This window comes from Fundulus heteroclitus, chromosome 5 (assembly GCF_011125445.2).
Source record: "Fundulus heteroclitus isolate FHET01 chromosome 5, MU-UCD_Fhet_4.1, whole genome shotgun sequence".
In the NCBI taxonomy this organism is placed as follows: Eukaryota; Metazoa; Chordata; class Actinopteri; order Cyprinodontiformes; family Fundulidae; genus Fundulus; species Fundulus heteroclitus.
In genome coordinates, this window is record NC_046365.1 from 33603803 (window position 1) to 33675614 (window position 71812).

The 71812-nt window shown below is 40.8% G+C and overlaps 2 protein-coding genes across 4 annotated transcripts in view; one reads left to right on the forward strand and one right to left on the reverse strand.

Moving 5' to 3' along the window:
• The first annotated feature begins 3244 nt into the window (after window positions 1–3244).
• gna12a (guanine nucleotide binding protein (G protein) alpha 12a) lies at window positions 3245–50678 on the forward strand. 2 transcript variants are annotated; one of them, XM_012873892.3, is made up of 6 exons: window positions 3248–4002; window positions 19693–19911; window positions 41237–41287; window positions 41369–41569; window positions 44425–44631; window positions 45643–50678. In XM_012873892.3, the coding sequence occupies exons 1-6, from the start codon at window positions 3682–3684 to the stop codon at window positions 45802–45804; spliced, it is 1161 nt and encodes a 386-aa protein (XP_012729346.1). In that variant the 5' UTR covers window positions 3248–3681; the 3' UTR covers window positions 45805–50678. The 2 variants fall into 2 exon arrangements, with proteins under 2 accessions (XP_021177890.1, XP_012729346.1); XM_021322215.2 differs by having other exon boundaries at window positions 3245–4002; window positions 41237–41569.
• Window positions 50679–57579: 6901 nt separating this feature from the next.
• Window positions 57580–71812, reverse strand: part of ern2 (endoplasmic reticulum to nucleus signaling 2) — a 28562-nt gene continuing 14329 nt past the window's right edge. The window contains exons 13-24 of one of the 2 annotated variants that reach the window (XM_012873902.3): window positions 71458–71646; window positions 70103–70256; window positions 69838–69942; window positions 69599–69686; window positions 66825–67014; window positions 66641–66737; window positions 66323–66522; window positions 66067–66214; window positions 62513–62640; window positions 62272–62395; window positions 59865–59932; window positions 57580–59790 (exon numbers count right to left, since the gene is read on the reverse strand). In XM_012873902.3, coding sequence (XP_012729356.2) covers window positions 59608–59790; window positions 59865–59932; window positions 62272–62395; window positions 62513–62640; window positions 66067–66214; window positions 66323–66522; window positions 66641–66737; window positions 66825–67014; window positions 69599–69686; window positions 69838–69942; window positions 70103–70256; window positions 71458–71646 — 1674 coding nt within the window. In that variant the 3' untranslated portion in view covers window positions 57580–59607. Of the gene's footprint in view, window positions 59791–59864; window positions 59933–62271; window positions 62396–62512; window positions 62641–66066; window positions 66215–66322; window positions 66523–66640; window positions 66738–66824; window positions 67015–69598; window positions 69690–69837; window positions 69943–70102; window positions 70257–71457; window positions 71647–71812 lie in introns of both variants that reach the window. The other variant, XM_012873901.3, reaches the window with a different exon arrangement.

Genomic DNA, 71812 nt, shown 5'->3' on the forward strand with positions numbered 1-71812 from the left:
ATGCACCAATTTCAAAACAGCCTGAAGACAGATATGAGCAATAAAAGGGGGACAAGTCTGGAAATATAATAACTTCAACACATGCAAATTTAAATCTAAATCTTCAACCCAGACCAGGATGTACCTAACTGAGGTAGGAACACAGCAGGGAATTTAAGCTTTTGTAGTCCTCCTTAATGATTCACTTTCTGTTCTGCAATCATTTTTGACATTTACAGCAATCAGCTTTTTTTTCTCCCTTGGATTTTGAAAACGAGTTTTTAGCCGAATAAATTTGGCATTATGTTCAACCTTCTTCAAGAACATGCAGGTCTCTTGTGAAGTTCTTTGCTTAAACAAGCACACAGTAATTTTACAGGATTAAAGGGTGATCTATAGGGGAACTATAATAATAGTGTTTTTTTTATCACAAGAAAACCCTCATTTCAATTTCTCACATTTACCCTCCTTAAGTAAAAAAAATGCTTGTTAGTTTTAATGACTTTTGTAGATTGTATAAGACGTGAGCGGTCTAATAAAAGGCTTGTTCTCATTATTAGTTTAGCTACTATGGGTTTTATTTTTTGTCTCATCTAACTTGAATAAGATTAAAAGGATTTTGAAATGATGACTGTGATAATATGTCATATCAATAACAAAATATGAGAAAATGTCACACCCCGCCCAAGTCAGAAACGCAGTTGCCAAAAGTGATAAAAAAGGCTACCTAACAGTAAACATAACATCTGATTTGATTTGTGATTAAAAAAAAAACATATACAAAGATATATTGCATGCTTTTAAAGAATATAATGAGAACAGAGCTAAAAATTAATAACATGACAAAATAAATTCAGACTGAAAGAAAAATATTCCAAATGGCATTTTTTTTTATTGCAAAGGGCCCCATAATTATGATAATTTGAATATATTAGAACAGTGCAATGTACCACAAAAGTCAGCCTCCATTCTATAGAAGGGGTCAGCTCAAGAGGAAGAGAGCATGAGGACCCAAGGCTCTGGAGGATTTAGATTGTGCAAAATATATTGGTCAGAGATCCCTTAAACTATATAACCCATAATCTTGTGATATGTTCTAGTAGATTTAGTAGTAGGTGAAAAATGTGAGTGGCATGAGACATAATTGACAGGCACAGACAGGATGAATGAGCGTGAGCGTGAACGTTTAATGGATAACTAACCTGGAAAAGAATGGGAAAAGATAAACCAGAGTTATACTATATTGCCAAAAGTATTCGCTCACCCTTCCAAAAAAATGGAAATCTGGTCTTCCTATCACTATCACCATGGCCACTGCTGTATAAACCTAAGCTCCTAGGCATGCAGATTGTTTCTACAAACATTTTCAGTTCAGTAAATGTCAGGGTGGCTCTGTGATTGGATGCCACCTTGTGGAACACGCCCAGCTGTGAAACTTCCTCACTTCTAATATTCCGTATTTAACTATCAGTGGTGTTATAACAAAGTGGACATGATTGGGAACAACAGCACAGCAGTAGGCCACGTCAGCCAATGGAGCAGGGGCAGCGGCAAGTCGACAACTTTCTGCAGAGTCAATCGCTACAGACCTCCGAAGTTCATGTGGCCTTTAGATTAGTTTAAGAACTGGGCATGGAGAGCTTCGTGGAATGGGTTTCTATGGCAGAGCAGCTTCATCCAACCCATACATCACCAAGTGCAATGCAAAGCCTCAGATGCAGAGGCGTAATAACACGCTGCCACCGGACTTTAGAGCAGCGGAGGCATGTTCTTTGGAGTGATGAATCGCACTTCTCACTCTGGTAATTTGATAAATGAGTCTGGATTTGGTGGCTGCTTGGAGAATGGTACTTGTCTGTCTGTAATGTGTAAAGTTTGGTGGTGGGAGGACTCAGGTCTGGAGTTGTTTTTCAGGCGCTGGTCCCTTAGTTCCAAGAGATGTTGGACAACTCCGTGATCCCAGCTTTGTGGGATCAGTTTGGAGATGTCCCCTTTCTCTTTCAACATGACAGTGCACCAGCGCACAAAGCGAGGTCCAGAGAGGCATGGATGAGAGAGTTTGGTGTGGAGAGCCTTGACTGGCCTGCACCTCAATGCAACAGGACATCTTTGGGATGTATTAGAGCAGAGACTGAGAGCAAAGCTGTGTCATCCATCAGTGTCTGACCTCAAAACTACGCTTCTGGAAGACTTGTCAGAATTTTCCATAAACACACTCCAGAACCTTGTGGAAAGGCTTACCAGAAGAGTTGAAGCTGTTAACTGCAAAGGATGGACCAATGTCATATTGAACCCCGTGGATTAAGAATGAGAGGTCCCTTAAATTCATATGTGAGTCATGGCAGGTATACTTTTGGCAATATAGTGTTTGTTGCACATTTGCAATCAGAACTTGGAAATCCCAGCTTCCAATCAGAAAGATCCGCAGTAACAGGCGCTGAAGTCGGACTTTCCCCTCGGAAAATCAGAGAAATGCTTCAAGGTCGATTGTTATATTTAAAATGGCATGACCTCGCGTCAGCAACAGTAAGCTGTGATAAAACATGTTTATGTTACAAGACACAGTTGTAAGAGTGCCTCTAAAATTAATGTTATATGTAGCACCTGCAAATCTGAACCGAATAAACTAGACGTAGTGTTTTGCATGTGGAAAGTACACCTTCAATAAACATTTATATGAGGTACTACAAACAAAACAACAGCTTTCTAGGTCGTCGTCATATTGGAATTCTCACCTTTATTTATTTATTTATTTTGGAATCCCAAATTCTCCGACTGTATTAACTGGGACGCTTTTTTACTCTGGGTTACCACATTCCCAGCTCCTGTTTTCGATAATCGTGTTGCAAATGGAATGCAACATGATTATGAAACAAGAGGATTAACTATAAGACTAAGCACTAAGTTAAACTGAGGTAACATATAACAAAGAACCCTAATAAAAAAAAAAGGCAAATCTAAGGAACATTTACGCACAAGAAAACCAAAATACAAACACCTTCCTGTGGCAGAGGCCTCAATGTTAGGAGCAAACACTATATATCCATACTTGGAAAGAAAATAAATATTCTCTTTATTGAATCTTTGAGATTGCATCTATTTTCTGGTGGGGATTTATATGTACAAACACATAAATTGAAAAGATATTCACAGATCAGAACAGAGCAGAGAACCTTGTGTCCGTGGGCGCCCCCTGTTGGTGCGCCGCGGCACCACCACGGCACCAGTGTGACCGTCCCACCGCCGCCCGCGGGGAGGGGGGGCTGCTCTCTCAAGTTCACCGAGCGCTGGCTGCCTTGTCCGGGTAGTTTGGTAGGCTGCCCCGCTGAGAGAGATCCCACAGCCAGAAGCGTTGTTGTTCCGGACGCTCACACCGACTTCAGGTCTGGTAAAGTTGGATTCTCCTGGCCTTTAACTTAGCGTTTAAATGTGAGTGTTTTTCCCCGTGAAGAGTTATTTTTTTTAATGTTTTTCACGAGTCTTACCAAGATGGACACAACTTTGCGGCCGGTCGGACGGTAAATAACGACTTCTTGCACTAAATGTAGACTTTTCTGTCGCGCAACTGGGCCGTTCCCATCCCGGAGGTGACAGTCCTATAATGAACATTTTCCCACTGGAGTTTCGGTAAACTTTTTCTAGTTCTTTTTTTATTTTATTTTTCTTTTTTTCTTACCCCCTCCTCCCCTCCACGGACTCGCCATGTCGGGAGTGGTCCGCACCCTGAGCCGCTGCCTGCTCCCGGCCGAGGCCACCCGGGAGCCGGGCGGCAGCAAGCAGGGCAGGCGGGAGGAGAGGGACGCGGCGAAGGAGCGGGAGGCGAGGCGCCGGAGCCGGGAGATAGACGCCATGCTCGCCCGGGAGAGGAGAGCCGTCCGGCGGCTGGTGAAGATCCTCCTCCTCGGGGCCGGAGAGAGCGGAAAGTCCACATTCCTGAAACAGATGCGCATCATTAACGGGCAGGAGTTTGATAAGAAAGCGCTCCTAGATTTCCGGGACACTATATATGAGAATATACTAAAGGTAAGGACTAAACGTGATAAGGATAAACGTGTTCTATGATCTCGTGTTTACACTTTTAAACAGTTTGTTTAAACTCGTAAAAGCTGTTTATTTTTTTTATTTTTGTGGTTATTCATCTTGGATAAAACCTGTTGGATAGCATGACAAATATGATTATTAACTTTAAACAAGGTTCCTCCGCAGTCTGGAAAAGTTTGGAAAACGAAAATACACTATGAAATAATATTTCCAAGCTTCATTCCTTTCCCCTTTGTTTAAAAGTATCCATCCATCCATTTGTATTTTCAACAGTCTGTCCTCTTGTTCACCCATCTGTCAGATTGTCCAATCATCCGTCCCTCTGTCTGCCCTTCATCCATCTATTCATCCATCAATTCATCTATCCTATCATCCATCCATCCATCCATCCATCTATTCATCTATCCTATCATCCATCCATCCATCCATCCATCCATCCATCCATCCATCCATCCATCCATCCATCCCGCTCATCCATTCACCCATCCATCCTCCATCAATCCATTCTCCATCCATCCATCATCCATCCATTTATCCCAATCCATCCACCCTGTTCCCTAATCCATCCATCCCCCACATTTTCTATCCCGCTCATCCACCCCCCTCATCCATCTATCTCCCCACCAATCTGTCCATCCATCAATCCATGCATTATCCATCCATCTGTCAGGACTGTCCATCTTTTCATACATCCATCTGTCTGTCCAGCTAACATCCACCCATATTTTCTTGTGTCAGTTTATATCAGTTTATATGTTCATTTGTCCATCATTCCGTTCTTCATACCTCCATCTATTCATCTGTCAATCTCTCTGCCTTTTGGCCATCCGTCCGTCCATCCATTCATCTATCCATCCATCCATCCATCCATCCATCCATCCATCCATTCGTATTTTCTGTTGTATGTCCTTCCGTTGACCCATTAATCAGTTTTCTAGTCGTCCATCCAACCGTCCGTCCGTCTGGCCATCCATCCATCCATCCATCCATCCATCCATCCATCCATCCATTCATCCATCCATTCGTATTTTCAATTGTTTGTCTTTCGGCTGACCCATTTATCAGTTTTCTAGTCATCCATCCAACCGTCCGTCCGTCTGGCCATTCATACATCCATTTGTCCATCTAACCTTTCCATCCATCCATCCATCCATCCATCCATCCATCCATCCATCCATCCATCCATCCATCAATCCATACATTTAACCATCCCTCCTCAGATATCCACATTTGCATCTGATAAAATCTGCCTTTTCAGCATGAAAAATCTTGAGTCAGTGGCCTGCCTAGATTTACAGATTCTCTGCCTTTCTTCCCATCACTCAGGAAACCGAGACACCATTTGTACTCAGATAATCATGAATGATGGCATGTACTTTATCACGAGCAGACTCAGAGTCATTTTTAACGTCGTGTTGCGCTTTGCAGTTTTTATGCACAGCCGAGCTCCAGAGACGCTCTCCAACGCGCACCCAGGGCTCTGTTGACATAGTGCATATTTTTATCCCGAAGTCTGTGCGCGCTGTCCCTTTGTTTGCTGTCACGGCCGGGCCTCCTTCACCAGCTAACAATACTACACTATTCCTGAGGGATGAGCACATCCGCCCCGAGTGCCACACAGCCCAGACGAGCCAGATAAGAGCCTGCTCTCCAGCTCAGGGAAGACAGCATTCACAACCCTCCCCCCAAAGTACAGACGTATTATCGCCGCAGTCCCGTCTCAGGACACATTCTCAACCCACGCTTAACCACGGTGTAATGTGGACTACACGCACTGAATGAGCTTCGTCTGCTCAGCTCAACAACACGTTGACCTGGTTTGCAGATATTTTAAACTAAAAGTTAGCTGCAAATATGAAATATTGGAAGCTATACTCCGAGTGGAGTGCTGACATGGTTGCACGGTTTTCTTGCTGAACTAAGCGAGGACCCTAAAGGAAAATATGCGTCCGTTGATCATTGTATGTTGCCCTGTGTATATGAGGTTCAGAGGTATTGGTTACCTTCGCAGACGGACCATCCTGTCATGGTAACTACAATCCGACCCCCACATTCTCACAGATGTTTTTTTTTTTTTAGCCCTGTCCTGATAAAAACCTCAACAGGTTTTTTTAAATTGGGATTCTATAGACCACACACATTTTTCTGCCTCACTTTTTACCTCCTTAAATAATCTCAGACTCAGAGGAGGCAGCTGGGCTTTTTGGATATCGTCTCTTCGTATTTATGGGTACGTTTAGAGGAGTGTTCAAGAGTGTTCCCGGGTTATTACTACACCATTATGTCTATTTTTAATACAACGGTCCCCGAGGTCCTAAAGATTGCAGCTTAGTGGGGGATTTTTTTTTTAGCATGCGTACAGATACTTTTCTAGCTCTCTGATATAGATGATTCAGACTAATTTATACATATTTTTCATTAGTTGCACTTGTAATTTCTTCCACACAATTATCCTCTAATTTTAAATCTCTATGAAATCACTGCTTTTTGTGTTTACTCAGGTTGTCGCTGTCTGATATTATATTTAGTTTGATTATCTGAAACGTGTGACAAAAAAAAAAAGCAAAATCATAATGACTAGTCAAAACTGCAAAATAACATCCCACGCTGACTCTAGATTCTTCACACAGTTGGAGGTTCACACAACCTTTTAGTTCACACAACATTTAAAAATGTGCAGATTCTTTGTGTTTCCAAAGATTCTGCAAGACAAAGGGGTTGCTTTGAGTTAATATTATTTATTATAGTAATATGTTAGTTATTTTCAATAGGCAAGGCAAATTTATTTGTATAGCACATTTTAGTACAGAGACAATGCAAAGTGATTAAAATACAGGAAAAAAACAGAATAAAAGCAAGTAGGAATAAAATGTAGAAACAAAATAGAACATGGAAAAATAGAAACTAAAAGCAAACATTAAAAACAGTTGGACTACAAAGCGGAACTAATGATGTTTCAGTAAAACAGTTTAACTAGAACAGTCGAAGGCAGTCCTAAACAAATGTGTTTTTAATCTTGATTTAAAGGAACTCAGGCTTTCAGCACTTTTACAGTTTTCTGGAAGTTTGTTCCAGATACGTGGAACAGGAAGTAATTGCTGCTTGTCTGTTTTTGGTTCTGGTTCTGCAGAGTAGGCTGGAGCTAGAAGACCTGAGTGGTCTGGATGGTTGATACACTGATAACAAGTCTGTGATGTACTTAGGTGCTAAGTCATTCAGTGATTTATAGCCTAACAGGAGTATTTTAAAATCTATTCTCTGAGATACAGGGAGCCAGTGGAAGGACTTTAGAACTGGGGTGATGTGCTCTACTTTCTTAGCCTTAGTGAGGACGCCGGCAGCAGCGTTCTGGATCAGCTGCAGCTGTCTGACCCACTTTTTAGGCAGACCTGTGAAAACACCGTTGTAGTAATCAATTCTACTAAAAATAAATGCATGGATTAGTTTTTCCAGATCCTGCTGAGACATTAGTCCTTTAATCCTAAAAATGTTCTTCAGGTGATAGAAAGCCGACCTTGTAATTGTCTTTAGATGCTTTTGGAGGTTCAGGTCTGAGTCCATCACTACTCCCAGGTTTCGGGCCTGATCATTGGTTTTTAGCTGAGGCAGCTGAAGCTGTGTGCTAACTTCTGATCTCTCCTGTATTGGTCCAAAGATTATTACTTCAGTTTTGTTTTTATAATAATACAATAGGTAATTTTGTTAGCATTTTAATTTTGTATTATTCTATATTAGTTAGTAAGGTTGTCACTATTCTAGAATTTCAAACTATTGATACGGTTTCATACCATGGCAACATTGTTTGAAGGCTCAGGGTCATTGTTGTTTAACATCAAAAAATAATTATTGCCAATATGGCAAACTTCATAATTTGCGCAAACAAATAAGTAGGGGAGAATTCAGCCCTCGCTTAGAGGAATATATTATTCCCTGTTAAGCCATTGGCTAATTCCTTGTTTATTTGCTAATTTGCTTCCAGCTTAGCAGATACGTTACGGTTCTGTTTTCTGACAGATATTAATGAAGCTTCGCAACCACTGTCACATTAGCTCATTGATTATAAGTAATAGTATTTACCCACATGGAGATGGTATCCATTTTGCCCATTGGACATGATGAGATACTTCTTGTCTTCTAAGCATCTAAAGTCACCATTTAGGTGACATAAATTTATTTGGACAATCCAATGTTGATGCAGATCAGCCTTTGTGACTCTGGTCTGCTTTATAACGTTTAAAACTCATGTTTCACACTTTTCAGCTCAGTATCCCTTCTTTTGTCTGCATTCCAGCTTCTCTGTACACGATGTCCCGGTCTGACTGCATTCTCAGCCTCAATTTAAAACAAAGTATTAAACAATATTTTCCCATTGGAAAATGCAATAAACATCATTATTAAAACTACCCAACCAATCACCTTCTGCCTTCCACAGTATTGCAGCAGTATGGCTGCAAGATCTGCCTTACCTTGGGGCTTTAAGGCTTTGGCTGGGACGGTGGCCATAATTGCCGTCCATGAGGTCAAACCACTCATGATCATGGTCATTTATCAGTTTTTAGTCACAGTTTTAGATTGTTAAACTTTTTCCAGCTCTGGCAGTATGTGCAGTTAAAGACACAGCTTGCCATTCTCTTCGATACCTCGCCAAACCCCTTATTATTCCTAGCTGCTCCATCGAGCTGCTGCTGAATATTGCAGTCTCCTATTAAGCATAGAATAGCCTCCATCTAATTGTTGCACCAAGGGTTAAATTTGGTGGTTGCATGTGACAAATCCATTGCTACTCTGTTCTCAGACTTTTATAAAAAAGCTCATAAACTCAACAGATGAATCAATATTTTGGTAACTTACAGTCTACTGAGCAAAGAACCCATGTTAAATTAGATTTATAGGTGGTAGCCTGTGACAACATTGCAAGTTGTTCATATTTTTGGTTAAATGTGTAAAAATCCCAAACATAAAGTGGTGGTTTTCCATTTAACAAAGTGAGTCCCAAAGAGCTGTTGGCTGAAACCGTTTCTTATAGTAAATGATGAACTAAAGAATGATGGATTCTTATTTTTTTGTCAATTTTTTCTCTTTTCAAATTAAACACAGCAAAGATTCAAGGCCTAGATAGAATACAAGCAAAGAAGCAGCCAAAGTCTACAGAAAAACCTTTAATTATCAGAAAGCCCAAAGAACTATGCTTCAATACCACCTTAAAATCAAAATATATAAAAAAAGAAAACAGTTTGGCTGGTTGGCATCAAAGAATAAATAAATCAGAAATAAGTAGCTATATAGCTGAAATGGTTATTAACCTATACAATATGTTTTTAAATAACTTGTTTAATCTATAAAACACCCAGAAAATTGAAAAATCCCATCAGCACAGTGAGGATATGCTAAATTAAGTTTTCAGGTTTTCTTTTATCCTTATGTCTAAAAGATACACCTGGTTCATAATTTCACAAGACGAAATGAAAAAAAAAAAAAACCCACATTGCAAATCCTTTGTTGTGTGCGGTTTGGTTTGCCAGTAGAGGATCAGTGTCACCTGGCAGGTGTAGAGCATCCTCACCTTTCATGGGAGCTTGCTGACGGAGGAAGGGGATAAAGCCGGAAAGGAAGGAGGGATAAAGCTGGCAGAGAACCCACAGGTGTTGGATACCGTTGGCTTTAGGAAAAGAGCATATGGGTGTGGTCCGGCTCTGTCAGTCTCTGTAATTACGCATCCTGTGAGGTGTTAAATCTCAGCTATAATCCGTATCAACATGGAGCCATTTGTTTCTCACACAGTGAGGTTAAACAAAAGAAATCCTGCTGGCTTCAGGGAAGCTGCAAATATCAATTATGCTAGATTCCTTTGAGTCCTCTAACTTAAATGCTGCCTCTCTTTGCCAGAACGGAAGATAAATACTGTAAACGAAACCCAGCTGGTCCTTTCCCACTTTTCTCATTTCTTTGCTCTGACAGGTTTTGTCCATCTGTCACCAATAAATAGGTCTAACCCTAGTATTCAAGGCACATCTCTATACAGTCATAAAAGAATACAGACAGACTTTTCATAACATAGAGACATCTGGCCATTTAATATTAATTTTTAAAATACAGAAAAATGTAACCAATATATCTAAACAATTAAAACCGAAGACCTTTTGAAATTCTTTGTAAAATTTAGTAAAAAAAATGCCATTTCTGGCAGCGATTTTTCCAAGTCCCTTTTTGAATAACTGCGCATGCACAAGACCGTCTTACCTGCTCTTCCTCTCCTCAGGGATCGCGTGAAAAAAATCTCCCAAATCCACTCTGGTCTTATTTCTTTCCACTAAGGCCTTCCTCTTCTTCTCATCAATTTGTACGCGGTTTGCTTCTTGCGACTCTCAGCCATGTTCAAAGTGAGAGCAGGCACTCTCACCGCTAAACTAACGGATAACCGCTAAGCTAACCGGATACATAAACACTAGAAATACGCGTGTGCAGCCAGCAAGCGGATACTAACCAGGAACGAGTACGCACACTGGCGTTACGTGAGCGCATCAGAATGATTGGTATGTGTGACAACCAATAGATAAGGTGATAGCCCGAGAACTTAAGGTACACTGCAAAAACAGACCTAAAAATAAGTAAAATGTTCTTAAAATTTGGGTTTTTGTCCTTGATTTGAGCAGGTAAATAAGATTATCTGCCAGTGGAATGAGTAATTTTACCCCTAAAATAAGATAATTAGACATTCTGCACCTGAAATAAGATGATGTAGATGAATTGTTCCTGTTTTAAGTGCAAAAATCTTATTCAGTTGGCAGATCATCTTATTTAGCTGCTCAAATAAAGGATAGATACACTAATTTTAAGAAAATATTACTTATTTTTAGTTCCGTTTTTGCAGTGTACGGGGGGGTTTCAGAGCTGGACCAAAACTCTAACAAACCCTGCTCTTGGGACCAAAGGGCAGGGATTTGTTCAAAGTTGTATAGGCCTGTAGCTCCCGCAGAGATAAAAAGAAATGTAACCTCCTTTTCTGAATTTATAATGTATTAATTACTTTCAGGATGGAAGGACAATTTTACCCAGTATAACAAAAAGTGTTTCTGAGCAGGATCACCAGAATGGCAAAAATCACACACAAATATAGACGTTAGGAGCACCTGATGAGAAGACCATTACCCAGCATTTTGTAGGAGGCTTTTTTTAAGCATCTGACATTAAGTTTGGTGTTCTCTTTAACTGTTGAAGTAGGATTGAACCCGAGGGTTGGATTCAAACAGCTATCGGGGACCTTAAGAAAGAAGATTGTAGAAGGTTGTGAGCCTTTTAAGGGATTTAAAAAGGCCTCAAAAGGATTTAAAATCAGCCATTCCCCTTTAAAGGAAACAGTCGACGAGTGGAGGACAAGTAAAACTATTACCAACATGTACGGGTCTGGCAATCCGAGCAAGTTCAGCTGCTGAGCCAACATAAACACAGCAGTGCAGGAGGACGCACGCGTAGCTGCTGCTATCACAACTGTTTTGTCAGAATCCACAAATTCATCTTTGAAAGAAGAACAGCAAGAAGTGCCTTGACTAGCTAACTTTGTGGTTTCTCATGACGTCTGCTGCTTACGTTTTAAATTGATACCATGCTTGGCTAAAACCTACCTTTGGTAGGCGGGCACTAGCTGTCGCTTCGTCCAATCAGCTCAAAGAGCTCTGCTGAATGTCCCTCCTTTACCCAAACGGATTCAATAGGAGCAGCCACAGATTGATATTGTGCAGAACGGACAGATGCACATTATCAATCTGGGTTGCCAGGTTAACTGTTGGTGAGAAAGTGCAAAACTGTACAATCAGAAAGAGACTGCAGAGCTTTTGACTTTCATGGGAAGCATGCAAGAAGGAATCCTTTGATCTCTGTGAAAAACAACACAGACCAGATTAAAGTTTGCCAGAGAGAAAGACCCATACTTCTTTCCAAAAAAAAAAAAAAGTAAAAAACAAAGCAACTGGACTTGTTTTACGTAGTTGAAGATGTTTCGCTTCCTCTCCAGGAAGCATTCTCAATTCAAAAAGTCTGGAGTAATGTGGAGTACCAAGCTTTATACTACTGGCCAAACAAAGGCCTGTAATGGCTTAGATAACATGCAAATACAAAAGAAACAGGACCACCCCTTAGTAATGGGCGGTTGTTAAAGCCATTAAGCCAGCAGATTGAACCGAAACTGGTCCACTCCTCTGTAACGAGGAGTTGTTAGGGTTGTTGTTGGCCTGGCTTGCAGGAACCCTAACAACAACAACCCTAACGACTATTACTATTACTCCATACTTTTTGAATTGAGAATGCTTCCTGGAGAGGAAGCGAAACGTCTTCAACTACGGAAAACAAGTCCAGTTGCTTTGTTTTTTACTTTTTTTTGGAATGACCATGACCTGGATGACTGAGAATCTTCACCACCCATACTTCTTGAATAATGCTCTTTGGATAGAATGTAAATTTGAGCTATCTGGACACGGGAGGAGAGGACATGTTTGTCACAATGTTTTCTTCTGGTTGTACTCGACATGTTACCAGATTTTAATCTTTCAGCAGTAGCAGATCTTTGTTTTGGTTGTGGCAAAGAGGGGAGCGGCTGATTGTCTCTGATATTTCAGCGCTGCTGCCAGAAGAAGTGCGACAATTTGTATAAATCTCAATGTGTTGGTTTATATCAAATTGAGTATCTTTAAATAATTTGTTTGTTTTTTTTGTATTGATTATGTCAAGACATGGATTATTTTCACAGCCCTAGTCCTGGGCCTAGTTAAAGTCTAGAACATGATCTGAATGAATCAAACGGGCTATATGTAAGAAGCCCCTGCAAACATCTTACAGATAAAAGTGAGAAATGAGGCTCACCGATGTTATTCCAGCTGAGGGAGGTACCAGTTGCTATTAGAGGGTAGGTCGTCCTAACTTTTTGCTAAGTTAGAAAAACATCCTTTGTTTAATGAGTTAAACTAGGTTAATCGTATGGTGTTAAAGTGCAGTTAAGTCACTTTATTTATTTTCCAGAGATAAAACATGAGCTTTGACACAGATAGGAGAACATTTCTTAATAAATCACTTCATATTTAATGTTGTATCATAACTTTTTTTTCCCTTGACTGTATAAACATGTGTGTTGTCTGTTGTGGTCGCGCTGTTCCCTGCTGCTAACACAAACATTATGTAATCAGCAACATTAGTGCAGGAAGAGAGCTGTCTCATAATTGCCACACACTGATAAATTACCGAGATCTGAGCCGGTTCTGGCCATCTGCTGAAGAAAGCTGATCCAAATGCTGCTGACCGCACTGCCTGTGACTTTATATACGGCAGTCTTTTAAGCCAATATATTTAGGGATGGCAGCTAGGGCTGGGCGATAAATCGATTTAATTGGTTAATTCAAATTTACAATTTATTAATTTTTAATTTTTGGAAAATCTGGATTTTATTTTGCCATTGCACTCATTGGGCTTCCATGAAGGTTACAATGATGAATATGTTTAGGAAAATATATTGTCAAAATGTTGTACGGAGGAAACCTTTTTTTACCATAATACAAGGCACTTTAATTTACTCATTTACTTAATCTTTTTTTTTTTTTAGTAAGTTTGAAGTTACACAAGTGATGTGAAGGATGTTTTTAGTTTGTTGTGTAATCCCACCAGCAGCAAACATTTTGTTACATTTTCATTGTTTTCCAAGCATGTTTCTCAGCTTGTATATGGTTACACTTTGAGTTCAGGTCAACTCCCAAACGAAATGCTTGAAATCAAAGCAAGTTTTTAAAATCATTTTTTTAATTCCTTTTTGTGAAATGAAAAGAAGGGGAAAAAAGCAGATTAATTGGATTTGGTATAGTAAAAATTGGAGATTTTATTTTTAAGCCATTTCGCCCTAAAATAGCATGTATTCAGCAGCCAAGTTCAACTGGATACAGAACATAGAAATAACTTTTTGCTGCCTTTTTATGTTTGTTTCCTGTAAAAGACACAAATTGTTGCAGGCTTTGGTAAAATAATAACACATTTTATTGATAAGTGCCTTTCTGGACACTCAAGGTCACCATACATTGGTTAAAAACAACACAACACAAACAATAATATAAAGTGATTATAAAGCAAAAAAATAAAAATCAGGGAAAAATTACATATTGCAAATGAAATCATAGGGAAAATGCAGTTTTGAACAGGTAGGCTTTGAATTTAGATTTTAAGTGTAGGAGTGAAATAGTGGTTCTGAGGAGAGGTGCAGAGCGGCTGAATGCTCTGCTCCCCATGGTGGTGAGACTGGCAGGGTCCCACCATTTAGCTTGCCACTTTTATTACTTTTGGTGTTTTATTGTAGGGCGGGGCAATATATCGCGATTTTTAAAATATCGAGAGTTTAAAAGAAAAAGAGATATAAGATGAGACCTTATCGTTTATATCGAGATGGTCTATGTTGTGTTTATAATTATACTTTTATGTTTTCCAGTGGGTTATTTTTCAGCTGTTTCTCATGTTTATCTGCAGCCATTAGTTAAAAAGTGTTGTTAAAAACATTTGAGATACAGCTTTGATTCAGAGACGGCTTTCTGTAAATACTTCATAAAAACAAAAACATATTGAGATAAATATAGTAAATCGGCATTCAGCCTAAAATATCAAGATATTATTTTAGGTCCATATTGCCCCGCCCTACTAGCAGCACAAATCAGACAAACATTTTAAGTCTGAAATGTGGGCTTAAAAGTATTTTTAAAATCTGGTTGAAGTTTGGTATTTTCAAAAGGTACTTTTAACTTGACAAAGAAGTCCCATCAATTTCTAATTTATTGAATTGACTGTAGGCTCTGAATTTAAATACATTTTTGAGTGCAATTAGTAGTCCAATGAGCCAGCCAACAACAAACCAAGCCGACTTTTTAGCAATGCTGCAGTTTTTCTTCTATTCCACCAGTAACTCATGATTATCTCAGTGCCGATTTTCTTCCTGCTGAAGATGATGGCCCATGTGATTTTCCTTAACTTTTCCTGCTGAGTAAGATCATCTAATTAAAAAGTAAAAAGGGCAGCATGACTTTTGGAAATGAAGACGGGGGAATTATTTTGTTTTTCTGGTCTTTTTTTTTGGTGTAAAATTCAGCGACACTTACAGACCTCTTGCAGAAAGCCACAAAGGCGCACAAACAGGAAAACGGAAAGCTATTTAAACATGCAGGCATACAGGAAGAGAGCCAGACATCAATATGAGGGTTTGTGCAAAGAGTTTGTCCAGATTAGTGAATCAATAAGGGACCATGTGGGCTAACTGAATAACTGTGACAGCAGTCTGGAAATGACTCAACCTGTGATTACAGAAACAGGGATTTTAACTACAAACACCTTGGCTCCTCTGGGTCAACGTGTGGCAGAATATTGTAGCTGTGAGTGCTTGTGTTAAACATTAATGTGTTACTTCCTCACTTGTTGCGGTCGCCCACCTAGTGTGGTTCATTTGAAAGCTAAAGCATCCATTCACACACCTCTCAGTTGTGGGATTAGCCCTTAAAGCGCCCCGCAGCTCTGAGTCAGGAAAGCCCCCTCATCTGTCTGACTGCAAACACACACACATCGATGATGCATGGGTGAGAAAAGCTATTTCGTTTGCTTAACCCTCCGTCTTCACGGGGGGAATCTCTACTCGAGTTTCCTCGTCTCAGGTTGTTTCAGGCTTTTTTTTTTTTTTTCGAGGATTTTCTGATAATTGCAGAGAAAAGGTTGAACTGGGTCGGGCCAAGTTGACGTGGGCGTGTAAATGCTATTGAATGTGAGATTAGGCTATACAAACAAACTTGACTAGACAGGAGTATTTCAGAGAGATTAGGTGGTCATGAGTCACTGGCAGAGACACACCACACATGTGCGTCCATTCAACCACCGTCACCACATCGGCACTTTGGTTCAGAACCATTTAAGTCAAATTGAGTGCATAGCGTACAGGCTTGAATAATTGAACTCTGGATTTGGCGTGTCAACAGCCACTGAGTTCTTCACATAGTGGCAAATAATTCGAAGCCAGCGCAATCGATCAGGTGCTGGAGGGGTCAAAAGTTTTCCAGCCGCAGTTGAAGAGCAGTGTTGGTCTTTTCTCCTAAACAGGGACAGATTGTATTTGTCAAGTTGACATGGAGATGTTAAAGATGTAATTTTTTTTTGTGTGTTTTTCTCTCACACTTGAATGTGTTATATCAGCAAACAAATGTTAATGTCAGACAAAAATAACCATAAGTGTGACTATAAGGCGCACTTAAAATCCTTACATTTTCTCAAAAATGTATGAGATGCCCCTTATAATCCGAAGCGCCTTATATATGATTAAAGTTGTGCTTACTGACTAATTTTATGGTACAATGCGCTCAGAAATCTGTTAAATGTATAAGTATGACTTTGGTTAGCAATGAGGACGCTCTGCTCAATGAATATTCGGAGCATTACTGTACACTGTGGTCACTACCTGATCAGCTCTGTAACAGAACCCCTGAGTTGTCTACAGGACTGCCTGACTGTAATGTTGAAACTAGAAGTACGTTCATGTAAGGCAGCCGGCGCCCAGAGTACCCACTAGTAACAATAAACCTAGTAAGTTAATTCAATATAAAAGCTTGGTTTAAGGCTGTGTAGTCCAACTAATCTGCCTGCCAGCAGAGACAGATAGCTCTCCCTCTCAGGAGAGAGCAGTGTAAGGTGATCAGATTTGAATTCTCTAATGAAAAGTGGGGACGTTTCTAAATCTGTTAAGTGCAGAATCTCTGTCTGGGGGTTGGTTTGTTTTGTCTGAAGTGCAACGCCGATGGGGCAGGGAAGGTGCATTCGGCAAAGCTCTACTACTACGTCGGGACAGAGGCAAATAACTCTTGTGCTAAACTGTTTTACTCTGTCATGATGCACTGAAATCGGGGAGATTTCTGGGGACGGCTTTTGCTGGGGACAGGTCATCCAAACGGGGTCTGTCCCCAGAAATCGGGGGCATCTGGTCACTCTGCCTGAAGGGCGGAGTGATATTACACACTTGGGAAGAATATGTAGTGCGCCTTATAATCTGGGGTGCTTGGAGGGCAACAACTGCCATCTAGCAGCAGTTAATCTTGTTCATCCCTTTGGAAGAATTTTGGACGATTCTTCTTCCTAGAAATGGTTTAATTCAGCCAGATTCAAGGGTTGTTGAGCAAAAACGTCTTGTTTAAAGTCTCGCCACAACATCTCGTCTAGATTTAAAACTTGGCTACTCCAAAACCTTTTTGCTTTGTTTCTTGGAGACATTTCGTGGACTTGCTGGTGTACAGCTGTGTTACCAAAGTGGATTTTCTTCAGGATTTTCTGTTGGAAACCTTTTTTTTCCCCCTTTTGCTGAACTGCTGTTAGTGTTACACCAGATGTAATGGGAAACGTCTCTTACAAAAGCTTCTACTTTTGTATCACCGATCCACAGAATATTTTCCCAGAACTCTCAAGGATAATCAAGATGTTTTTGGTAAATATTAAAATCCACTTTTGTTGGTTTTTTGGTCAGCAATGGGTTTGACCTTGGAACAATCCAATGATGAATCTTTCATATTGTCGAATCGTCAACACTAACCACAATTAAGGCAATAGAGGAGGCCTGCAGTGCTTTAGATGTTGTCCTGATTTATTTCGTGACATCTTGGTTCAGTGAGCGAGGATCTTGATATAATTATAGTAGCCATAAGAAGTCCCTTTTAAAGTTTGCCCCAATCTATGTAGGGAAACCTACAAAAAGGTGAAAGAAAGTGCCCAGGTCAGATGACAATAAAATGAAAATGTTTGGGAAAACATTTTGTGGGGAAAAACTAAAAATTTCACAGCATCCATGGAGAAACATGGTAGAGGCAGTACAGTGCTGTGGGGATGCTTTTGTTCAGTAGGGACAGGGAAACTGGTTGGAGCTAATAGGAAACTAGATGTTGCTAAATACAGGGCAATTCTGAGATTAAACCTTTTGAGAGGCCGTTTTGTAGCTTCTACAGCAAGAGCTGCAATGTAATTGTTTCAGTTAAAGTATAGTCATGTGTCAGAATGGCCCAGTCAAAGTACAGACCTTAATCCAGTTTACATGCACTCTCCAATCTGACTGATTTAGAGATATTTTGTAGAGAATAGGGCAAAGAAACAGTCTTTAGATGGGCAAACCTCATAGACATACCACCAAATACTTGCAGCTGTAATTGCATTAAATGTGGTTCCTGAAAGCATTGATGTAGGAGCGTGAATACATATGTATGTCACACAGATCTTTTTTTTTTTTTAAAAATGCTTAAAACCATGCAATCATTCATATGAAATCCTGCTAAATTTACCGAAATATGTGTTTTTAACCACAGACAATGTCCAACAGCATGAAAAGTATAGCTATTTTTGTCAGGCATTGAATATTTCACAGAAACAAGCATTCACTTAGAACAAGGGTTCCCAAATTTATCAGCCTGCGACCCCCACAATAACATCGACAGACGACCTCCTTTTGGCAGGAGGGGGATTACAAGAATAAAGTCATAAAATTGTGAGACTATAGTAAAAAAAATTTTAAGAGCTTATACACAGAAAATGCTGTGTATATTCTCAAAATGTTGTTATGACTTTGTTCTAGTAAATAAAGAAGAAAGAATATTACGGCCATTGATGATTAAAGAAAGCTAATTACTGCCCACAGTAGTAGATTTCCACAAAAGACTTAAAAAAATGTTAATTTTTAACATATTAATTTAACATATTTTCGAGAAAAATCTTTTTTTGATGTCAAGTAGTCGTAAATATTTGAGAAAAATAATTTTACACAATTATTATTTGCCTCGGTCGAGGCAGATGACTGTACACACTGAGCCTGGTTCTCTGGAGGTTTTTCCTTCCTGTTAAAGGAGAGTTTTCCTCTCCACTGTCGCTTCATGCTTGCTCAGTATGAGGGATTGCAGCAAAGCCATCAACAATGCAGACAACTCTCCCTGTAGCTCTACGCTCTTTCAGGAGGAGTGAATGCTGCTTGTCAGAGACTTGCAATCTGCTGGGTGTCCTTAGATAGGAATTTTTTTTGACCAATCTGTATAATCTGATTGAATTTGACTTTGGAAAGGGCCTTGAGATGATATGTTTCATGAATTGGTGTTATATAAATAAAATAGAATTGAATTGAATTGAACAATTAAAGGCATAAATTTGCTGTATTAATCTAAGTATGTCACTGACATTGTAAAGTCATGTTTTGAATCATCCCGCGACCCTCTGGGGGTTCCTGACCCTCACTTTGGGAGCCCCCGACTTAGAACATGCAAATAATATTTTTGTTCAACCAGACGGACCCTCTTTGCTCTAAATATTCACACGCAGCTTAGAGAACAGCAGATGACATATTAAAGCACGTTGAGAGTGTTGCAGCAACAGAATGTTGTCATCATAATACTAAACATTACATGTTTTTCCTAATATGTTGCAGCTGTACTTAAGTAAAACAAAAACACTCATCGATTGTAAGACAGATTTTATCTGTTAATGCGGTTCTTCTCAGAAACTTCCTTGAAGCATTTTCTTTCCAACTTGTGGTCTTGTTAATGTTTGTTTACCCTCTGATCTCATATTTGTACAATAGTGGCGGCTGTGAGAAAAGCAGCTGATGCTTCGCCATCCTGACTCTGCGCAATGTCTTGTTGTCTGCAGGGCATGCGAGTGCTGGTGGATGCCCGAGACAAACTGGGCATCAGCTGGCAGAGCTGTGAGAACGAGAAGCAGGGCATGCTGGTGATGTCGTGGGAGGGGCGTGTGGGCGCCTCGGGGGTGGAGCCCAGCGAGTTTCAGCTCTACGTGATGGCGCTGAGCGCGCTCTGGGCGGACACCGGCATACAGGAGGCCTACGCACGACGCTCGGAGTTCCAGCTGGTGAGTAGTTTAAAGACAGGTTTCCAAGTTTGTTGTGTTTCATGCAGCTTCTCAATACTACAACTCCCTGAGGGGTTCCTTCGAACTGATATGGATCTGTAGTTTGTGTAAAACTATTCATCAGATGAGAGTGGATGTCACAGTTTTATCACGCAAGACTCCCAAGTTTTCAAAATGAACAACTGCATACAGTGGCCCCAGCAGATAGGCCTACCCTGGCAGTGATTTGTAAAAGTCCTATTCTGACAGGATTTTACCGAGGGACCACATGCGGTTTGTAATAATTGTGGAGATTGTCTGTGTTGTTAATCCCATGTGAATCGTCCATGTCAGAAATTTGTAATGTAAAGATTCCCCCGCAAATTAAATTAATTTGCTAAATTTATTTAGCTGAAGTCCAAGGTCCTGTGATTAAAACTAATACATTGCGAATAGGCATCTCTGTGATTTGGACACAAATGGGTGCCATCCGATTTGTGATTAGGCCAACTTTGTTTCCTTGGCGCTTTTTTATTTACTTTTATCGAAGAATCGGGGCAAAATTGTATTGTTTCGAAAACCTTTTGGGTCCTGGGCCAGCAAAACCTTATCGGCCCGTAACGTACGACATCAAAAAGAAAAGGCTGGAGAGAAGGAGCAATATCAGATGGAAATGGTGGATCACATCATGCATTGCACTGCGTGGTAAGAATCATTTTCTTCTGTTTGTAGCCACCTGTTTTACAGCTGCTCACTTGTACAATGTGAGCAGGTGTTACGCAATACGCAGGACGTTAATGTCATATTCGGAAAATTTCAACTAATTCTCAAGCTTCAGTTATCCCGTGCAAAAACGGCACATAAAAAGCTGCCATATGGGGGTAATTTATTTATTACATGGGGTCCCCAGATAATGCGTATCCCGTGCCAATAGGGCTTTAGACTAAATTAATCTTTAGGCAAGGCAAGGCAAGGCAAATTTATTTATATAGCACAATTCAGTACAAGACAATACAAAGTGCTTTACATGATTAAGATATACCAAAATAATAAAATGTAGATAGAAAATAGAATAAAAGCAAGTAGGGATAGAATGTAGTAACAAAAAAGAACATTAAAAACAGTAAAACTGTTTAACTAGAACAGGCAAAGGCAATTTTAAACAGATGTGTTTTTAATCTTGATTTAAAAGAACTCAGGCTTTCCACACTTTTACAGTTTTCTGGAAGTTTGTTCCAGATAAGTGGAGCATAGGAACTAAAGGCTGCTTCTCCATGTTTAGTTCTGGTTCTAGGTATGTGGAGTAGACTGGAGCCAGAAGACCTTAGTGGTCTGGAGGGTTGATACACTGATAACAAGTCTGTGATTTAATCAAGTAGCGTAGCGGCACACAGTAAAAGTCGACAAAAACCCAACTTCTTGGCTCTGCTGTCAAGTCCTGGAATAGAAGTGCAACTGAAGCACTTTTTTATACATAAAATGGGTAAGACATTACTGGTCTTACTGCACCAAACGTCCCCGAATTGTCGATTGTAAATAAAGATTAAAACAGCTGGAACTAGGGCTGGCGATATTCGGAAAAGTTACGATATACGATAACATTGGTAAATGTTGCGATAACAATATAGCTAGCAATAAAAATTCTAGCAGAAAAAATTTAAGCGTAAATGTCTTTCTGCTTTAGGATCATAGACCACAGATAAAGAGTAGTCTATACAGCTACTAAAAACCAAAAACATTCATCATTTCCATCTCAAAAAAAAGGTTTGAATGAAAAGTTTGCCTCTGTCCAACTTGTGATGTTTTAGCATTGAAACAACTTAGCTGTAGTTTCGTATCAATTTTACCAGCTTTTTAACTTCTCAAACTTTTTTTGTTGCATTAAACAACAATTGGCACCAAACATATTAGGGCCACTGAGAGCCCGGATGCAGGGTGGCTAAATAATTTTTTAACAGTCAATGCACTCCAGGTGGTTCTTTGCGACATGCACATTGTGATCTGTGTTATCGCGATAACTATAAATATGCGATATATTGTGCAGCCCTAACGGAAACCGTGACAAACAAGGTAGGGGAAGGACTCAAGCTTATTTCTGCAACCACTCACATTGAGGAGAACCATAATGGTTGTTTTGCAGGCCTTTGAGGAAATAGTCTTATGTCCTACCATTAGAAATTTGCTCATGCAGATTTTATTAAATGATACGTGAATTTTACCTGCAACCCTGTGCTTTAACATGAGACTAAGATTGAACTTTTTGGCAATAAACACTCCAGGTTGGTCTGGTGTGAAACAACCAATGTGGATGTATGTGTGGAAAAGCAACTTTTGTTCACTTTTAAGTAAAGTAGAGGATTTGTGATGCTGTGGACCCTTTTAATCTTGTTACTAGGGATGCATGACATTGCTACATTAACATCGGTACTGACTCAAGTTAGTTGTTCTTTGATATATCTGTATCGGTCTGATAAGTACAGCTAGGTTGATACTAACAACCAATGTTTATTTCCATCTTGTTGCCGTATGTGTTTATCTTTCGGGATAAAGGGGTTGGTCCTGTGGTGTTTGGTCATGTGACAGAGATGGTGATGCACTCCAGGATTGTGCGGTGTTTAACTAAAGCAGAAAAGCAATTTAGGTGGTGTGGGAGTTTTTTTTCACAGTGTCAAAATGGTAGAAAATTTATATAACAGAAAATATCGGTTGTTGGCCAAAATAGCAATATTAATATAAATATTGGCTCAAATGATCAAATCTGTGCATTTCTACTTGTTAGAGTGGATGGCATCGTGGACAATTTGAAATACCAGGACAATGTAAATAAGGGTTTGCTTAATTCTGCAAGGAAACTGAAAATTGGTCATCGTTTTGATGATTTGAATGCATTTATCTGGATGCATTCCCGCAGCGGAGCATTGCGTTGTGCAGCTCGAAGGGGACTAATAACAGCTAGCATTAGCTAATGTTGTTCGGGAGGTTTATATCTGTGCTTATGCACCTTCAGAAGCTTTACTGACTTTTCTATGTTACTCTCAAACATCCGTGGCGTACTGACCGCGTAACGGTCTAATTTCAGCGTAACTTTGACAACTTTCAGCGTACGCTGAAATGCGCCGGCAAGAACCCTGATGTAATGATCTAAAACATATTGGTAAGTCAAAACAGGAAGGATTCGGCAAACACAAAAATCAACCTTCTTCCATGGACTTCTGAGTCCCCATACCCACATCCTATAAAAAAACAGAGGAGGGGGTGTTGAGCTAAAAAGAAGCAGAGATAAGTCAGGATCTCCGTTTGCTTCAACCTTTGAAATAGGAGAAGACTAATGACTGTCTAATTTCAAACTGGGTTGTACAAAACATCAACAGCAGGAGTGCAAATGTGTTTGGCAGCTATGATTGTGGATGAAAAAGACACAAACAACCAATCTTACAGTGTTATTGTTTTTTTTTTTGCTAAATAATGTAGTCAGATTAAAGGGTGGATATGTCTAACGTTTCATTGTGAGGTTAATCTATTACAATAAAAGATGGATTTATCTGAGGGCTTTTCTCACATCATTAACAGTGCTGCAGCTTGTTTTTTCCTATCTGTAGATAAACCCATGTTTGTGTGTTTTTTGTTTTTTTTTTTTTACTTTGGAAATGATTTGTTTTTGGTACCTTGGTTCTATCAATCCCTTTTGGGATTAGTTTTGGCACAATAAGTGGTTTAGCACTGAGACAGTTTGGAGTCGGGATTCTTGGAAGGCTTTATTTCCCAGGTTGCTTGCTTATAAGTGATTTTGATCTTATTGAAGGGTTATCTTTCATGATTTTTTCTTTCATGTGCCTTTTATCAAATTTGCTGGCACTCAACTACATCAGTTTGATTTTTTCCACAAATATACACACACTCAACGCACTCGTGATTTCTGTGCTTGTCCTTCTGGAGCTGATTGTATGCATTCTTCACTGTGGAGAAACTGAAGATCATATCTACAGGAGTAATCATTCATGTGTTTGCTTTTACGTTTTTTAGCAAATAAGTAAATGATTTAGATAAGGTTATTTGTTGTGCAAGGTTTGAGGATGTACCGTGTGGGGTCCAAGTTCCTCTTGCTCAAATAAACTGATAAAAGGATGTAGGAGTAAGGAAATGGTTGTTCTGAGCTGTGTGCGTTGGTTTGGAGGTTATTATTTTAAAGACACTAACACACGGGAGAAAATGGCATCAAAAACTCCTGTTACTATCTCCTTTTGGTAATCCAGCACTTTAATTACCTTTGTACCAAATAACCGATTAGATATGTCCTGCTGTGTTTCCTCAGGACTCGCTACGCAAAAAAAGAATGGCTTAAACACTCAACAAAGACCAATTTATATTTCATGTGAAGGCTTTAATTTACAGGACAGAAAAGAGTGGTGGTCTATTCGTTACTGAGAAATGTAGTAAAATGTGTATGTATTTTTGCATACATTCAGTTAATTATTACTGTAATGATGAGGATTAAACACAAATGTTAGCTTCTTATGTGTAAATGACTGCCGTTCAATTTAAAAATATGTGCAGCAGGATTCCTACACAGTCTTAAAGGAGCATTGTGCAAGTTTATTTGTTCCCATACATGCCCAAACTTTTGCCTGAAGTGTAAAATAAGTTTTCCTCTATTTATTGCAGCTGCCTCTATAGGCTCTATTAGTCAGTTCATGAGAGAGTGATTCGGGTCAAATCTTCTGGGTGTGATGTGTTGCACGCTCTCATTCACCTGGTTATTTTGTAGAGTTTCCGTCGTAATCCATGCATTAGTGAGTGAACACAGACTAAACTAAATATTTACAGCTTTCTTAACTATGAAGACATTACACCTCTAAAGAAAAGACCTGTGCAGTCGCAGATGCTCTTCCTCTTCTCCCACGCACGTGCACAACCCTGGTGTCATTTCAACTTGTCGCCAGAGGAGGCCACCTTTCACAAAAACTCTGGAACTTGTGCTTTGCTCCTTTAAAGTCATTAACTTTTTTTAATTATTTCTAAAATCTGAAAGAAAAAAAATGTAAGTATAATATTTGATATTCAAGATTGATTTTTAGCTATCCCATTTGTAAAAGACAAAAATCAAAATAAGAAAGCGATTGTAAAAATTAGGAATGCACCCATATGAAAACTTTGGCCGATATCTAATATTAGTATGGCTGTTATGACTGATAATCGATATTTACCGATAACTTATATATTTGCTTACTCTTTTGACACCATGAAAAAAAAAAACACCACCGACATTGCTTCTCTGCTTCAAGAAAACCTTTTTGATGTATTGGTATTATAGACTCACCTTTGCTGCACAGATCCTGTTTTATGTCCAGGATCTGTGTTTTTTGTAGTGTGCCCTGAAACATTTGCCGTATATTTTTGCCGTATCAAAAAGTTAATTAAATTTAATTAAATAGCCAGCTCACTAAGCCTGTGCGGCAGCAGCAGGTTGGGGAGGGGGAGCCGCTCTGTCACAGAAGACTGCAGTCACTCCTAAACGTTCGCTGGTATCTCATTAAAAAAAATCCTTAAAGGTGCATGGCCCGGTTATTTGACTTTTTTTTATTTATATGTCAGTAGCCCATTTTGCATACAAAGTTTTTATGAAAGATTATCCTGCGAATTAGTTGTTATTTTGGTGTTTTAAGCTTTGTTTTTGCTCAGTTTGTTAGTTTGCCTTTGCCTTTCGTGTTTATTTATGATTTTAATGGAAGTACGTACTGTGCATGCGCAGCAGAAGATAAAACAAGGAAGTGGCTAATGGCTATTAGCATCTCCCAGCGAAACAATGAAAAATGCTCCAAGATGCAGTTAAAAAAAGCGCAAAAAATATATGATACCAAGAGGGAAAGGACTGGAATGTCGCTGTGAATACAGTTTGAACGTCGGTGTTCACTGAAGCAGACGCTAAACCTGCTGATCGCTCAGATGTGACTGCAGAGTTGATTGATGTGAGTAAATGTTCTGATATGAGGCTCTTAAAGGTTTTGTAGATCGGTTTATTTAATTAATAACGGTTGGTTTTTGATCACGCCGAGCTGCTGCTTTACTGCGAGGCATCGCAAAGGGTCAGGCTCGGTCCGGCATTATTTACAATTGATTTATAAATTAAGCAAACCAGCATTATGATAGTTCTGTGATACTGTTGCTAGATGCTGCCACGTCTGTTTATATTTGATAATCGCGCCACGTGCTGAGAGTATATTTATCCACAGCATGGACCATGAAAACATTATCATGATGGAGGCTTGGTGTATATAACCTTTTATCACGATCAAATGTTTTTTGGTCTTTTTTATTAGCATATTACCTGGCTATGTACCTTTAATGACTCAATATTTTTCTTTTTTGCTACTTTTTTTGTATTTTTGATGCTGTATTTTAACAATTTGTTAATTTTAAGTTTTTTTCCTTCTACCGTCTGTTTTATTTTTGTTCATAACTAGTATGAAAAATCTTTTAAACATTTTTTTTCCTGTTTCTTACTGACAGATGTGTTTAAAACAGCTGATTCATTGAGTCATGATCTGTCTCAGCTTCTTCCCTGGATGTTTCATTTTGAAAGTTTCTCAGTTGAGAAATAATATCTTGTGATCTATTGTTTCACTGAGTGGAGTGCACACTATTACTACTACTATCACATGTCAGATCCAAACGAAATCTAAAGAGGCGACAAGACCCAGTTCTGACTTAAAATGATAATATCAATCCACTTTTTATTTCACCTGTTTTTTTTCTAAGCTTTGTTTCTTCTCTTGTCTACTTTATGTGAGATGAACTCATTCTTTGATGGTCTCAGGGGAATAAAAGTATCCACTTCCTACAGATGTCTTTTGTCTTTGCTCATTTGTCATATTTATCATCGTACTTTATTTTAGTATCAGACCAAGATAACTTGATTTGATACAGAAGTCTGTTTCCAAATAAGGACTCCATTATTAGAAAAAAAAATTACCCAAACAAACTTGCTGTTATGTAGAAAAATGAAAATCCCTCCTAAACCTAATAACTGGTTTTACCACCATTGGCAGCAAAAACAGCCAATGAGTAATTTACAATCCTGGATGATGATCTCTCTTGAAGATCAGACCACAGCATCTCAATCTCCGTACTTTGACTAGGCCAGTCCATTCAAAGTATAGACTCAATGATGTGCTTTGGGTCAGTTATGCTGTATTACCTAAGTGCGCTTAAAGCTTAAGGTCCACTAATTACAGCAAGTTGTCCAGATCCTGAAATAGCAAAGCGGTTCTACCACCACCATGTTTGATCATTTTTTATGGTGTCCTGGTTCTGAAATGAGTTCAGTTTTACAAAATTGTAAATTGTGTCTTGTCAGTCCAGGGAATATTTTCTCCAACATGTTGGGGATCATCAGGATTTTAAGTTTTAAGTTTGTACTTGGAGCATCATGAACTCTGATCTAAGCTGTGGATGTTAGCCCAGGTTCTTTTCTGACCTCCTGGGTGAGTTGTTGATGTACTTTTGGAGTAATTTTGGTAGGCCGGCCACTGCTGGGGAGATTGATTACTTTAGGCCATGGACATTATTTTATGACCTTTAAACTTGATAGCCGTCCGCTACTTTACTTCACAGTTACTCTTGAATTTCTTTGGATCAGGGCAAGAGTTTGTAGCTTTTTCTTAGAACATTAACCTACTTCATGTTGTCAGACAGGTTCAAATAAAGGGATTTCTTAATTCTACTTTAATCAGGCATGAGTGTGGCCATGGAAATTGAACTCTGCACTTTGCAATAAATATGCAATAAAATAATGCAATAAACTTTGCAATAAATATGCTTAATCACAGTTAATTCATGTAATAAAGGGTTCACATAGAGACAGTCTGATTGAGAGAACCTTTTCTCCATCAATAAATGAATTCCTCGTTTAAAAAACGTCTGTTTTTATTTACTTTGATGATCTGTTTCTCACATTAAAGTTTGGTTTGTGATCTGAAATATTTAACTGTGACAGGAAACCAAAAACAGAGGGCATCTGTCAGGGTATTTTTTTCACAGCCTGTATCTGCATCATGTTTGACATACCTGATTTAATGATCCCTGGCAGTATCAGTCCTCTACAGAAAGTAACAGGATCAGAAATGTTAAAGCTAGAAAACTGGGGGGGGGGGGGAAGAAGTCACTGTGATCTGCTCAGAGCTGCAGAGAAGTCAGAGGAAGCAATCGCTCTTTCTTTACATAACTTCTCCTTTTTTTTATTTCAAGACTTTCTAAAGATATAATTGTTGTTCTCTAAAGTGGAAATGAAACTGGTGAGGAGCCTTGTGGAGCTTGATCCCCGCATGTCACATGGCAGCGGACCCGGTCTGCAACATCTCTGACGTCAGTGCAATGCATTTTCCTGATGTATTTAATAAACACTGATAAACAGTGTGTTGCAAACAGAACAGAAGCCTTTTTTGTTTGTTGAATCGTACAGCTGGTCACAGAGGAGAAAACATTAAAAAAAGGGATTTTCTTTTTACAATATTATAACACCTGAAAGTATTTTCTAAACCTCCTCATTGGAAATGATTTAAATATTAAACAACCTCGGGTTAGCCTCTTTTTTTTACCGCATGTTGTTGCCTTTAAGTAGCTTCCCTGCTGCCTTCAGGGACCCAAACAAATTGAGAGTCATTTAAACTACACACTTCAGTTTACTGAAGGGTTAGTGACAAACACGACCGCCAGAGAAATCATTAACTCAACAAGCACCAACAAATCTGCTGTAAAGAGGGCCAGACAGACTCTTAATGGCTCAACCGAACGTTATGAATGACCACTAACCATATTGTGAGCTGGGAAAACGCGCCGCCACCAGCTGGTCCCGCTGCCGGCGCGTTCGGAGTCGTTTGCAGCCGGCGGGGTTTTATTTGGACTTTATGGAAAAGCAGCACAGCGCCGTTGCAGTTTGCTCCGGGGGCTGTAAATTTGACCTTTTACTGAGTTTTGCATTTATCAGTGACATAGCAATGCGGAGTCAGGCAGATGCAACTTCCTCTCACATAGCATGTTGCGCGTGGGTGTGTGTGAGGAGACGCTGAACTTTAGGTCAGACCGCGGCGTTTTATCTGGACTTGCCTTTTGATGGCGTCTCCGTGCGTGCCTGACCCCTCTCTGTCTTAAAAGCTGGTCCACAAGGAAGGCCTAATCACTCAGTTGATGCCCAGCTATTTGTTTCTGTGCATGATCAGCATTTAAACATGGAGTTGGACCGGTTTGAGGGAAAGTTTAACACCTGTATGAACGCTTCTAAGACGTTTTGCACAGTTTTTAACATTCTTCGTTGTTTGCTTCTCATACAGCCGTGTTAGTGTGTTATAAGCTCTGCTTCTGTTTTAATGTGTTGTTTCCAGAGTTCTGCTTTTTCTCTCTCTTTGCTCCTCGCACATCTTGTTTTCATACACCCTAATGTCTGGCTGCGGCTAATTCCTGTTTTAGTCTCGCTTCGCAGGCTTGTAATGTGATGCAGCTTCAACAAATCCAGAGTTTTATCAGATCAGGCAGCAGAGGTGGAGGGAAACGGATTACTTCTAGTCATGGTCCTGCCACTGAATACCATTTTTTGTATATTTGTACTGTTTTAAAGTAGTTTTCAAAACCAGCAATATTACTTTTGCTTCAGTGCGCTTCGTTTTACGTATTGTGCTCAATTTCTGTGGCTTCTGAAAGTTTTCACACCCTTGAATTTAGATCTTTTTAGAAGTTAAAATCAGAGCAGAATGACATAGATCTGTACTCTGCCCTGTTAGTAAAGAAAAATGCCCCCATAGCATGATGCTGACAACACCATGTTACCTTTCAGTTTTCCAGCACACATGATACCTAGATACTGTTGATGTGGACCAAAAAGTTGAGTTTTTTTGTCATCTGACCATCGTCCCCTTCTTGTTTTGTGGCAATTTGAAAAAATGATTTCCTTTGGGTTTCTTTTGCCTCTATTATTTAACATAAAATGTAGAAATATCATTTTAAATTGCTGATTTAAATGCAGCCTGTTAAGGTCCGTAAACCAGGTAAATTCACACAACTCCTGATCATTTGCTCTATGCAAGGTAAAAGGTTTTCAGTGTTAGACAATTACGTCTCATAAAATTGCTATCTGTATTTGAATGAATGTGTAATTACATCAATGCTCACATTAAATCGGCAGCGATATAAAATCATAAAGTGGGTCACTTTCAGTTTGCGTTAGCAGTTTTGCTGAAATGATTGTGCGTTTAATTTATTAGATGTTTTCGGTCTGCACTCGTGTGCATTTAACAAAAGGAGGAGGCGCAGCCTGTAGAAAACTAATGGAGACGGGAAGAAGCCCCGACCAAACAAAATGGTTAATTAAACTAATATATTCCTGTTAATGCTGGTGAACATTTATTCCTGCTTGGTAGTGCTGGCCTCAAGCCTCAGTTCTGTGCTTCCCATACGGTGACTTGCTAAAGTATTTACCCCCCTTGGCTTTTTACTTATTTTCTTACATTCAAACCTTCAATTTTATTGTTTTTTGTTTGTTTGTTTGTTTGTGTGATGGATTTGCAAAAAATTGTCAAAGTTGGTGAAAAGAAATGAGGAAAAAATATATTAAAAAACTATAAAGAAAATAAAGGGAAAACAAGGGAAATCGGCACGTGCAAATGTATCCAAAACCTTTGCTGTGAAGCCCCTAAAAAGTTCTGGTGTAACCAGTTACCTTAAAACGTCACATGATTAGTGAAATGAAATCCACCTGAGTGCAATCCAAGTGTTGCATGACCTTTCAGTATTAACCCAGCTTCTCTGAAAGGCCTCAGTGGCTGCAGCACCACAAAGCAAGAGGAATCAGACCAAGGAGCTCTCCAAACAAGTCAGGGATAAAGTTGTTGACAAGTACAAGTCAGGGTGGGGTTATAGAAAAATTATACAAATATTTGATGTTCCCCAAGAGAACCATTATATCCTTAATCTTCAAATGGAAATCACCTGGTACTACAACAAACATGCCAAGAGAGAATCGCCCACCAGAACTCACAGACAGGGCCAGGAGGGCATTAATCAGAGGCGTCACAAGATGAAATGTATCCCTGAAGGAGCTGCAGAGCTCCACAGCAGAGACTGGAGGATCTGTCCATAGGACCACCATAAGCTGTACCCTCCATACAGCTGGGCTTCATAGAAGAATGGCCAGAAAAAAAGACATTACTAAGTGTTAAAAATAAGAAGGCACGCTTTGAGTTTGCCAAAAGGCACGTGGGAAGCTCCCTAAATGTATGGAGGAAGGTGCTCTGGTCAGTTGAGACTAAGATTACAGTTTTTGGTCACCAAGGAAACGTTTGTCTGACACAAACCCAACACCACCCATCACCTAGAGAACGCCGTCCCCACAGTGAAACATGGTGGTGGCAGCATCATGCTGTGGGGATGTTGTTCAGCAGCAGGGACTGGGGAACTGGTCCGGGTCAAAGGAAAGATGGATGGTGCTAAATACAGAAATATTCTGGAGAAAAACCTGAGTCAGCCTGCCTGTGATCTGAGACTGGGATGGAGGTTCACCTTCCAGCAGGACAATGACCTGAAGCACACAGATAAAGCAACATGTGAGTGGTTTAAGGGGAAACATTTAATGTGTTGGAATGGCCTAGTCAAAGTCCAGACCTCAATCTATTTCAGAGTCTGTGGTTAAATTTGAAGATCTCTGTTCACAAGCGAAGACCATCGAACTTGAGGGAGCTGGAGCAGTTTAACCTTGACGAATGGAGAACGATCTCAGTGGCGAGCTCATAGAGACTCATCTAAAGACACCTGCAGCTGGAATCGCTACAAAAGACGGCTCTAGAAAGTGCTGACTTCAGGGGGAGTGAACAGTTATGCACGCTGAATAACATTTTGTCATTTTGTCCTGTTATCTTCTTCACAAAAACAGATACATCTTTCAAGTTGTCTGCATATTCTGTAAATGAAATGATCCAAATTCTCACACGATCCTCTTTAATCCCAGGTTGTTAGGCAACAAAACATGAAATAATTGCCAAGAAGGGTGAATGCTTTTGCACAAGCGCTGCATTCCCTACTTTTGGTTACATATGAAAATGTTTTAAAAAGATGAGACTAAGAAATCTTGAAAGATAACTAAATAACCCTGTTTATTGGCTACAACTCTAGAACATAACTGTGGTTGTAGCAAAGCACACGTCAGAAACAAAAGTATAAATTTATCTCTTAAAAAGAGAAAGAAATGAACGTCTGGAGGTTGGCATATTCGCCTTCGCTGGTTACTAAACAGCAGTGCACAAATTCCAAATTCCCGGATACTTAATTAGTGAATCTGTATCATACCTAATTAGAACAGTGCGGGTCCACGGCTCAGGCTTGTTTTCATACTGAGCGTGCATGTGAACGTTTCTCAGTAATTTCAAGCTGGATTTTGTGGGTGTTTATTTGCAGCTGGTGATTGAGTTATGACCTCCAGTGTGAGTTTTGACACCAATTGCTGCAGTCGGGTGCATCTGGTTTCAAAGAGCGATAATTGGTTCCAGTAGCTGTTTTCCACAGTCACTGATGCTGCTGCTGCTGCTGCTGCTGCAACTGCAGGCCAAATCAAAAGGCCAAAGAACAGCTTGATTCTTATAGTCGGTGTAACCCGATTATCTTCCTCTTTCTTTGCTGTAGAAATAAAGGAGTCAGATTGTGTTGTTACCGTTTTGGTGTGGTCTTGACCAGTAGTCGACCAGCCTTTCTTAAGTATTTTCCGAGTATTAATTTGAATTGGCGATAAGAACCGGAGGTGGATGATGATGATGACGGATTTTAACTGGAACTGAAATTAGAAAACCAATAAACCACACCGACAGGTGAATAGAAACTATTAAGTATCTCTGTGTGTTTGTTAACGTATGAAAGAAGTCTAGTCAAGGATTTACTTAGCTTATTCCTTTTGTTAATGTAATATTCATCTTTTCCTTTGTCTGTAATGTTTTTCTGTTCATGTACAGCACTTTGAATCGTCTTGTTACTGAAAAGTGGTCTATAAATAAAATTGCCTTGCATCTGTGCCTGCTGGGGACTAACTGAAACGGAAACACAAACATGGGAATACACAGAAACCTGATATACTACCTCCTCCTTTCTCACTCATTTTCAGGCCAGCTCTTGTACCTGACCATAGCACCCTAAGAAACATTTAAAAAGAAAGCTGAACGTCTTGAAAATGTTGCTACAATCAGATGCAGCAGCTCTGAGATTAATCCTAATATTTTTATACTATTGTCAACCATTTAAAGCACAGGAAGAAACTGGGTTTTTGTTGCATAATTCTTGTAACAGCATCTAAATATACAGCATTATCTCAGTAAATAAATCATTAAAACATTAATTTATTTCAGTAATTTATCTTGAGTGATACATTGAAATAATTCAAGCATTTATTTATGTGTCTAAACAGAAGAAAATCTTCCAGAAGATCAATGAAAGATGTTGTAGCCCTGGTGGTTTGACGGCTGTCTGATAAACGGTCACAGACATCCTCCACAGGGGGGCTGAGCCACAAATGGCCTTTGATGATAATGCTGGCTTTTCACAGAGGGTCATACCCAAGCATATTGGTGGAAAATTGAGTGGAAGGAAAAACTGTGGTGGCAAAAGACACAAGTAATCACAGCCTGGAGGGGATTCAGTCAATTCAATCAGAGAATAGTCAGGAGTTTGGGGGAGCTTCATAAGGGCCAAGGTGGAAAAAGTCCTGAATCATCCTCTTTTTAGGTTAAAGCTACTTTTGTTTTTCATTTGGAAATAGGTTTCAGAGTTTCAGTCTGCTGGTTCAGGGTTACTGTGTTTTATCAACTCCAAAGTAACCAGACCTCTTCTTCCAGAATATTTTACAGCACTTCATGATTGCCTCTGCTGACGAGCTTCCTGGGCATGCTGATTTAACTTTGGCACCTGTCCATTCTGTCATAAGTACACTCACAGTGACTTGTTTGTGAGTTTTTAGGTTATTGTTTTACCCTGTTGCACTTTGAGATTTACTTTTTATGAAAAGTGCTTTACGGATCAAACCACGGGACACTGATGAAGTAATTGAAGCAAAAGGAGCCCAGACCTCTTATAGAAATACTTCACAGTAGTCCTTTAAATGTGCATTAAATCTTTTTTTTTTTTTTTTTTTTTTTTTTTACAAATCATAGGTTGTTTTATTTTACCTTTAAGCCATAATAATGAAAATTATCAGGAATCTGCGCTTTAAATATATCAGTTTGGCTACATATTTTTGTTTCACTTTGTTTAATTGAATTACTGAACTAGATTAGCTTTTCTAAGATTTTTCAACTTTTCTGGAAATTCGCCAGTTATGCCTTTTCTGTCTCATGAATTAGACAGAAAAGTATTGAAAAAGTACGACGGTGGCAAAACGTTTAAATACAGAGCTTTAAAATTAAGAGCAGTGAACACAGAAGGTGGTCACTATTTAAAAATAAACTCACAGTAAGAAAAAAAATAGTTTTGTCAGCCCTTTGCTTTAATAAAAATACAACAGAAATGTCTGCTGTGGAAGGAAATGTGCTGACTTAGATCCTCTCCTCCTCCCTTCTCTGCGCTTGGAGAGGTTTTTCCGGGGATACCAAAGTCAGTTTTTCCCAGGCACAGCTGGAGCTGCGTTGCTGGCAGGCAGGGTGAGGGAGGAAGGAAGGAAGGAAGAAAGTTTAAGAGAGTCCAAGGAGAGGAAGAAAGAAAAGGGAGTGAAAGACGAGCAGTGGGACGGGGAGGTCCCTATAGAGAGGGAGAAGAGTGACAGAGAGGTGGAGATCGAGGGAGAAAAAAACTAGTGAGCACATGCGTGGATTTTGTTTACTTGTTGGCCTTTCTGTTCCCACCACACCCAGATAGCACTGCGTTAGATATAGGTTATAAACACATAAAGCTCCTGCGCCTGACGAAAACAAGGCAGTACATCAAGCCCTGGCGGCCCGCTTCTGCCGTTGTCCTCAGCAGCAGAGACGCCGCAGATAAATTAGGTTTACATCTGCACAGGGGATGAACGCCGCGGCTCCAGGAAAGTGCAAAGAGGCAGTTCTGTCCGTGGACCTAGCTTTTTTTTTTTTCATGATTTAATGTGAGCTGCCCTCTTATCTGTGGTTGGATATTTTATGCCAGCCTCCCGGTGGATTTTCTATTTTCCAGCACGGTTGTTAAAACAGCTAAAAGTTAATCATCACTCCTATTGAAACGAGATTAATAGGTGGTTCCAACCTTGGACTTTTGACAGCACCACTCTGCAACACAACAGCACAGCGGGGCAAGACACATCAGCATGTAATAAACACTGTGTGGCCAATTATCTGCACACCAGCTGAGCCCAATCCTGAGGTAGATAAGGATTTTAAGAACATGACGTACTTCATGTATTCTCTGCATAAGACAGGAGACAGTTTATTTGGACTGGAGTTCAGAGTCTGATCAGCAGTTTTCTCCTTAATAACAACTATGATTGTTCTAAAGCTAATCATACTTAAGTCTTCCTTAGTAAGTGTGACGCCAGTTTGTTCGTTTCTTCGAGTAAAACTGAAAGTAAAGTACGATTTTATGACGTCTTCCTTTAGGGCACAGCTCAGTTATCTGATGCCGGTGTGACGTTGCAGATCGCAGTCAGGTTATATCCTTGTCTCGCTTGGTTTCACAAGACCATGATGATGGCAGAACTTAGAGCGTTATAAATGTGAAGCACAGCTGATTTTTTTATTTATTCACTTCCTGTTTCTGTGTGAACGCATGCATGTCTTGCAAAACTGCGTTTTAGTCCGTGCACATTTTTTTTTTCTGTTCCGCCAATGAATTACATGTTTACATGATCTAACTGTGTTCACCTTTAACAATCACGTTAAAGGAGAGACTGTATTGGCTGCTGCTGCTGGTCCTGGTCTTCCTGGGAGCTAAGTTTATAACCCAGAAGAACAACTTTTTCTGTTTTTAGCACTCCGGCCTACCAAATAATGTCCAGCATCTGTTACCGCCTTTGTAGTTTCATTTCAAATAGTTTACAAAGTTGAAACTACAACCCAAGAAGAGCGTTTACTGTCAGAAGACGTACCTGGCCTCCGCTTGAACCAGCATTTGTTTCTCTAACACGTTTGGCAATCTGGGTATTTGAAATGTATTATTTATTCAACAACACTGAGAAATTCTAATAATATGGCCAAACAATGAAAAGGCGAAGGCAGGATTTTGTAAAGCAATCTGTAAAATGCAACAACAAAAATACATTTTTGGACAGGAATAAATTGCGACACTCCCAATTTTTTTCCTATTTCAAGTGACTGAAATCACCCAACGCCGTATCACATAGGGCATATTGATAAAATCGAAATCATATTGATCGATATCGATAATTTTTAACAAATTCAAAACATATACTTTAAGTGCAGCCCTTACTTAGCAGCCATATTTTGAGATACAGACACATAAACACTGAATTCAAACTAAACCCTTTATGCAACCAACTTTGTACCAAAACTGCAAGTTTTTAAAAAAGAAAAAAGAACATGTGCTCTCTGATCTTTTTGATCAGATTTTTGGTTCCTGGGTCTGCGTTGTGATTGGTTGGAAGGATGTAACAACTGTAATATTAACCTACATGGCTAGAATGCAAAAGGAAGGAAACTGTTATTCTATTGAACTTTTTATTGACAATTCTTTTCTATCATCGATATTGGTATTGAATTATCGTCCAGCCCTAATATCACATCAGGTGCAAATGTTTAGAACAGCAGTACTCAGCCCTTTGCCCTGTTTAAACCTGCTTCCTTCCATCATTTTATCCTTCGATCCATACATCTGTTATCTATCCTTTCTTCGTTCTTTCTATCCATCCACCCTTCCTTCGTTCTTTCTATCCATCCACCCTTCCTTCGTTCTTTCTATCCATCCACCCTTCCTTCGTTCTTTCTATCCATCCACCCTTCCTTCCTTCCTTCCTTCCTTCCTTCCTTCTTCCATCAGTTATCTTTCCTTCCTTCCTTCCTTCCTTCCTACCTTCCTTGTGGCACAGATTAAATACAGCCACCCAGAAAGCCAGCGTTGTATCAGCTGTGAAGCATGGAGGTGGAAGAATCACGGTTTTGGGGGGGGGGGGTGCAACCATCCTATTATGATCAAAAAATAATCATAACTGCTTTATAGTAATAGAGAAATATTTGAACAATGGCTTCAGAGTTTGATAAATTACATCATGAAATTACTTGAATTTATTTGGTGATGTATTTATTCATTACAATTTGCTGCTTTTGACCCTCCGTACGGGTTTGGGAATCCCTTCATCCCTGGGAAGTCCCCCCCCCCCTCCCCCACCCCACCCACCCACCACCGCTGCTGCTTGTGTCCTGCTAAGCCAATCAGAATCCAGGGCTTTGTGCTTCCTATTGCTGCGACTCTGTAGGTCAGCGGCGGGGGGTCACTGCCTCACATCTCACCCGCACTGGGGTCACGTTTCCTGGTTGTTAATCTGCAGGCCGGGGGCCGACACACAGGGGCCTCTCTGTTACGGCTGCTCGGTCAAAGAGAAGAAGCGACTTCTGCAATGTTGGCAAAAAAACGCTGCTGTCAGTGCAAGTTGGGGTTGTTTTGCGTGTTTGTTTTTGTTTTTTTTCTGCGGTGAAACTGCTAAAAGGGGTTTGCGATTGTGCTCTGCCGGTCTGTCCCTCCCTCCCCTGCGTCCCTGCGCTCCGTGTTCACACACACAGCTGTTTCCTGTCGAAGGGGAGGGTGTTTAAAAGAAAGAGAAAGGAAGAGAGGAAATCAGTCATTAACCATTGTTGGGGAATCAGTTAGATCCCTCCTCAAGCTTTGCACAACCGCCGTTTTAGATTAAAACCCAGGTTGGAAGGCGGTCTGGACCCCGCCGCGGGTCACGCCGACGTGCCGCGGTAACCCGATTAGACCGTGTTCTGTGTTCCAGGCCCTCGCTGCTCTCCGTTCAGAAATCAATTAGCAGCCTCTTTAAAAAACTTAGGTGAGCTGTGTAATCCATCGGAGGGAAGACGAGCGCGCACTTAAACCACATTACTGCTCAACAGCGGGTTGAGGGGCGCAGAGAGAACCGTAATGGATAGAGGAACTCGAGCTTCGAGAACCGGCCGATTGATTTTTATATACGCCACAGACATAAAGTGAAATCGGCTGTCGCTGGGAATGGCAGGAAGCGTTCATCCTGAAATGTAAACTGCACAGAGAAACGTTTGGAATATACAGAGAGGAAGTCAAAGCTTTTTTGTGCCCCGATGCAGGGAAATATGTGATACTTTTAATATCCTCCCGTCATCACGTAGAGATATTCTGCCAGAAAACGGGAACTAATGCGGCATGATGTGCGATTCATCCACTGATGGGATTCAGCGTTTTTGCTTATTCCTGTTATAAAGTCACGCTGATGGCGTCTTTGAATCCTGCGTGGAAATTTAGAGCATTTCCTTCCTGTTTCTGTGCAAAGTGGAACATGTTGGAAATGTTTAACGGGCCGTCAGCAGCAACCTTCAGGGGCTGCGGCCTTTTCACCTGAATAACGCTGAAATCACAATTTTACATGAGACCAATAAAAAAATATACATTTAAGTCATAAATGTGGGACCATGTGGAACACGCTTCTACTCTATTTACATAGAACCATCTATGGCTCCTTACCTGAGATTTATCTGTCCATCCTTCCTTCCATCTTTACTTCCTTCTTTCCTCGCTTCCTTCCTTTCATCCAACAATCCATCTTTTCATCCGCTATCATTACTTACTTCTTTCCTTCCTTCCTTCCATCATTTTATCCTTCGATCCATACATCTGTTATCTATCCTTTCTTCGTTCTTTCTATCCATCCACCCTTCCTTCCTTACTTTCTTCCATCAGTTATCCTTCCTTCCTTCCATCCATCCATCAGTTATCTATCCTTCTATCTTCCCTTCCTTCCTACCTTCCTTCCATCCATCCATCAGTTATCTATCCTTCTATCTTCCCTTCCTTCCTACCTTCCTTCCTTCCTTCCATCAGTTATCTTTCCTTCTATCTTTCCTTCCTTCCTACCTTCCTTCCATCAGTTATCTTTCCTTCCTTCCTTCCCTCCTACCTTCTTTCCTTCCATCAAGCATCTATTCTTCCTTCTTTCCTTCCTTTCTTCTTTCCTTCCATCAGTTATCTTTCATTCATTCCTTCTGTCAGTTATATACCCTTCCTTCATACCTACCTTCCTTCCTTCCATCAGCTATCTATCCTTCCTTCCTTCCTTCCTTCCTTCCTTCCTTCCTTCCTTCCTTCCTTCCTTCCATCAGTTATCTATCCTTCCTTCTTCCTTCCTTCCATCAGTTATCCATCATTCCTTCCTTCCTTCCTACCTATCTTCCTTCCATCAGTTATCTTTCCTTCTATCTTTCCTTCCTTCCTTCCATCAGTTATCTTTCCTTCCTTCCTTCCCTCCTACCTTATTTCCTTTCATCAGTTCCTTTCATCTAACCTTCCTTCCTTCCTTCCTTCCTTCCTTTCTTTCTTCCGTCAGTTATCTACCCTTCCTTTCAACCTACCTACCTTCCTTCCTTCCATCAGCTATCTAACCTTCCTTCCTTCCTTCCTTCCTTCCTCCTTCCTTTCTTTCTTCCGTCAGTTATCTACCCTTCCTTTCAACCTACCTACCTTCCTTCCTTCCATCAGCTATCTATCCTTCCTTCTTTCTTTCCTTCCTTCCTTCCTTCCTTCCGTTCTTCCTTCCTTCCTTCCTTCCTTCCTTCCTTCCTTCCTTCCATCCATCAGTTATCCATCCTTCCTTCATGCATTCATTCCTTCCTTCCTACCCATCCTTCCCTTCCATCAGTTATCTTTCTTTCCTTCCTTCCTTCCTTCCTTCCTTCCTTCCTTCCTTCCTTCCTTCCTTCCTTCCTTCCTTCCTTCCGTTCTTCCTTCCTTCCTTCCTTCCTTCCTTCCTTCCTTCCTTCCTTCCTTCCTTCCTTCCATCAGTTATCCATCCTTCCTTCATGCATTCATTCCTTCCTTCCTACCCATCTTCCTTCCATCAGTTATCTTTCTTTCCTTCCTTCCTTCCTTCCTTCCTTCCTTCCTTCCTTCCTTCCTTCCTTCCTTCCTTCCTTCCTTCCTTCCTTCCATTCATCAGTTATCTATCCTTCCTTCCTTCCTTCCTTCCTTCCATTCATCAGTTATCTATCCTTCCTTCCTTCCTTCCTTCCTTCCTTCCTTCCTTCAGCTACAGGGTTTCCCCCAGTAAATGTGGAGGAGTGTTGACATGCAGCTTGATGGAGGGTCCAGGCCATTAGCCGGGTACCGTGATGTGCGTCGAGCTGATAACAGCTAGGGCGTTAGCTTATTTTGACCGGGACGTTTTCTCCCAGGCAGGAACTTTACTGACCGTTTTATGTTGCTCTCAAACATCGAGGCATTTAAAATAAACTAACGACGCTCAGCCTGGAGGCTCCCCAAGCTTATAATACGGTGGAGGAAACCCTGAGTTATCTATCTTTGCTTCCTTCCATCAGGTATCTATCCCTGCATCCTTCCTTCCTTCAGCTGAATTTGCTTGGATGTCGTTGTATGTGTGGATTATTTGGGTCGTTGTGACTTTTGGTTTGAATCTCCTTCTGCAATAATTGGAGGATTTTTTGGTGCGTTCCTGCCAGCTTTGCAGCTCTAAAAGCTGAAGTTTTAGCCCATTCTTTGTTGGGAAACATCTCAATGGCCCCATCAGAAATATTTAAACCCACTGTATTTGTAATAAAATCAAATAAAAGGTGTGAATATATACCTTAAAAAACCCTCTGTAAATTCACTGAGTGCTCAGAAAATGCAAGTAGGCAGGCCAGAGTCTCATCTTCGTCTAAAGTCGACATTTTTTGGTTCAGAGGTTCGGTTTCTGGGAAGCTGCGGCTCATAAATAGTTTCTCTGAATTCATACAAAGCCCAGATTGCTAAATTCAAACTGTGGAATAAAAACTAGATGAAAAGTTGTGTTGATAATCCTTCCAGCGGTGGAGTCCTCCTGATCCAACGCTGAGGCGCTTCTGTTAGAGCCCCACATCTCATCTGGTGGAGTCCGTTCATAAACTGAGCAGCATACTTAACAAGAATATAACGGGGCTGATAGGATTACAGCAGGTCATGTGGTCTCTGTTGTTGCATTGATTTATCCATTATTTAATCAGAAGCCACTTCTCCCTGGAATAAGAGTCCTTTGAAGGCAGAAGTCTAAGAAATTAAATTGCTCTAATAATCAGATTAAGTGCTCTAATTTCATTTTTTTTCAATCATTTATTTCTCTCACTGCCTAATAAGATAAAGATTGAGTCAAGGCTCCTTTTCTCCTTCTTCTCTGCAGAGCGAGTCAGTCAAATACTTCCTGGATAACTTGGATCGTATCGGGCAGCTGGTGAGTCTCGCTCAAATGTGTCGAGAATCTTTTCCTTTTTCTAGTGCTGCGTACCAGAAAATGACTCTTTCCTGTTTCCAGAGCTACGTTCCAAGCAGGCAAGACATTTTGTTTGCAAGAAAGGCGACCAAGGGGATTGTGGAGCACGACTTTTTCATCAAAAAGATCCCTTTCAAAATGGTGGATGTCGGGGGTCAGAGGTCACAGCGGCAGAAGTGGTTTCAGTGTTTCGACGGGATCACGTCGATCCTCTTCATGGTGTCTTCATCAGAGTACGACCAGGTACGTGCATGTTGAAGCTCACATACATGCATATCTCAATATAATCTTAGTATCAGAACTAAAGCATCGTTTTAGAACGACTCGTTTAATCACCTTTATTTGCACATAACAGAAGGAGGAGCCTTTAGATCAGGGGTGTCAAACATACGGCCCGCGGGCCCTGTGGCTAAATGCATTATCATTATATTAAAAAAAAAATGTGGCAATAAGAATTGTTGTCTTAATGCCAAAAAGAGCTCATCAGATTTGACTTTCACAAGTGGAGCAGTATAGTGCTCCGCTTGATTTATGAATGTGAATAGTTTTATTATGATTCATGCGGGGAATATCTCAAATTATATGGACACTACAATGGAAAAGTAGGAGAGGAAAGGAAGAACAAGAAGAAAAAAGAAAAGGTGAAAGAAATAGGAGATAAAAGGAAGAGAATGATAAAACAATTATTGAAAAAAACATGCACTTGTTTTAATTGAAAATCTGCAGTTCCTATATTGTCCAGGAGGTCCGCTGTTTTAATCAGCAGATGGTAGCAATGAGCTTCAGATGTGGAAAATTGATTTTAAATCATTTCTTAAGTTTTATCTGTTTGATGTATTTTGTCATCCAGGACAGTGTTTTTAAGTTCCAAAAATGTAAGTAAATGTTTTTCAACATCACTGTGATCAGTTCTTATGCATAACGCACCTAAGTAAATGTTTAACTGAGTAAAAGTATTGTTGAAATTGCACATACTTTTCTTAAAAACACTGAGGTTATTCATAATATATTGTGTAAAAGTGAAATTCATTTAATATAAAAATCAACAACAAGTCCACTTTTTATTAGTTCTATTTAATCTTGCAACGAGTTTACTCGTGTGGCCCTCTTGAGATCAGATTAAGCTGAATGCGGCCCCTAAACCAAAATGAGTTTGACACCCCTGGTTTAGACAGTTCCAGATCCTCACAGTGTTCTCTTCTCTGCTGCCGACCAAACAGGTTTTCTGTACGATCAATGGAAGAATGTCGATTTGCCATCGTTTCTGGTTTGATTACACACCTTTTGGATAATTAATCCTGCTAAAAGACCCACTGACGACCCATTTTAAGCGCTCTGCTAACAGATTTTCATTTATACTGGCCTGATTTTCCAAAGAGTTCATGACGCCATGCATAGGGTTCCCTGGACCCTTGGAAGAGAAACAGGCCCACAGCATCACAGGTCCTCCACCATGCTTTACATGATGCATAGGGGCGTTTTATTTCCCCTGGATAGTCATCCGTTGTTACACCCTTAACCCACCTGCTGCTGTAGCGCACAACCTTAGCATCATCTGACCAGGGAACAGTCCAGTTAAGGTCCCTGTAGAGGATTTCAGACTCAATATGGGACAGAAAAGGCATTTTTTTCCGCTATCACTGACAGTAGCAGCAAGCTAAACATTGGTCCCCATTCAGCTTTGCGATGAGGGAAATGGGCCTACAGTCATGTGAAAAAATGTAAATGTAAAAAATTACACCCCATTAAACATTACGAAATGATGTGCAGGAGTAACCGGGCGAGAGGCGGCGTACACCCTGGACAGGACACCAGTCCATCACACAGAGACGCACTGGACAGGACACCATGCACACCTAAGGGCAATTTAGAGAGACCAGTTAACCTAACACTCATGTTTTTGGAGGGAAGTCATCTAAACTATCTAAACATCACTAAAGATCACTATCTAAACAAATTGTATGCGGAGGAAAGTCTTTAGGTCCAGTTAAAATTGTTTTGTTTCGTCAAACTCAGTGATCAGACCTGTTGAAGTCAGTCAATGGCTTGAAAAAAGAATGAATAAAAATAATTTTAGGGATTTAATTAAAGATATTTTAATTAAATCCTTGCTTTCAGTGGCTGAGAGCTATTTAATTTAATTATTTTTGGGTAAGTATGAGCACTTTCAGGCACCAGCCTCCATTCAACCTTGCACGGATAGGCGGGTATCAATGATGGAGAGATGGATGGATGGATGGATGAAGGAGCGCTTTCTTTATTGATATAAATCACATGTACTTAGGTTTAGAGGTTAGGTTTTTTTTTCAGTGGAGGGTTAAAATGGCAGAACAGTGATGGAGGTGGTAGCGATGTTGTTTTGCAGCAAGAATCTGCAAGAATAAGAGGTTTTTTTTCTCCACATACGTTGTTTGCATCTTCTCCTTGTGCGTGTGGCAGTTCTCACAGGGTACTCCGGCTTCATCCGACGTTCCAAAAACCTTTATTATTTTATTAACTGGTCTTTCTAAATTACCCTGGTTGTCTGTCTGTGTGCTAAGCTGTGATAGACTGGTGACCAACCCCCCCATTGTCCAAAATGTACATATTTACTGAGGGTTAATTAGTGCCATCAATTATTAATGCTGCAGACATGCTGGTGGTTAAAGCAAGACTGGACTGAGTCATTTTAACATTTTAGCGCTAATGACGCTTAGCAGTCAGTTCGCCCACTGTGCGCTGCTTCATGTAGCATCTGAGAGGCTGCATGAGAGGCACTTAGAATAAGAGTCGGTCTAAATACAGTGTATAATGCAGTGAGGGCGTCTCAGGTCAGATCGTAATCATTATGCAATGCTGATACTGTGAAAATGTTGTTCAGACAGGCTCTTGACTTTTGGAGTTACGAAATGGACAGGAGACGCAACATCTGAGGTTCATACAAAGCCGTCTTTGTGGTGCGCTGAGGAGCCCTGGTTGTTCTCAGAGCCGTGGCTCCGGTTCAAATCCAGGGTCGTTTGATTACGGCCGAATCGTTAATTGCTCCTAAGATAAGACTTGGAAAATAAATAATAAAAAAAAACCACAAAGGCTAATGTTGAGTGTGTGTTTGGCTCCAGGTTTTGATGGAGGACCGCCGGACAAACCGCCTGGTGGAGAGCATGAACATCTTCGAGACGATCGTCAACAACAAGCTCTTCCTGAACGTCTCCATCATCCTGTTTCTCAACAAAACGGACCTGCTGGTGGAGAAGATCCGCACCGTGGACATCCGCAAGAACTTCCCCGAGTTCAGAGGAGACCCACGCAGGCTGGAGGACGTGCAGGTACGTGATTGACGGGAAGCTGAAGGATCATTTACATGGATGGACTCTAGTTGATATTTAGGTAACTTGTGAAGGCGATTAGTCACACTGGATTTTATTTAGGAGTTTCAGAATCTGATTGCAAAGGCAAGAAACATTTTGTGTAGATTTTGAAATAGAATGAAGTGTTTACTGTTCACCTTAGCAGAAGACTGCCTTTGGCTCACCGGCAGAAAAAAAAATTTTCAATTCAATTTTATTTATATAGCGCCAATTCACAGCATGTCATCTCAAGGCTCTTTACAAAGTCAAATTCAATCAGATTATACAGATTGGTCAAAAAGTTTCCTATGTAAGGAAACCCAGCAGATTGCATCAAGTCCCTCCAAGCAGCATTCACTCCTCCTGAAAGAGCGTAGAGAACACACAGTGGACAGTCGTCTGCATTGTACATGGCTTTGCAGCAATCCCTCATACTGAGCAAGCATGAAGCGACAGTGGAGAGGAAAACTCTCCTTTAACAGGGAGGAAAAACCTCCAGCAGAACCAGAACCAGGCTCAGTGTGAACGCTCATCTGCCTCGACCGACTGGGGCTTAGAGAAGAAAGAGCAGAGACACAGAAAGCCCAGAAGCTCACATTGATCCAGGAGTACTTTCTATGTTAGATGGTAATGGCGAATGATCTGTCTTCCCTGGATGATGTCACAGCTAACAGAAAACCAGACCAGGTGTACCTTCTATGAAGAATAAAAACAGAACAAAAAGTTAAAACCTGAAACAAAAACGTGCAATGCAAATTGGAGAGCAGTAGGAGAACTCAGCAGAGTGAGAGAAATAGACCCTGATGTCCTCCATTAGCCTAAGCCTATAGCAGCATAACTATAGAGGTAGCTCAGGGTAACATGAGCCACTATAACTATAAGTTTTGTCAAAAAGGAAAGTTTTAAGTCTTGAGATGTGTTAGGAATTGGTGCTAAAAAAAGGCTCTTATGCTGACAGACAATTTATCATTCCTGCTCTGCTTCTTCCAGGCGTTCCTAGTCCAGTCGTTCAGTCGCAAGAGGAGAAACCGGGGGAAGCCGCTCTTTCACCACTTCACCACTGCAGTGGACACGGAAAACATCCGCTTTGTCTTTCACGCCGTCAAGGACACGATCCTGCAGGAGAACCTCAAAGACATCATGCTGCAGTGACTTTGACGCGTTCTGTGACTGCAACGGTGAAAACCCCCGGCCTGGAGGACTTTGCTCTGACACCGCAGCCTACGATGAGTTTATAACCGGGGATGCAGCCGGGTTAACCCAGGCGGAGTGGATGTGACTGATGTTTTTGAACCTGTGCAGCCGGGAGTTGCTACATGTATGTTGGCCACTGTGGACTCCCTGCATTTTAACCTGTGTAAATGTGCGAATGAGCTGAACGGAGAGCAGAACTGTGGAGGGGAAACTCCGGCTACGCCTGCGTTAGCACTGAAAGTGTCGTTCCTGTCGTGTACATAAGACTAATGACAACCCTGTCACTAAACCAAGTCGAGCCGCCCGCCCGCTGGAAGCTTTGTTATCAGGATAACGGACGTGCGGAAGGATTGAGAGCGGGATGGAAAGGGCCTCTTCTTCAAATACACGTGACAAGAGGAGGAGAGAGTTGAGGGTCTGGCCCCGAACTGGTCATATGCTGCGTTATGTGATAAGGTTGCACAAGTGTTCCTGTCAGTGAACTTTACCAGAGAGGGGAAGCGAGACCCTCTTATGCTCCCTATCTTCTTGTAATTCACTCCCACCGTCACACGAGAGAGGCACAGCTGCAGAGAAGAAGTCTTATTCTTCTAATCTCCTCTCTCTCATCTCCTGTCCTCCTCGGCACAATGGACAGACTGTTCGTCTCGTCCCTCTCCGGCACAAACTGCAGACAGACAAATTAGAGAGTCGTCTTTGTTGAAGGAAATACACAACTCCTGAGTTATACTCCACTCATTGTTCCTCTCTCTGTCCTCTTTGAATGCACCAGAAAGGCCCCCGGATTTGTCTCGGGGCATATTTAAAGTATTTACTGGATATTTCTTTTTTTGCGTTACGGTTTAACTTTACCTGTTCTGTTAAGTAAACACGAAGGGAACAGCGGAAAATGACGAGGCTGAACTGTGACTGACCCATTTCTCATGCGTCTGGTAGCGGTTCCAGGCTTGTGTGTCCGTTTTGAAACTCTGCGACAGTATCCAGCAACCTCAGCAGCAGCTAGACTGAAGAAAATCACTGTTCACACAAGTTTGGGCAATAATGATTTTTTTTTTTTTTTTTTATGTGCAAAACTCCCTGCAGATTTATTGGCACTAATGATAAAGTTGTGCAAAAAGCCATAAAACGGATTAAGCTTTTATTGCAGTAGTATATTCTCCCTATGAAAAAGTAAGAGAAATGTAGCCTTTTTAATGTAGTGCTTTTACTTAGTGGGGGGAAAATTCATGGTTTTCAAAAGAAAACCATGTATACCGCATAGTTTGTTACCCCTGCTCTGATGTACAACCACACAGATTTTCGTTCGGGAGACTTGGATGACTAGAGAAGGAGTTGAATTTTGTGTCTGATGAACCATTTCTATGGTGAGTTCACCGTGATTTGGATCATTAGCCGACTTAAAATCTTAATAATGACATGTGGTCAGTTTGGAGGCAGAGAGTGCATTACATTTCTATTTAAAATCTGGTATTTAAAAAAGTACATCATGCCACGTACTCTTAAGAAGGTGATCCTCTGCTATGTATTTTCAGCAGTAGGAACTAAGTGATTTACATTGCGCACTGCCCCTGTTGACATAGCGTGTTCTCTTGTCTTTCCCGTTTTTAACCTTTTAACCTGGATGTTTAGGAGTTATTGGCCTCTATGTCATCCCATATTGATAAATCAGAGAAAGAGGAACTCAGGTTTAAAGTCTCTAAGCCTTTAAACTTGAAGAATTTGAGATTTTTCTAATTTTATAGTTTATTTTTTTGCATCTGGGACCAGTCATTTCAGGAAAATAGCTATTAATGTGGGGATATATGTACTTAAATTAAATGTTGGATGTTTCTGAAATTTCCATTGCAGAATTATTAATTTAACTGAGCTCAATTTATTCACAACAAATGTCATCTCAAGGCATTTTTTAGGACAAACGTATTATCCTATATGTACAGAGGGATAACCAACTACATATTTTCCAGTTTATTCTTACTTATTAAACAATACAGTCAAAATGTATTTATAATGCCGACTATACAGACAATGACAAATATTTTTAGCCAGGTAAGCCCAGCCGTTGATACACTGATATTTTAAGCAATCCCTCCATCTGAGAAAGCTTGTGAGGACAGTGGAAAGGAACAACTCCGTTTTAACGGAAAGAAACCTCGAGGAGAACCAGGCTCAGTACGAGCATCAATCTGCCATGAACAACTAAAACTAGGAGTTAAAAGAACAGAGCAGATTTTTCAGACGTTGTGGCCCAAAATACTTGTCTGTGTTCAAAAGCAGAAAATTAAGTAATCCAGACCTTTATGACTTCAAGAGGCTTTTTTTGGATAAATATCTCTGAGCAAAATCAGCATAACAAGTGAAATTTATCCCATGCTGTGGAATTGTTACCAAAGGGAGGAATAATTTTTACGGGAAAAAGAATTGGCCCAAGCACCAAGCCCTGTGGTACTCCGTAACTAACTGTGGTTTATGAGGAAGATCCAAAAATAGATTATGCTACTGCAACATGATTATTTTCTTTCCTGGTATTTTGCACGTGTTTACCAAGGGTGCCAATAAAAGTGGGGGAGGTCCTGTATGTTTTTTTTTCCTTCCATTTAGACCCTAAATGACACAAAGTATTAGCTTAAAAAAATAAAATAGTGAGGTCACCCTCAGAAAATAAAGATGATTTGTTCACAAACAGGTAGCAACCCATAGCTATTTAAATAATAGATGCCACTGCTTAGGTCTTGTAGCATTGTAGCATCACTATAGTTCAGGATAAGGAGTCTAATTACACTAATCTGAACCAGTGAATGTTAGTCTCACCACTCTTATCTTATGTTCCTGTTGTTAAACCACTCAAAAGAATAAAAAAAAATCCAGCAAGCTAGTGAATGTAGCAAAGACTTTAGCCGCTTAAAGAAGCAGATCATGTCCCAGACGTTGCTGGAGAAGGAGAACAGAGCCAAAAAGTGGGTTAATAGCGGAGTAATTTCCAGAAACACAACAGGGCCTGTAAATAAGCGTCCCTTATTAACTCTTTTTTTGTCAGATTTGTAGAGATGGATAAAAAGTCTGACCCAAAAGGCTTTAAACACTTGAAGGCTTTAATAGATGCTCTTCATAATGCATCGTTGATAATTCAAATTAATTATTCTCCATCAACGACAGTTAATCCGCCGCACCTTTAACCCTCGACAAACACGAGGAAGGTGACTTTAGAGCGCATTAAAGGGGCATTCAGGGTTCGCCAGACAGAGTTAACTAGCTGTTTAGCAACAATAAAAGTGTCGCTGCTATGGTTACTTGCAGGCACACAGCGTGGCGGTTCAACCTGAGGGGCTCGGTTACTTCTCGGCCGCCTTCATCGATTTGCAGATTAAAGTGAAGAGATGTGACTGTGTTGCATTTTGGTACCGCAGCATCTGGATCGGACCAGAGCGGGCCAGGCCGACTTTCCCCACTCCGTTTCTTCTGCTAAGCCTTGAGAGGGAAAAAAAAAGAAGACAAAACCTCTTCCACTCCACACGCCTTCGTAATAATACTGTGTTAGTTTGAGTTCAAAGTGACTTTGAGCATGTTTGTGCTTCCTGTACACTGAATACTGTAAATTTCTGACTGACACTGTGTGTACATATGTAGTACCGTGTAGAAGATCTCGAGTGAGCGCTCATTCCTTTACGTTTTGCTTCCAAGCAGCTAAATGTTAAAATAGTCAACAGTTCTCCCCATTTCTGAGGATCTTTTCAAGGAGATTTGTCTCAGCTGTGCCTCAGTCCAACAATACCCCAGAAATAATAATACAGATTACATGTATGGGTCTAAAAACACAGCAGGTTTACGGGGAAGTAATCTAACCACATTTGATCAGTATTACACACTGATGGCACTCTGGATGCTGCAGTCTGTCACACCTGTTCCCTCCTACTGCCTGAATTTATTTACATTCAAATTGAAAATGTCGTTTTTGCTGCCAAGCTAAAGATAAATTAAGTCAATATTGTTAATGTTAATGAGAAAGCTGCTGTGATGTTCTGACACACGTCATCTAAAATGTCCTTAGCTGTTTATTAATCTTCTGCTCTTTTTCACAATGTTTTCATTTGGAGCGGTTTTCTGAAATGCTAGGCTAACGTTAGCATGTTAATCCTCTGTTCTGATGATCCAGTAACTGGAGTGTGGTCAAAACTTACCAAAAGATGTTTTTCTCCCGCTTCATAAAAGAGGTGCTTTGCTCAGGAGGTCATAAAAGGTGTTAGTTTGTGTTTCACCTGCTCTCTGCCTCCCACGGGCAGCTTTCTGAGCGGGTCACGTGACACAGGGAGGGACCTGCAGCAGCCAATACAGTCTCACTTTCACTGTGAAGACCAATGTAAGGTGGCCTTAAAGTGTCGGGAAGTTTTGTTCGTTTATTCAGGGACTCTAATACCAAACCTCTTAGGCCCGAAGGTCTTTTTTCCAAAAATGCATTCTCGTACTTTATAAGGCATTTATCAACTTGTACAATGCCTTAACTGCTAATCTTATCAACTTAACATAGAGGTCCTGGAGGATGATGTGGATGTGAAAATTTTAAAGTAAATTATTTTGATCCTGAATAAATGAGATTTAAATGCCCAAAAAACTAAGAGTCTGCCTAAAAAAACAGATGTTTATATTCAAAACTTCTTACTTTTGCTGTAAAGGAGATAAACGCAATAAATTATAATTACAACATCTCTGTTGCATCTGTAACCAGATTGGTCTTCACACAACAAGCAATTGGAAAGCTAAACAAGAAATCCAGGTGGACCCCTGTTGTTTTTGTGCCATTTTGGCACAATTTCTGAAATATGGAATTTATTCTTGAAATTGACAATGTGGGATGCTATTATATATTTGGTAGATACTTTTGTAGAGGAGTCTCAGATGAACATCTGGACATATAAGTGTGTGTTGGTCTCAGTTTGTCAGCTACAACCACGTTATTGTTCCTAAAGAGCTCATGAGCGGAGGCTTGCGGGTTTAAGGGGTTAAAAACATCTTGATTGGAGAAAGTCAATGTTTTTGTTTTGTTTTAACCATTTTTATTTTATTTTTCAAACCTTTTTATAGGGATGGTTATTTGTTAAGTCGTTAACTCTGACGTATGAATCACTCTGGCAGAAACTCAAACTCAAGGTATGAACCAGTGCTACCACTTTTAAATCGTTATCTAGGCATTCAGTACAATTCCTTTGTTGAATTTATGAAAACAATACAAATGACATGTTTGGCAGACAAAAAAAAAAACTTTTTTTTTTTTAATCTCCAACAAGGTGAATCATTCAGAGTTGTTTGCTGAAATCCGGCATTCAGTAGATCAGCTGAAAGATAATTCGCGCCGGGTCTTGTCTTTTTTTTTTTTTTTTTTTTTTTTTTCCTTTTCAAATACAGTTTATGACAAATGGTCCTTTTCTTGAACACCATTTATCTGATTTCTTTATTTTCCATGCGAATATTACACAACATATCATGTTCCAGTACAAGGAGTGGACTGAAAATTGGTGGGGGGATGAGGGGGGTGCAACTAAACATCTAAAATCCTCAGAAAGCCTGCAGAGCTGAGAGCACTTGGAAGCGAAGCGTAAAGAAATGTTTCCTGTAACCGGTATGTTGCTGTACCCGGTAACTAACCCTTCCTTCTGTCACGCTTGTCCTTATTTTTCCTGAGTGAGTGTCATTGCACTGGATGGGTCTTGTCTGGGAGGAAAACGCCTGAATAAAAAATAAAAAATACAGACTTTTTAAAAAAAGTGATAGGTAAGAAGGGGAAGCAGGAGATTCCTTTTTAACTTTTATTTTTATGTTTTTGTTCCTTCCTTTGCCTTTCCTCTGCGGTGCCTTTTTGCAGACATGATGCTTCTTTATTTTGTTAGCGGGGACGTCACTATGTGCCTCTGAGGTCAAGGCCCTCTGAGTTAGAAAACAGGACTGGATTTTTTTTTTTTATTATTCTTTTTGATCAAATCAGTATTTCTGCATGAACACAGAGGAGCTTTCATGCGAATCCAAGAAGCTCCTGATAAGGAATGCCACACTGATGTTGGGTGGAGGCCGCCTGTAGGCCCTCCTTCCACATAATGTAACGCGCAGCTCATCAGCGAGAGCTGTGGGGCCGCTGGGCATGGGAGCAAAACCGGAGTCAGGGGCGATATCTGAGTTACCCAGCAGAGTCTGACCTTTGCTTTGGCTTTTTAAAATCAGAGCGGCACCGCTGCATTGCAGCCCGCGAGTCTCGGGAGACGGGGAGGGGGTCCAGAAACAACCAGACCAGAGCCTTTCAGTGTTGTTTTAGAAATCGCCAGTCAACTTGGATTTATTTACACAGGAAGTGAGCCGAATGTAAATTACGGTCCACATACATGCGCGTCGGAGAAACTCATGTGAGACTGTGAGATCTCTGGCACCAGAAGAAGAAAAAAAAAAAAAGAGAAGAAAAAATCCTGACCTTGTGAATGGGGAGGCGCAGACTGGGGGAGGGACGGACAATGGGAGGAAGAGGGAATACAAGAAAAAAAAGTAGGAGGATAGAGGGAGGGAGAAGAGAGGAGGAGGTTATGTTTCCTCCCATCCCGCTTCCTGTCCTGATCTCAAAATGGAGCGGCGTCCCTCTCGGCCTGTTTCTCCTCCCAAACACACATCAGAGAAACCCGAAGCAACCTCCTGTGGGATCCTGCAGGGAGGGAGGGAGGGGGGGGGGATAATATCCCCAGCAGACTGTGAAACACAAGGAAGCATTAGTTTACAGAGGCAGGGAGGTGCGGGACATTTTGTCCTCGTGTTTTTCACTCCAACATGTGTACGATAAATCCAAGTTTATTTGCGTTAAAGGCTGGGGGTGAGATCCAAACACCTGCTCGTCAGCCTCACGTTGCTTTCCAGACGGGTTTTTTTCCTGTGACAGTTTCTGGTTGAATTACTGTAAGTCTCAGGCCCTTCATGACATTCTTCAATGGTGTAAATCTGAAACGGGTTTTTTCTCTGCTGGAGCTTTTCCTTGTGCTGCAAACACAGATTTGAATGTGTTTTATTGAAACTTCATCCGCAGATCAGAGGTGTCAAGCTTTGGTCCGTGAGGTCTGAGCTCCTGCCACTTTTAGATGCATCGCTGGTCCAAATTGCTAAATTACCTCCTTGGCATGCAATCAAGCTCTAAAAAGTCTTTAGAGACGTATCTAAACATTGCTGATGTTTAGATCTACGCTGCAAAAAAGGTACTATAAGTAAGTTAAGTGTTCGTGTCCTTGATTTGAGCATGTAAATAAGTTTATTTGGGATGAGTATATTTTACCCCTAAAATAAGATAATTAGATACCCTGCACTTGAAGTAAGATGATGGAGATGAATTGTTCTTATTTTAAGTGCATAAATCTTATTCTATTGGCAAATAGTCTTATTTACCTGCTCAAACCAAGGAAAAATATACTAATTTCACGAAATTTTTACTTACTTTTAGTTCCCTTTTTGCAGTGTATCTAGATTCTTTATTTTAGCTCAAAAATACTCTTTTCTAAGGTCTGAAATATGTAATAGTGGCCCTTTTCTTCAATGCACCCTTCCCTTTGGGTACATGAATGTCTGTTTGTAAATTACTTTTATTCCAGAAGCACATCTGTAAGGAGACATTCACCTAGAAATAACTTATTTATTCTTAAATGTAATTTTTTTTGCTACTTAGAAGACTTTTTTAAAAATAAAAAAGAGTAAGAGATTTAATGTAATGACAACACCAGGACAGGGATGGGACCGCCAGCAACATGAGCACAAAAATAAAAAACTTCTGCAGCATCGACTTCTGACCTCGGCAATCCCGTAGATACCGGCTTTAATTGTACAGCGTGCCGCTGCATAGCGTGAACTATGTCCCGCTGATTCACCTGGAGAGCAGGAAAACAACCAAAGCAATGCCAGCTGGAAGAAAACTGGTACCCAGCAACCAAAGATCATTAGGCCATCTTCCCAAGATGCCCTGGCAACGGCCTGTGAAAGCACAACCAAACACATTTGTTTGGACCTTCTGAGAGACCTTTGCTGCCGTGTGGAGAAACCAGTGAACCCATTAAGGGCCCGGGGTCTCAAAAAATTATCTATAAGTCAGAGGAATGACAGAAGTCAAATATGTTGCGTAAAGAATTGGCTCTAGTAAAGAGCTGGCAAAAGCAAACATGATGATGGTTTAAATCCTCAGAAGTTTGAGATTTTAGTTTTAAGTTGGTTGAAGTCTGCTTTGAACTTAGCTCGTCTCAAACCAGCGGTTAGCTTCAGCTGTCAGGACCAACCAGCCTGGATCTACACTTGGACTCCATCCAAAGCGTTCTAATCATAGCTCATTGACCTTGACTCTGTCGTGGGGAGGAAAGGAGCTTTGGACTGCTGTGCTCTTCGTTAATCTCCATGAGGTGGGCCGTGCTTATACGTCATGCCACGCAAAGGATTATGGGATTCCTCACAGCTCCTTAGAGCCGGTAAGGGACATCGGGAGGTTCTTATGCTAAAGTCGCTGTGAGAGGAAGAGTAGCTACCTTCTTCCTTACTAACTGCACCATTCGGACAGCACTTATGGCGTCCACTGACGCACTTACGCTTTGGCTAAAGAGTCCTTACCCAACTCCAGTCCTAAGTTAGGGCTGGGTATCATCTAGGATTAGGCGATTCAATACGATTTTCGATACATAGCTCACGATATGATTCTTGATACGTAGCTCAGCTTGATTTGATTTGACTCCAATATCGAAATTTATTACTTTCAAATTAATGCTCTAAGTCATTCAATCAAAAAAAAAAAAAACAGCCAAAAATTATATTTGTTCAATTTTTTGAACACTGATATATTAACAGGGAAATAAAATGTATTTGGATCAATGCATTTAACGTATCACAGAAACCAAAAATGTCTGATTTTAGGGACGAAGGCGCTTCTAAAATCATGTCGGCCGTTCCGCAAATTCGTCTCTCGCTGTGAACAGTATTGGTGCGCTGTAATAACGCCCCCTAGGGGTTGGGAGGTATGTCGATATTGAAAGCCAGAATATCGATATTAAATCATTTTTTAAAACATTGATATTAATCTTTGTATCGATTTTTATGCACAGCCATATCCTAAGTAGCAGCTTTTCTGCCACTTTTAGAAGCATCCCTGCTCAAACACCCCTGAATCAAATGAAATGTCTTGTCATCATGCCTTTTCTTCAGGTGTGTTGGAGACAGCTCTCAGTGACTGGACCTGGGCAGTGGACAACCCTCTACTAGATCGTGGGTGACCAGCTCCGGTTGAGCCGGTGTCTCCGCTCCAACACAGCTAGTTCGACTGGCTCCTTTAGCATGTCATAAAGTTCTGCAGAGACCTGCTAATGAACCATGGCTTGATTCAGGGGTGTTGAAACGGGGAGAGAACTAAAACATGGAGGATACCAGGCCAAAAAGTTTTGACACTACAGGAAGAAGACACAAAGAAACTTAATGTAATTTTAGCAGCGCTTCAGGCAAGACAGTATTTGTCTCCGCAGTGAGTCTTCCTGAAAATTATCTGTGGCCTCTCCCTTCCGGCTCTGTTGTGTTATCAGGTGTTCCCTTCTAGATCTGCTACCTCAGCTTGTATGCACAGCACCGTTCCCCGGCTGCTCAAAGGTACCGTTTCTCTGCTAATCCAGGGTTTGCCAAAATGGTCAAAGTCCTGAAAATCAGTTTTTACTGTCAAACCTTTCAAGCTTCAGTCCCAACATAAACCACTTGCAACACATTGAACAGTTCCTCCTCCCCCTTCGTCCACTACTGTTTGTGTTAGGAGTTCTTTACACTACATTACAGACGTTTAAAGTCTCTTGAACAGTTTCACACGGACAGATCTGCCAGCTCATGGGTTTGTGTTCCGGCTCTGCGTGTGCGAGCACGTTTGGTCTCATGACTCTGGTTAGGCTGATGTTTCCCTCAGGCTGTTTTGATTGGACCTACAGCTGAACTCTGATATTTAGTAATGAGCGGACACACTCACACATAAGGACAGGCCAAACGACTGAATCACACGGCCAACTATAAACAACTAGTGGCTCATTAGATGGTGATGCGGCCCTGACACATTGCTGCTCCCTGGTCCGCATCATCATTAGGCCATTTTTGTTTAAGTTCAGTCTGAGAGTGAAATAAACTCCTGAAGATGTTTTCAGGGACACATCACAGCTGATATGGAAACTGAATGACAGGAAACAAAGAGACATGACGAATATAACCGAATATGGCCGCAAAGGTTTCTCAGTTATATTTTGACTTCCAAAATAATTTATCCATTTTAAATAATATAAAATTAAGTGTTTATCTTCGCAATTCATCGCAACAGGGTTAAGAAACAGCTACAACTCACAAAAAAATATTATGTGCTGGACAGACGTCGCCCTCTGCAGGTGAAAAAGTCGTACTGCAACGTGTTTAAGGCGAAGCTTTTTGCTTTCATATAAAACGAAGGCAAATTATTTTGTTATTATGAAAGTAAAGGTAAGCAGGGCCTTCATCATCAATAACATTAATCAGACTGGACCAAAAATGATGTAAAACAAACGTAACAAAATCTAATATGAAGAAAGAAAAAAAAACGCAGCTTCCCAGCAGACAGGGAGATATTTTTCCCCTTTAAAAAAAAAAAAAAATTTTACTCTAGAATCCGTAAATTTGAGTTCATTTTTTGTGCAAATCATTGCAGCTAAATCTGACTGATCAACTAAAGCCAGAACGGTCCAAACATTAACTAAAGGGCAGCTTCAGGAAACGCACAGCAAACTATAATAAAAGGGGAAATGTGCGAAGGTTGCAGTCTTTAGAGGTAGTGATATCCTGCATAGAGGATTATCCTAAAACTGTAACAATTTACAACTTATTTACATCCCTCTTTACATGTCCACTTACCTATTGATGCAATTAAAGCACATTTACTAATTCTTTTTAAAGATGATGTGTTGATATAAACTACAGCAGTGCAGCTCTGGCTGTTTGTTTTTGATCGTTTTGATGGATGGGGAACACACAAAAATCTGAATGCACTCCTCAGTTGACAGAAACCATAAGGCAAAGTGTAATATTTGCCCGAAATACGTCTCCTTCATGTCCAGATCACTAAATAATTTGTATCGCCAGTGACCAACACCAGCCATTCCAAAGCCTTCCTAAAAATAAAGTCTTGCAGTTTTATTTTATTTTCAGAGGAGTGACAGTCCCTTCAAATGGCCCCTAAATCCAATCTCTCTTTTACTAATGTTGACCTATAATGCTCCTATAAACTCACAAAAGGAGCCATGAGTTGTGTCTACACATTAGACAACTTGGAGACAGCTAACTGCAGATTTTTGTTGCCTTTTCTTCAACTGAATCCATGAAAAGTGCCAAAGATAGCACAAACATGGTTTTTAAGACAGAAAATTGGATTGTAGTAGACAAAAAATAAAAAATAAAATCAACTGAATAACAACGCACCTCTCAGGTCCTGTAATGTGCCTTAGGTTGATCATTTTAGGGCTGACATGTCTTTAAGTAAAAAGAGCGGGCGGAAAAGGAGTGAAAAGGAAGCCCAAGTCCAAAGAAAGTCTAAGCTCTAAAAAACTCAGGCTTCCTTAGAAGTATAGAAAAGTTAACAGTGGTCTGAAACGTTTGCACATATATTCATGCTAATTTCTCTAATATCCCCAGATTTCCACAGTTTACAGCAATTTACAGGTATAAAAAAAAAAACAATGAAAAGGAGACTTGTTAATTTAATTCTTTGGCACACCCAAAGCATCACTTTAATTCACTCATTCAAAAAAAGTATAAAAGTTGTATTCATCATCCATGCTGCTAAACAAACAAAACAAAACAGAAAAACAAGCTTGCATCCAGCAGTTTTAGGAGGAAACAAAAAGCATTTTTCTGGCAGAAACATGCCGATCTTTCATGTTTTTTTTTTTAAGTGCATTTAAACTCAGAAGCGGCGATCCATCCCACAGATAATACAGCGGGTCCGTCAGCGTCCATCCAGGCGTGTAGCTTCCTGTTTCTACGTTCATTGAGTGCTAAACCAGAGCGGTTAGGTCAGGTGTTGCAGGAGCCGCCTTGTCCTGGTCTGAAGTACACCTGTGGTCCAGGTGGATGCCGCCACGCTCAGTGTTCTGCTTTTAACGGGGGGGATAAAGGTCACCGCTGCCTGAGCGCGGTCAGTGTAGCTACCATCAACCATACGAGTGCAGATACCAGCCAGAAAACAACACATACTGTGGAGTCTGTCAGCAGCAGCAGCAGCAGCGGGGCTAAATGTGACCGGATCTGCGTTCTGACACCAAACATTTCTTAGATTATTTTCATCTAATTAGGTGTGGCCAGTGTTTCTTCCACTGACAGTGCTGCCACAAAGTTTCTGCACCAAATTCAACACTGAAAGTTTCTGAATGTCCTTAAAAAATCTATTTCTAAAAATTTTAAATTTAAATACATTTTTCTGACATCCTGAGCAGTGCGACGTACGCACAGTTTAATACAGAAGTGCACATTCTTTGCCATCATTGGTGAGAGCGTATTGCTGAAATAAAACAACTTACATTTGTTTTATTCAAAGCTTTAAAAATATCTTCAGTGTCTAATTTTAATCAGAAACTATGATTAGTTTCCTTTCACATTTTTTTTTGTCGCTCCTGAGAACGAATCAGGGGGAAAAACCTGAAAATAAAATAATCTTATATTGCAGTTATCGTACATAGGAAAATGTTTTAAAATTCCTCAAAATACATATTTGAGAAAATGTATGCAGAAGAGGGTAAAGGCTCTTATAGAAGAAATTAAATTACTTAAATAAAACTACAAAGATGAAAGGAAAAAAAAAGAAAAGAAAAAAAAAGATCCTGCTGGAGATTTTTCACCACTGGCAACTTTCTCCAGAGAAATTTCTCTTGGAAACAACCCAAAAATTGCTAATTAATGTTGATAAGAGAAAATAACTGATTAAATTAGACTTGTTTAACTATATTCAAGTAAAAATGAACAACAGTACTAATTACTAATTAAGTACTAATTATTTTCAGTCCCTCTGTGGTGTATGGCGACACTTTGAAGCAAGGGAAGGAAATCCAGCATGTTTAAAGTCTTTTTCTTCTTTTGGGGACAAATTTGGTGTAGTTGGATTTAATCTGGACCTCCAAAATCAGCCTGTAATGTAAATTTAACATTTTCAGAAGTAAACTAAAAACAAATAAGTCTGGAAAATGCTAAAAGACGATATCGGCTGGACTTAACATGCCTGAATCTGCAGCCAAAAGTAAAAATTAAAAAGGTTTAAAACAGCTGGAACTGGGACAAAGGAGCCTGGATGAGGACCGGCGTTTATCCTGACACCGTGAGGGCCGATGATCAGGGAAATTAAAAATCCCCAGAATTCACTGCTGCAAAACGGCAGCAAACGGGAGATTGTTCAGAAAGATTTTTTAATTTTAAGGCTTTTCCCACTCCGTTACCAGGCAGCGATGATGCTGTTAATCTGATTGAGTTTAGTGTTTTGTTTCTGAGAAACATTTTCCTTCAATAAAAACCTTTTTTTATATATAATTTAAAGCTTTGTTAAAGGAACTGTAGAGTAAAATGCAACAAAAATAATTTATAAATCTCCCCAAGGTGTGTAAAAACTTTTTTTACAGCACTGCAACTCCCCCCCGACACAGTGTAGGCTTTACAAAAGCAATAATGGGGTACCGTCAGCAGCTTCTCTCCTTCTGTGCATAAAACCTGGAGTGCTGAGTCCTGTGAAAGCTATTTGGCTTTGGGCGGCAGGTAGTAGGGCTGAAACAGCCTCTCGTGGGCGCAGATCTGCAGGGCGGCATGCGTGTGCATCAGCAGCCGTGGAAACCGGGAGGTGAAGTAGCTGACGAAGCCTTCGGGCAGCTCGCCCAGGGTGTCCTGTACCTCCGGAGGCAACTCGTGGTAGTGATGCTTCTGTGAAAGCAAAACAAGACGTCAGTGGGAGCGTCCGGCTGGGTGACGGCGCTCCGTAAAAACAGACAACACACCTTGTTCCTCATGGCTCTCAGCAGATCTCTCACAGAGTTTCCTTTGTACGTCCTGAAGCGCCTCAAATCTGGAGAGGGGAAAGTCCACAATTGATAGCTGCTCAGGTGTGGAGTTTAATGTTTTCACTCCAGCAGGCAGTGCTTTGCTATAAATATTCACATCCCTTTACATTACACCCACATTGTATTTTATTTCGATTTTATTTGACAGACGAACACAAAGGAGCACATAAGCTGTTCTGTGAAGGCCTCAGAGGTTTGCTGGGGAACATTAGTGAACAAACAGCTTTGCGAAGGCCAAGGACTGCAGCAGACAGGCCGGACTTAAAGTAACGGAGATGTTTAGAGCTGGGTTAGGTGATCACACGTAATCCCAATCTACTGCAAATCCACTTGGCCATCGTCCAAACCTGACAGGCTGGGCGAGGAGAGCGGTAATACGCAATCCAGCCAAAAGCCCCGTCTCTCCTAACCTGACTCTAGCCAGATGGATGTTGCTCCGCCTAGCTCCACTCACATCCATCTGGGACCTATCCATAGGAATTGCCTATTTTGAAGGCTGGGCCTTATCAAAAATCCTTGCATATGATTGGATAAGCCACTTGTCTGTCATCTTTATCGACGTGCTATTTCAACCACTCACACCGAAGCTAACCCGTGACGCTGATGAGAGCGACGCAGGAAAAAACTTAACTTTTTTTTTAATGTCTTTGCGGCTCTAGTGGCACGCGTTTTTATTGACAGTGAGCTGACAGGAAGAGGGGGGAAGACAGGCGGCAAAGCGCCGTGGGTCGGAGTCGATCCCGGGCCGACCGCGTCGAGGACTAAAGGCCTCCTAATATGGTTCACGCTAACCGCTAACCGCTCTGCCGCGGGCGCGCCCTGGAAAACAAAACTTGCCAAATCCGGTCGGGAGAAGGGTGAAAACATGGTTTCCACCAACAAAAGCCTTCAGAGCCGTTCTCTGATGTTCTTTTAATGAAACAATATTAGGTAGATTGGACAACACAGACGAAATAGCAGCATCAATGTTAACGCTTGCTTCCTTGATGCGAGCCGCCATTGTTGTCTGAATCAAAACAGTCTCACGGTCGCTTCTCCTCTACGTCACATCTATGAAACTCCAGCCCTGTGTCTTGATTGGCCAGACAATAAAATTGGTTGGAGAAATCACTCTCTATGGGAGAGGTCCCAGATGGATGTGAGTGAAGCTAGGCGGAGCGAATATCCATATGGCTAGAGTCAGGTTAGAGATCCCCAGCTCAGGTGGTTGATTCAGGGAAAGGATAAAAAGGAATTGTCCATTCTCTAAATGCAGCTTTTATGAAAAGTGCCAAGAAGATATCCAGTGTGGATGTAAATCCATAAAGACCAGCAGGGTACACAGCCAACACGTGGTCTGGCTTAGAGATGGAAAATTATTATATTGTTGTCTGTCGTTATCAGAAAAGAACTGATTGTGATAAGAACTAGAAAAGAATAAACTCGATGCAAACAACAAACGGAGGATTTTTTTTGCAAGCCCCCTATTTTGCTGATTACACAATTCTTTTTTTACACATCTGGTTTCAGCTGGAGCTCAGACCACAGCCTGGTCCTGAACTCCTGGAGGTCCTTGTGTATTATAGGAGGTCCAGGAAGAGAGAACACGTTCCTCTTCTCATACATGGGGAGGCGGTAGAGCGTGTGGACAACATTTCTGGGTTTATACCCACTTAACATCTGACCGGATCTGGTCCCCACAGCTGGAGAAGGTAGCCCAACACAGGCTCTCCTTCCTCAGCTGGATCCTCCTGTCGGCCTCTTGTCACGTTCTACAGAGCCACAACAGAAAGTACCCCCCCCCCCCCCCCGTCTCTCTGTCGGGGCGCTGAAAACAACCCAGAGGATTGTGGGACGTCTTCTCGCAACATCTGGACTCGATGTACAGACCCAGCTGGACTATGGGCTGCTTATTCAGCTTTATTCTGGAAAACAGCACGGGAATATAAAAACACGCAGCGCCATACAGAGACATCTTGGTCCCCAGAGCTGTGAAACCCAGATAAATAACACCAAGGAGAACTGAGCCTGCACATCGCCCTCCGCCCTCTTAAACATGGCGGAGGCAGCGTCAGGCTGTGGGCATGCATTTCTGCAGCAGGAGCAAAACTGATAGAAATATGGAAAGAGCTAAATACTGGTAATAAGACGGACTGAGAATGGGCAATGGATGTGGAAGCCAGGCGGAGACACGCCCTGAAGAATGTGCACGACACTTTGCAAAACCTTTTGATATATATACAATAAATCCCTTCAATTCACAATTACAGGCTATGCAGTACTGGTCTATCAAAATACCTAAAAAAACAAAATAAAAAAACTGAAAACGGTCAAAGGTGTACAAAAAGTTTTGCAGTCACTGCACCTGTCTGCAGAGGGACAGAGATGTGCATCCTCCAGTTGGTTCGGACCACTGCTCTTCCTGCGGTCTCCAATCTGACCACGATGGGACTCTCGGGCGGCTCCTTCTCTATGCGGTCGCTGACGTCCTGTCAACGGGGAGGAATGGAGAAAAAAACATGGCACAAGGCTGAGCGTGAAGGAAGCAGATGCACGTCTGTTGATGGCGGCGCTGCTTTGTGATTGGCGGGGAGGTCGTGACGTACCTGGAAAAAGAGGAGCTGCTTCTCGGGGATCCAGAAGAACGGATGTTTGAGCACGCAGGCGGTGGACGGCCGTGAATCTGCGTCGGCGCCGATCATCTGCTCGATCAGATCCTTCGCTATGACGTCGTCTAAACACAGCGAGACGCGTGTGATTTATAGCTGCGTATCACTTTAGGTTGATTCTGGGTTCATTACACTGCAAAAGCAGACTAAACTAAGCTAAAAATAAGTTAAAATTTTCTTGAAATTAGTGTATTTGTACTTTATTTGAGTAGGTAGATAAGATAATCTGCCAATTGAATAAGATTTTTGCACTTAAAATGGGAAGATCTTATCTCCATCAACTTATTTCAAGTGCATTATATCTAATTATCTTATTTTTGGTGTAAAATTACTCTTTCCATTGGCAGATCCTCTTATTTACCTGTTCAAATCAAGGACAAATGCACTAATTTCAAGAAAATTTTACTTATTTTTAGTTCTGTTTTTGCAGTGTAGAACTGAGCCTGCACCATGTACTCATAAGTCATCATTTATCGTCCTTATGCAGGAACACGAAGCTGGAAATCGTGACCATCAAGGAATTTTCTAACCAGCTGAGTTTCTTGCTTCTAAAAATCTTCTTCAATCTAAGAATGAAGTAAACTGAAATTTCCTGAATGAGTTTTGATGGTTACTTAGTCCTTTCTTCTTCTTCTTTTGGCTTTTGCCTTTCAGGAGTCGCCACAGCGAGTCATCCGTCTGCGTCTGAACCCATCTTCTCCTCTCACACCAACTACCTTCATGTCCTCCTTCTACTCCGTCCACAAACCTCTGGTACTTTTGCCTTATAATAATTTAAATCCAGCTCATTTCACAAAGATTGAGCCAACATGTGGAAACAGTGAGCGGATCACCAGGAGTGTCCTGACTGCTGCCTCAGGAATAAGGAGTCGTTTTAAATCAAATATTCTTGATTAAGCGAACATCAGCCCTTAAGGGCATCACTGAAACCATTGGATTGCTGCTCTGGGGGATTTAAACGACTATTTACTGGGGGGAGAAAGACAAAAGCGATGATCTCTGAAAAGCTAATTGTGGCTGCCGGGTTTCCACACAATCTGAAGCGGCTCCATCCCACAGATCCACAAATGAAGGAAATCTAAAACACGATTTAACCTTTACATCCGTTTTTTTTATGTTTTAAAGGTTAATGTTTACGTACGGGAAAAAGTTTAAAACGCTACAGTAATATCTGGTAATTAAGAATACTGATTCCTGGAGCTTCTCTGTGGTGAGATCATTAGTAGATTTCATCCGGAGTTTGAACTCAGAAGTGAAGCCAGCAGTCAGGAGAGAGAGCACCCAGTGCTAAAAACTGCAGACTCAGCTCGTTTAAAACGTCCATGACAGAAAGGGCTCTGCTTGGTCCAACTCCGCTTAAAGACCAGAAATGTTGGCCATTACGGGTTTTCTAAAACCAGGAAGTCTTTCAAACATGCCAGAGAGAGGACCTCTGCCAGACCTTTGCCAGTCGCTTGTAGCAATGTTCTGTCAGGTTCTGTCGGCAGGTTTTATTCTGCTTTAGGAACTTTAGGAAGCTCTTTTACAAACTAGAGCTAATTTACTAAGTAATCCTACTTCAACAACTAATCCTTGTCTGGGAGGAAAACTCGGACAAAGACGGTTTTTATTAAAAGAACACGTCGTCAAACCTGCAGACTGCAAAGGTTGCATGTGAACAAACTAATGCTGCGTTCAGAACAAACGCCTTTTCAGCGTCAAAAGGCGTCCAACGCCTCAACTTGTGCACATAAAAGTCAGACGCGCTGTCTAGAGCCTCAACGTCTGGGAAAGTGGCTCCCATTGGGAGGAGCTGCTCTGTTCTTTTCCTCTGCCGGACTCTTTGGAAAACTGTGGATGAAATCAAGAGCGGCTTGGCTTTATTCACTGAATAATCTACTATAATGTGCATCGTGTCTGAATTCACCAGATAATTCAGAGGCGTTTTGAGTTTGGTGAGTTTGACCACCTACTGCAGGAGCTGTGCGCTGATGAGAGTCGCTTTCAGGGCTATTTACGTCTGACCAGAGCATCTCCAGCCAGGACGCCTACAGTCGCCCCATTTCAGCTGCAGAGTATCTGTCCATCTGTCTCAGGTTAGTGGGCATCTCGATGTTAACATCTATCAGTGATCCGAAGTAAAAACGGTTCTCCTGTCGGAAATTCCCCACTGAGTCTCTGACTGGTTGACCTCATGCATCCAGTTGCAAAAGTTCAGATTTCCCAACTCTTGCATTGCTTAACGCGAGTCAAACCAAATTTGCCGCACAAACGTGCAGCAAAAGATGCAAGACCTCTGGAAGCCCCCTGAGGCGCGTCCACAACAAACTGCATGTAAACCTGAAGCCCTGATGCTCAAAGGGCGTTTGGTCTGAACGGCGCATAAAACTAACCTGACTCTAGCCAGATGGATGTTGCTACGCCTAGATCCACTCATCCATCTGGAACAGATCCATAGGAATGGCGTTTCAGAAGGCTGGGCCTTATCAAAAATCCTTGCATATGACTGGATAAGCCACTTGTCTGTCATCTTTATCGACGTGCTATTTCAACCACTCACACCGAAGCCAACCCGTGACGCTGTGGGAGCAACCCAGGAAAAAAACAATTTTTATTTTTTTTAAATGTGTTTGCAGCTCTAGTGGCACGCGTTTTATTGACAGTGAGCTGACAGGAAGATGGGGGAAGACAGGCGGCAAAGCGCCGCGGGTCGGAGTCGATCCCGGGCCGACCGCGTCGAGGACTAAAGGCCTCCTAATATGGTTCATGCTAACCGCTCCCCCACGGACACGCCCCGGAAAACAAAACTTGCCAAATCCGGTCGGGAGAAGGGCGAAAACATCGTTTCCACCAACAAAAGCCTTCAGAGCCGTTCTCTGATGTTCTTTTAATGAAACAATATTAGGTAGATTGGACAACATGGAAGAAATAGCAGCATCAATGTTAACGCTTGCTTCCTCGATGCGAGCCGCCATTGTTGTCTGAATCAAAACAGTCTTACGGTCGCTTCTCCACTACGTCACATCTATGAAACTCCAGCCCTGCGTCCTGATTGGCTGGACAATAAAATTGGTTGAAGAAGTCACTCTCTATGGGAGAGGTCCCAGATGGATGTGAGTGAAGCTAGGCGGAGCGATATCAATCTGGCTAGAGTCAGTTTAGCATAAAAGACCTCTGTGAAGAGTTCCTCGGGGCTGACCCAACAAAAGTGGAGCTTTTTTTGGGTCAGAAAAAGCTCATATCAACCATCAAGCACGGCGGAGAAGGTGTGATGATGCGGGCTTGTTTTGTGGCCACAGCAGCTGGGCACCTGAGTCAGTTGTGAACGCCAAATATATCAAATTTTTCCCCAAATGAGTCCATCGATTAAGTGATGCAGCAGAAATATAAACCATAAATCACCATCATAGTAAAAGAGAGTGAAGAGTATAAAGGTCGTGTGACCCACAGTATCTAATCTGACGTTGTATTCATTTCATTTTAAACGATACAAGTGGGAAAGCTGCTCTCACCGTGAATATCATCCATGAAGTGTGAGAGCGAGTATTCTCCTGAAAGGATGTTGACCTGACGCCTCAGAGCGTCGCCGAAAGGATGCTGCCCTCTGCTGACCACGTAGTAAAACACGCAGCCTGCTGAGAACACGTCCACGGCTGAAGTCTGGAGAGACGGCAGGAGCAAAAAACAAGACAAAAAATAAATAAATAAAAAAGACTTTAGCACATTGTTGACAGAGGGACACAAATTTGTCCCGTTGAGTTTCCTCACAGGTTTATTTCCAGGTGTGTCTCGCAGCACTTCAGGAGCTATCCAGCCTTCGGTTCCCGGTATTCCAGAGCGTAAAGAAAAGCTGCACCGACCGTCTGGGATCTTCTTACACAGTCCAAAGTCGGAGATGAGCGCCCGGACCTGACCCAGAGCATTCGGACCAGAGAGGAGAATGTTTCTGGGCTTAAGGTCGCGATGGACTAAATAAAAAACAAAAAGGCAGGAACTTTAACTTCCTACTATACAGTTGTTTCTTTAAATCTCTTTAAATGCTAGTGATGAAATGATAGGACGAGCGCAATATTAACCCAGTCAGACCTATATTGAGTGAGTGCAGATGAGAGAGGCCACACATGGTCTGCTCCAGAAGAGTTATATGATCCAGCTCAGGGAAGCAGGAGGAATCCTCCACATACTGCAGAGAACACAACCAGATGGACGCATCAGCTCCCGCTACAAGGAAGCATAAAACACTCAGCCAACTCTGTCCAGCAGCGCTGACCTGCTGCAGGGTAGCGGCGCAAAGCTCGATGGCGATGTAGGTGAACAGGCGGTCTCTCTCTGTGCAGAAGTATCGGATGACGTTGGGGTGTGTGTCGGATTCCCGGAGAAGCTGCACCTCTCGCTCGGCTACCTCGAAACACTCCGGCAGGATTCTCTTTACAGCAACGTGCCGTCCATCGAACCTGCCCCTGAAGTTCAAGACAAACAGTAACATCATCTGTTGCTGCGTCGGAAGAAGAGTTTACGCGGTTATTATGGTAAAAGGCAAAGATTTGTTTCTTTTTTCGTTATTTTCTGTACTTGGAACTAGGCCTGAACAATTAATCGCATTTTCAATATAATCGCGATTTAAAATAACGCAACTTCCAAATCGCAGAGTCTGCAATTTTTGGCTATGTAACAATTAGGGAATTAGAAACGTCCATTAGGTGTTGGTAAAATGTTTAAAGTGGGTTTGCCTCCACATGGAAGGGAAGATGGTTGCAGCAGTGAGATAATCTAATTGTATTACTTGTTTTAGAGTTTATATAATCATACATAGCATTAAGTACTGGTCAATCAGTTTAATACATGGACTTGCTTGTTGGTTGCACTTTATGTTCAACAAGGATTGATGTCCAAATCAATTAAAAGCTGTTCTCTTGAATAATATTCTGATTAATAGAAACATTAAAAGTTCTTGTTTTGAATAGTCCTTGTTTACAAACGTCTTTATTTAGAGGCCATTTTTGTTGCTTGTGGTTAACGCAGAGAAAAGTCAAAATTGCAATTTTGGTTGAAATATATTGTAGGCAGAACCCAATCATTTCTGCTCTGAGTTTAGATGCTGCGGGTCTTTTAGCAACTAATCTGCACAGCGAGGAAACAAAATTATTTGTTGTTTGTATATGTTTAAAAAGACATGATAAATTAAACTGGAATAAAATCGCATTAAATCGCAATATAAGGAAGAAAAAAAAAAAATCGCAATTAGACTATTTTCCAAAATCGTTCAGCCCTACTTGGAACCTAGATTCCGACAGGGTCTAGTAATATTAAGTCGCATAAGAACAACAAATTTTAAAGTAATTAAATTGGGATGTTGTGGAAGTGATCAACTCAATGCAGTAAATCATTGTGAAAAGAGGAAGGGGAAAAATATATATATTTTTAAATGTTTTACAAATTCTCGCCCATTGAATGCTGGAGATAGGCACCAGCACCTACTGTGACCCCACAAAGGACAAGCATGACAGAAAATGGATGGATGGATGTTTCACAAATAAAAATCTTGAAAATGTTTAATTAGAGCTGCAAGTCTTTGGGGTTATCTATCCACCAGACACTTTTGCCCATTATGATGTGTAAAATAGATTAACTTCAGTCAGATTGGGTGGAGAGCAGCTTTGAACATCGTGCTCCAAGTCTTGCCGCAGATACTGAGATTTTGGTTTGAACTTTGACTAGGCCATTGTTGACACATAAATTTGCTGTCATCTGAACAGGTGTTGTCCAAACGTGGGTCAAAACTATCAAGCCAAAAGTACTTGCAGGTCAAAGAAAGCATTTTCCGACATTAGAAATAACAATAAATTATATTGTGAAACCTCAGAAACAATTAAGTAAGCATGCAATATTTTAATTAAACAAATAAGTGAAGATTACTGGACAGATGCTGGCCTATTTACTATACAAATAATCTAAAAAAAGATTTTATTTTTGGTCTAATTAGAAATAAAAAGTCTCCATTTGCATCAACCACTATTCTTCCATTGCAGTCATGGCCATAAAAACAATCAGTGCAGGAGCCAAATTTGGCCCCTGGGGACAATCTGGACATCCCTGATCTAAACCATTAAGCGTTTTTTTTTTATAATTTTGCTTCATCCTGACTGCATGTAGGTCAAAAAGTCTCATTTTGGTCTAATCTGACCGGATCACGGTCTTCCACTTGTTTACTGTGTCTAGTACACTGATTGTTGCAAACATTAAAAAGGAACTTTTCCCCCCCAACAATAACTTTCTTTGTGCCTCTCTTCCATAAAGACTGGATTTTTGGAAAGATATTCTCCCATCTGAGCGTGATCTCTCTGCAGCTCATTCAGAATTACCGTCAGCTTCTTGGCCGTTTCTCTGATTAATGTTCCCCATTGCCCGTCTTGTAAGAGTAGGTGGACGGCCATGTTTTGGCCAGTGTTTGGGGTGTTACTTTTACAACGCTGGCTCAACCGAGAAGTCGTTTTGCAGCCTGAATATTGTGGCTTCTTTAAGGTTTAACTGCACGGGGTCAAGTCTTGCATGTAAACAAATACTGAACACTATGACATTTATAACCTTTATAATCTTTGCTAAATTGTAAAGCATGTCCCAAGATGGGCTTTAAGCAACATAAACCATTCGTGCTGGGTTCTTTTGTCTTTATGCTGTTTGTTCACAGGACAGCTTTGCACCTTTACTGAGATTAAATGCTTATATTTGCCAATTTTGTAACAGCTATTGCTCGCAGTGGATTTTGTATAGGAGGTATCACAGTAAAAGGGGCTAAACACAAATGCACTTCTCAGCTTTTGAAAGCAGTTAGTTTTCCTCTTTTACGTCGACGCTCTGCTCTCAGGTGGTCGAGCACATAAAATCCCACCTAAACACACTGACGTTTATAGTTGTGATGTGACAAGAAGTAAAAAAAAAAAAATTAAAATTAATATTTTTGCAAGTGATTATATATTTTCTCTAGCAAAGGTGCAGAAAAAAAAAAAACATTTCAGGTTTCCTAAAATGACCCTTAGAGCCTACCTAAAGACAAAGGTCCCCGCTGTGCCATGCCCGAGGACATCAGTTGGTGTGAAGGAGATTTTTCCTACCAGCACGTCATTACCAACTTCTGCTGAAAGAGGACATGAATATGCATAAGACAATTATTTAGAAAACATCAAAGCAATTGGAAGCTTAAATCGGCACTAATAGTTAAATAAGCTTCATGCATGTGTGTGTGTTATATTGGAGGAAAGCAACGAGACGGTTTAATGTCTGACCAGCTGAAGGTTTGTGATCAACTGAGCCGTTTTTATCTGAATCTGAAGTTCTCCTGCTGTGATTCTGGAGATCGGATGAATCGTCATTCGACGCAGCCGGGGAATCTAAACAGAAGATCAGAGATACGAAAATGAGGTTAGTTTGGGAATAAAAAGCGCCTCGTGCTTTAAGAGAAAAAAAGAATACTGCTTATTGATTTGTTTTAAAATCAGAGAAAAGTAGCACAGGTAAAAACGAGGACAGGAAACCTCGGTAGTTCGTTACCACTTGTGACGTTCGGGTCGGTGGACATGCTCCCGTCTGCAGAAACCAAGGTGACAGGCTGCAGGTTTGTCTGCATGCTGGTCTGCATTTGCTGCAGGCGAGACTGAAACACCTCCTCCAGCTGCCTTTGAGCTTTCAGCTGCTGGGCTTTACGCTGCAAAGAAACCCACAGAAACCGTTTAGCAGAACTAAAGCCCAGATACCACAACGCTATGCACCCCGTACAGCAGGTCAACCTTTTTGACACTGAGAACTACTTTACTGGTGTTGTAAGAACGGCTACCAGTACTTTCAACTACAAGAGTCAGAGCTCGCCTTAACTTTATGTAAAATAAAGACATTTTTCATGCTTTGTTATGGGTATTGTCATTTTAAAATCTATGTAAATGCATGTGTGAATAAACAGAAGGAGTACTGTAATAAAATAAAGTTTTAGATGCAGCTCACTGCGCTTTTTTAGAACAGGATTGTGGTTCTTTGGGGGGGGATGTCAGTGAACCCTGCTGTACAGCAGTTTGTGTATTTCAGTCATCCACTGTGGTTCTGAAACATTTTCACAGTTAAAGCTCTTGTTTTGTGAAGTTTCAGGGCTAACAGCTAAGAACCATAGAGGGGGCCAGGTAGATAAAATTCACAACAAATTCAAAAGTATGTACCTAAAATATTGTTGTTGTTTTTTTAAATAATTTAATTTGTCTAGTGGATTATTCCACTCTGAAAAAATAATGGTTCAAATTAAAACACTAAAACCCAAAAACTAATATATCTGTGCCGATAATGAGTGTACCTAAACCTCTGGGTTGAACCGTAGAGTCAAAAGATCCTCTGATTTCAGCAGGACTCTAGCAAACTGTTTGTCTTAAACTAAAATCCGTAGATATTGAAAAGCCAGCTAGAGCACTGCAAAAACGTATCTAAAAATAAGTAAAATGTTCTTAAAGTTAGTGTATTTGTCCTTGATTTGAGCAGGTAAATAAGATTATTTGCCAATGGAATGAGTATTTTGACCCCTAAAATAAGATAATTAGATATCCTGCACTTGATATAAGATGATGGAGATGTGCTGTTCCTATTTCAAGTGCAAAAATCTTATTCCATTGGCAAATCATCTTATTTACCTGCTCAAATCAAGGACAAATACACTAACTTTAAGAACATTTACTTATTTTTAGTTTCGTTTTTGCAGTGAGGATTCTGGTACCTGTGGAGAACCCCATTAAGAAATCTGTTCCATCTGATATCCATGTTTCACCAGCAGTAAAGAGATTAGAGACCAACAAACAAACAACGTGCATCTTTAAATAAAAAAAATAAAAAAACGTTTAAACAAAGGCAGTCCATCATCATTAACTCACAAGAGGAAAAGTGAGCACGAAGGCAAGCCATCCCCCGACCAGCATGGTCAGAACCGCCAGCGTCAGACGGTCCTGGGTCAGGTAGACGGGCAGCACGGTGGCCGGGCTCGGAGTCTGGCCTGTGCTCTTCCCACCAACACCTCCCTTCTTGGTGTTCTGGTCCCCATGGCTGCCAGCAACCCTCTGAAACTAAAACACATATCCGGAAACAACAGATGCATGACGGGGATCCATATCTGAATCTTTTAAAGTGATATGACCTCTTTAAAGGCATACTATGCAACATTTTTCAGTTAATTAATGTGTTCCATACCGTTTTGGATGATTAAATGAGTCATTTCAGGTCGAACAAAGG

What these genes read in the sequence shown, in the direction of transcription:
- gna12a (XM_021322215.2), top strand. Translation starts at nt 3,682, where the DNA reads ATGTCGGGAGTGGTCCGCACCCTGAGCCGCTGCCTGCTCCCGGCCGAG. An exon ending in TATATGAGAATATACTAAAG is followed by an intron (nt 4,003 to 19,692) that starts GTAAGGACTAAA and finishes TGTTGTCTGCAG; the next exon opens with GGCATGCGAGTGCTGGTGGA. An exon ending in GACGCTCGGAGTTCCAGCTG is followed by an intron (nt 19,912 to 41,236) that starts GTGAGTAGTTTA and finishes TCTTCTCTGCAG; the next exon opens with AGCGAGTCAGTCAAATACTT.